The sequence below is a fragment of the Gavia stellata genome, chromosome 1 (genome assembly GCF_030936135.1).
Source record: "Gavia stellata isolate bGavSte3 chromosome 1, bGavSte3.hap2, whole genome shotgun sequence".
Lineage (NCBI taxonomy): Eukaryota > Metazoa > Chordata > Aves > Gaviiformes > Gaviidae > Gavia > Gavia stellata.
This window is the reverse complement of record NC_082594.1, coordinates 84,535,425-84,607,513: the sequence shown is the minus strand read 5'-3', so window position 1 is coordinate 84,607,513 and position 72,089 is coordinate 84,535,425. Positions and strand designations below refer to the sequence as shown.

Genomic DNA, 72,089 nt, shown 5'->3' with positions numbered 1-72,089 from the left:
ACCATTATATGACTAAGAAGACCATACACAAGCAGAGGAGCTAGCTGTGCATATGCCTAGGAGGAATTTTCCCAACTAACTGACCTACTGAGGAGCATTTTGGCACTTGTGCAAAATTACTTTGCTAGAAAAATACGTATTATCAATGCTGACCTTTTTTTTTTTAGCATTTACACAGAACACATGCAAATGCAAATGCAAACAGCCCCTCCCGTGTTTGCTACAAGTTCATGCCAGACATCATGCCAGCTGATCTGTTAGTTCTGCACTTGGATTATAAAAATATAGCTGTAACAGTGTTCACTTTTTAAAAATTATTATTATTTTCTGGCACCCCTTCAACCACAAAAAGACTGTTCTGTTTTACATCCCATCCTTCTGATAAACAGTCTCTCATCATGTATGAGATTTTAGCACGATGGATGAGTGCCAGTTGGCATAACTTCCTATCGTAAAGATGAGCACCTTCTCCACCAGTCAACACCAGCTGAGCGTGTTGATTTACATGCCCTTTGCACTGCAGATGAAGCTGCCTGACAGATTTTTATGGGGGAAGGAAGGGAAAATGACAGATGCCCCGAGCCGCACCCTTTGTTGTCACATAGGGGTGAGTTTTCTGTCGCATGTACCACTTACACCTGGAGTCAGGGCTTCCCAAAGGAGCTCAGCTGTTATTCAGGCTGTTGTTTAGAAGACCTCTCAGCTCATCAGGCATTGAGTACTTGAGAAGTTAACATCACACATGTAACAACCCTTCCTTTTTTCGACCCAATTCACCTGTGTATCATTCCAACGTTAATTTAATCTATCATCTGCTGAGTTTGGAGGAATTAAACTGGCATGAGGCCAAAATGAATATATGCTCTCTCTTTTGGTTAGAGAAACAAGACTTTGTTTCAAGTGATGTTCTCCATATGTTAATATGGTGCATGCTGAACAAAAGAGCCGTTTCAGCTGACACAGCTTGGTAAAAGTGCTGTGGGCAATGTAACTGCACAGGCTTATTAAGTGCACACTATAAAGCGAGCTGCTCTAAGGTCAGTCTCTCAACCTCCTGGGGCTATGCCGGCATGCTTGGGCCTCCTTTCAACACTGAATAACTCAGCTGGGACCTGGTGCGGTATCTACAAGGCTCAGAAACTGATTTCTGGATATATTGTGTGGGACTGTGCTGTGACACACTCAGCCCTGCCAATGTCGACCTATGTGGTCAGCAAAGGTGAGAGTCTGGGCCCAGCTAAAATCATCGGATGTGCCCAGGCACTTCACTCCTTGCCTTGGAGAAAGACCAGGGTCCAGAGTGCATCTTGTGTGTGATGCAGATGGTAGGCAAGACTGGCATGGAGAAAGGGGTGGGATAGTTTGTGTCCATGAGTCTGGACTATTCTGTCTGTCATCTGGACAATCTGAGTTAATGCTTAGGCTTGCTACTGGAATTACACCAGACAAAACTGGAGCGATGTATAAGTGACTAATCCCAGGCTCCCTCACTGTCTAGTGGGAAGAAACAAGCATTTCCAGGCTGGATTCATTTTTCAGACAGAGGTGAATCATGCTGTAGAGATGCCTCTTTCTCTTCATTGACCATAGAGGGAGCCCAGGGTGACAACTTCAATGCATGCAGCTATAATGTAAAAGCCTACCTCTGGTGAGAGGAAACTCATAACTAGTGTCAGTTCCCAGTACTTAAAAAAGAGAAAGTAGCTTAAAAGAGAAAAATACCCTGTGATTTCCAAGATGAGTTTCCCTCTTTGTATATCTATGATAATCTTTCTAATTCAAATTTGGCGAGATGAGCAGGGAGATTCTACCACAAAGAGATGCCCTGGGGTCGTAGCTGAGGAGGACAGAGTAGGGAAAGACAAGAAACAGAAATCTACTGACCTTTTCATTATTTAAAACAAAACAAAACAGGAGGTGGGAAATAAGAAACAGAGGAATTGTGATTAATCATGAATTAGCTAGCTTTGATTCCTGCAGTGACCCATCAGGAGTCTGCCATTTGGAGCTGAATCATTCTCTAAGGTCAGGCACAGCAGCAATCATTTCCACTGAGCTGATACTGAGCACAGTTTACAGTCTAAACATGAGAAGCAAAAATATCCTTCAGCATTGTTACTCTTCAGTGGGCTCAGGGGTATCTTTTCAAAGATAATCAGGCAGCTGCTGTTTAACTATGCTTGATCTCCAGGTAAGTGAGGATTAGACACTTTTTTGCACCCGCATAACAATTTGTGTCGCTTAAACTACAAAGAAGTGTCAGCATTGTAACTCACACCCCTTAAGGAATCCCTTTGGCAGCTCTGGTTTGTTTTTCTGCTTGGAGTTTTGATTTGTGCAATCTGAGAGTATATCCATCACCTGATGGATGTAACAGAAAGTTTTTAATAAATTGTTGCCTGATCCTTTGCTGTTCATTAAGCATGCAATACTTTGCCAAATAGCCTTATTGTGCATCATCAGAAATCGCTTCGGTTGCTGTCTAAAAGATTTTCACAAGACATACAGCATTAGGTGAGAGAGGAGGTAATGCCTTGGTTTCCCATTGCCTGGGTACCAGTGCTATCACTGCACTATTACCTAAGTAAGTGAACAACCTGGGGATAAAAGAGAAGGTACCGCTGCTCTTCAGAAAGAAAAGCAAATGGCAGCTACAATTGCCTTTTCTGTGGAAAGGATCATGCTGGTGTGTCTTAGCTACCCAGGGAAGGCTTTCAGGGGAGGAATGTCACAGCCCTGTGTCCTGGCCAGGCATCAGGGTCAGACACCCCCAAGTGCTGTCACCAGGGTGCTGGGACGAGCATGGTCAGGGACAAGCACAGAAACACAGCAGTGAGACTATGGCAAAGTGCGTGGCGGTCCATAGGTGCCTGTAGACTAAAGTTCATCAAGGTCATATTTTTGGGCTTTTATACTTTTAAGAAGAGCGCATATGGACTTTTTGAGAATCAATCCTCACAATGCCGTGATGTGGCAGGCTTGTCTTCTGCTGAGAAAAAGTAGCATTTTCATCATGGTCTTCATGGGAGTGATGGAAGATTGGAGAAAGGGGAAACTGCTGGAGACAATGGCAATAAAAATCCCCAGTTCCTGCCACATCTCAGAAACAGAGTTTTATCAGGTGTTCCCAAAAGAAAATGAAGCAAGGATATTGGCCAATATCCTTGGAAATTATTACTCAAATAATTGGCAGAAATGCTTTTGGGCTTGTGTAGGTTGTTGCAAAGTTTATAAATGCTTCAGTCTACATCTGCACAATCTCTCCTGTGTGTATATTTCTTTGCCTAGAGTTTTTAACATGGCTGTTTAATACAGAGTTTGACATTTGCAAAGCGTTAGTTGCCTGTGTGGAGAAGTAGTGATTAATACTAGTAGACCTTTTTCTTGTTACAAGAAGTCCACAGCCTTTAATCAGAACAGGTGCTGGAAGGACATCTTTCCCTAAGAAAAAGGCAATGTCTGAAGAAACCAGACAGAAAAAGTAATATATTTAAGGATTTGCCTTTTCCTCCCCTTTTCTAATGTAATTAACTACTTGTTTATTCCAACTCATATGCCTGCTGGTCTTGTTACTGCTTCTTCCCTCACAGCCCAGTTCTTTCGCTCTTGTCTGTTTGCTGGATTTCCTGTCTCTGTTTCTGCATTGGCCATCTCAGCTATGGGGATTTCAATTCCTTTAGCAAGTCTGACCAGCTCCTTGGCCTCATTCAAACAGTCCCCATGGGATCCTATGCCCCGTGGTTTTGGGTGCTCCCTCTCGCTTCCTGACAACTGCATCTTTGAAAGCCGTTGCGGCATCATGGTTCAGTCCCTCTTTAGACATCTTGTAGCTTGGGGGTTGACTCTAATCCACCCCACTACCCATCCCTGTCACAAGTATCTTCACTTCTTGTTTGCTGATTCCATTTATTCAATAACCATCCCCATCACCTGGTCCTCCTCATAACCTGCATTTTTCAATTATCTGTTTTCACAGGAATGTGATACATATTTCAGTCTCAGTTAACTTTTATTCTCGAGCTGCAGCTTCTTTATTACAGGCTCTGTGGCTTGGTTTCTACAGTTTGGAAAACAGCAATGCTTTGATCTTAAGAGTTGCTGCAAGAATACTATAAAATAAAATACTTTTAGATGGAAGATATGAGGGTTGGAGACAATTAAACTGCTCATTGAAAACTGCTCACCTCTTCTGCCTTGTTTGGAAGGTAGGTGTTCCTTTCTAGTTATGCTGATTTAACTTCTTATATAAATATATACGTATAAAAAATAAGTTTTCATCAGAATCCAGAAATAGAAGCCAAAATTTCCAATCTGTGTACGTGACCAAGAAGTTCAATTCTACCCCATGATCACAATGTCACAATGGAAAGAACGAAATTCTACAGGAAATGCAGAATAAATCAATCTTGTGTACATGTTAATATCCACTGCAATGTGTGGAATATTTTAAAACCCTAAGGAGGTTGCCAAAGACAATAACAAAACTCTCAGTGACTACCACATAGGTAGCATTGCACCCACTGTTTGACACCTGCAGGTCATGGTAGTCTTTACTCTTTCTAATCTTTAAAACAAATTTTTTTAATTGAAAACTTGCTAAGGAAGAGGCAGTGCAATGGCCAGAAGAAACTGCTGCTATTATTTTTCTCTATTCCTTATTTAATGGATTAGAATGAACAAGCCAGCTTTTTTAGATCTGCAGTTTAAGGGAGAGCTGCTAAATCATGACTCCCAAATAAAAAGCTAACACTTCAGCCATGTCAGACACTTGCCAGAAAGGGGAGGACAATGAAAGGTATGGAAGATTTAAAATTTGACACAGAGATCCTGAAAAGGTGGTAGGAGGTGAAAGAGGAGGGAAGGAATGTGCTGGGAAGAAATGCATGACAAAGGGAAGAGGGTAGTGTGGAGGCCAAGGTGGGACAGTGTATGGGATCACCCGGTTAAAACGGTTTCGGAGCACAAAGGCGAGATGCAGGGAGTTGTGATTCGACTCAGCTTTGTCTCCCCTTGACAGATCCTTATCTGTGCAGAGTTGACTTGGGGGGAGCTGCGGAAATGGCTCAGCCCGGGGTTGCCTGAACACTGCCGAAACCCGAATGGAGCCGTGAATAATCCCGTAACAAACAAAATGCCCTGAGCACCATTCCACCACGATTCAGTAACTTTGTGTGCTAGACAGCACTGAATTAGCCATACAGACTAAGGAGCCACCACGGCACCAGAGATAAACCTTCGTGCATAATCCTGCCCCCACCCATCAAATCAGTGAATAAAAACCGTAAAGGTCTGGGCAGAAAAGAGGGAGTCTTTTTCCAAGGATACAGCTGGCCTGTAGGAGATTCCTTCCCCCTTGTCCAGGACGCTGTACAAGGTAACTTCCCAGGGATTAAGAGGCCTTACCTGAGAGAGAGGGTAAGTGATTAAGAAACACACATATGGTATTTGGCATGCTTACGATCATGATTAGTGCACTCTTTTAAGATATTAATATCTAGCACGCTTGTGGTTTGTGTTAATACATTCTGGAAGTCACTTGTAGGTTGTAATAGTGCATTTAATTGCAGTAGTGCATTCCTCCATTGTGTCCATAAAAACCCGCAATAGTGGCATATTGGACCTGTGAGTGAAGCTCAAATAAATTGTTAATTTGAACCTTACAGTGAAGTCTCAGTCACAGACAGTACCTGTAAGATGCTTCCAGACATTTTTTTTTTTTTTGCTTATCTTGCTATGGACTTTGTTCTGATGTGACGACTGGTTAGATGCCAGTTTACAGGATATTCACACTGAAGATCCCTAGAAGTAAGAACTTAAGTAAAACCTACCTCATGATAACCTCTGTACGGGGGCAGGTCCTTAGTTCCTGCCACACTACGGCATTCGAACCCCCTCTGACTTCAGCCTCCAATTCAGACAGGGAGATATCCGCAGATACATGGCTTCTTGAGAAGTGTCCAGAGGCATGCTGGACAGCTGCTGTGTAAATGGCTCTTGAAATGGCTATTTAAACCCTTAATTTATGGATCCAACTCCTCACTAATCAGAGAGATCTGGTATACCTGCTGCTGTCCTCCCCAGTAAGAAGAAATTATTATCTTATCTTTGCCTAGATCCTCATTCACTCTGCCCAGCGTCTGGTTAGCTAGCTGCACCACAAAACACATACTTGTGATCTCTTTCCTTGAGGACACTCTAGCTCCCTTTAACTCCCTCTTCCCTTCCAGATTTGGATCTTGGGTGATTTTCTGGAAGGCTGACTTTCTGAAGCCAGCTGATTCTGATTTGTTTTTTTCCTTCTTCCTTTCTTAAAGAATGTGGATTCTGTCATCACATGGTCACCCTCCCCTTAGTTGCCCTTTGCCTCCCCATTCTGATCCCAATCTTTTCTAACGTTTGCAGTTCTTGCAGTGTCTGCTTTTCAGTTGATTTCTCAGCTTTCTGTACCCCAAAGTTGTTAAAAGCTGTTGCCAACATCGAGAAATTGCTGGATTGTCTGTGCCTTGCTGTATTCCTGTCCTGGATACTGGATTCACCAGTTACTTATTTTGTAGCTACTGGCCCTTTCTGGAAGACAGAGCTGAAGACCTCAGGCTTTGCTTGCATTGGTGGTATACTAAAATGCAGTTTTTGCTCTGCCGTGTATTGTTGCTTCCTCCTTTGTTCCTGGCTGGACTGCATTTCAGACTGCAGAATGAAGCTGGCTCTCCCTAACTTTGTTAGACTTCAAACCATCTTTGTTTTCCATTTAACTGTCATAGCTTATGAGCAATGAAAGAGCTTCATTAATACTGATTTCTTGGATAATATTTGGAGAGCACTGCAGTATGATCCTCCTGTGCTGGCCTTGAAAGCATCACTTCTGGGCTATCACCATCCCTCTGAGCCAGCCAATTAAATACCACGTCCCAGTTAACATCAATGTGGTGGTGACTCTTTCAGCAGAAGAAATCTACCGTTCAGTAACTCAGTCTTTCCAAGGGACCCCTGGCACAGAGCACCCACTGCAGCCCATCGGCTGTCTGTACTTCCCAGCATGATGAAGCCCACAAACATGTTGTAAGGAGGGCATACCAGCCTTGTTTAACAGGTTACAAATACCATGCAGCGTGTATGGCACTTCGTGTTGTCTCACTGTCTCAAAGTTGAAGACATACAGTAATCTCACATGGCTAGCCAAGGTGCAAGAACTGGCCCGGGTTTCTGACAGATCTTAAACACAAAAAAGGGGTGGCCTTTCCCCCAAAATCTGGAGACATTATGTTTACCAAAAACAGCTGAAGACCAACAGACACCATGATAAGTGAAACCACCCAGGATTCAAGACTTCGGTAAGGCTTGGTGCTTTCCAGATTCAGGTACAGTGCAGCTTAGAGGGTGCATAAGCACTGGGAATAGATAGGCACTCAGTGTCCTGCAGGTGTTCAGAGGAGAAGGGGTGCAATTTTGACAGTCCTATGGCATGTCATCATGCAACCTATGCATGTTTTCCATGCATCTTTTGGGGAGGATTGAAAGATAGAAACTCATTTAGACTGTTAACACATGATTTCAAAAGGGAGAACAGAGGCAGGTAGAGAAATTGATTAAATCTTGCCAGTATATCTTATTAACCAGAGCATGTTGTTAGATCAGGATTTATTATGGAGAGGTTGAACTCTGTATTCTTGGAAGACTGCAATCTTGGGCTGAAGACTGCAAAATATTTATCGAGCATCTATCACTCAGGGATCTAGCTGCAATATGCTATATACCATAATAGCAGCAGTAAGATTTGAAGTAAATCAGCGAATAACAAATATAAAAGTTACTTTCAAGTTTGGCCCATTCAACCACCCCTGGAGGAAGCTTGGACTGTAGTAGTGAATCCAGCTGAATACAGTTTTCTTCAGGACTCTAACCCACTCATCTGCTTTTATTGTCCTTGGAAAGGAAGGGAAAAGTAAACATTTTCAATTGAAAGTCCAACAAGTTGTTGGGAAATTTTATACCATGTACTCTAACCACTTCCAAACTCTTACTGATATTTTCAAGCTCCTTTTTCCTCTCAAAGTAGTTAAATGACTGCATGAAGATGACACCAGGGAAAAAAATGAATTAGTATTATTTTGTTGTGAGGGCTCCAGTGGGATTTTGAGGGAATCAATTCAACAAAAAATACACAGAACAAATTTGCAGGGCCAGTGGAGGGGAATAATAAGTCTCACACTTTGCCTGTCTGTATCATCATGATTCTTAATTGTCTGCTCTTGCATTTCTGCGATACAGTGTACCTAAATGTGGAGGACTAGCTGTTCTTCAGGACTCAGTGCATTTGGATTCAAAGCTTCATTTTTGCTGGATACAGGATGCAAATATGACGGAAGCTCATGCCATAAATATATTATCTCTGGCAACGTTTCTCAAAACAGTCTCAGGTGCTGTACATATGCCCTTTTGTGCTCTTTTCCTTTCTTTTTCTTTTTTTCTGATTTGTTAAGGACTGATGGGGATAAATGCTGAAACCCAGCCTGACTTCTGATGCACCTCTAGAGAACTACTGGATGAATTGCTTTTCTTCTGTCAACAGAATTTTGTTTCTCCTGCACATCATTTATGGCACCTGTCTGCCATTTTCACCATAACTTTGGAACGGGTTCTCCCAGACCCCTTAGCTGTCATCACTTCAAATTATTTTGCACAGGAGATTAAGACGTCTGTGTTGTTTACGTTGAGATATAGTCAAACAAGCGCACACTTTTTTACTGTGCACACAATATTCTGATAATGTTCTTTAATTTTAGAAGGCTAATCTGCATTCATGCTTTTGTAATAAGAGGTGCCTTTGCTTCTAACAGCCAGCTAAAGAAGAAGCAAACTTGTCAAATCAGGAATGAGATCACTCTCACAGATCAGATTTGCAGGTGTATTCATGTGGTCAGAAATCTTTTGCTATCCAAATACCATTAAAAATACACTAAATTTTTCACAAGTAGCTATTTAGAAAAGTTCATTTATTGATGCTCTTCAGGCAAATGAATGTACACACTAACTTCTTAGAGTTTTGCCTGTCAGATATGCTAAAGAAGCAGCTTTTTACCATCCATCTCTCCTCCCAAGCTCTATATTTACATGCAAAGAGACTTGCCCTTCCTTAAGATACCTTACACACAAGGACTAAGCATGTTGCAGCAAAGAAATACTAGAAACGGATGGTAAAAATTACTCCATTTGGACTGAACTAAAGTCAACATAAATTATGGTATTACTCAAAGTAACTTTTTAAAAAAATCTGGATAGTTAAAATGAAGCTTCTAGAAACAATAAGGCACAGAAGAGTAAGTATTTATAACTTTTGACCCAATTAGTGATGTGGCTAAACCTGCATTTGAAAGCTTAATTTTGGGAAGGCATTAAAAAAAGAAGACAAAATAGGATGTTGTAAAACTTATAATACAGAGATTTGCTTTTCTAAGGCTCCAACAAACACTTCAGTTGGCCATTTCTTAAGGAACACAAAATGTAAGAAGAGCCATAGCAGATGTCATTCAAAAGAGTAGTGAATGCTGAAGCTTCAGAACTCCTCCAAAACATTTTCTTAGACTCTTGCAACATCTGTGCTGAAATTTCCACAGTCAATAAAACTCCTTTTCTCTGCGTTTTACTCTAGAATTGTCAGAAGAAAAAACAACAAACGAAGGCATCTCTGTTTCCACATTTATGTTAGTGTTCATGAACAGTAGAAATCAGGATGCCTCTCTCAGTTTCCGTTAATAACTTTTTACACAAAGAAAGCAAGCTCTGCCTAACTAGAGGCCAGTGCTGATTTCCAATGCAATCAGCAAATACAAACTGGACACCTGATACCAACCAAAAAGCTAGCCCACATCTCGCCTCTGTTGGGCCAGTTAATTCAAATGTATTAACTCCCCAAATCCTTCCTCCCCACTCCCAGGAAATCATGCATGAGATTTCAGTGTGGAGTTTAGTATCTGCAACTTTATGATGTTGCCTGGTGTAGAATTTAAAACAAGAAGCAGGAACCCACACCAAAGCAAGGCATGAACCCCCTGCCCCCAGAATTTAAAAGATGAAGGGAAAATATTTCTTTGTTTATTGCATTTGTTACTTACCAAAAAGAACAGACTCTCCGGTGAAATGAAAAGTAGCCCTTAGGCCAGAATCAGAAAATCCGTGGCATGTATTATTTGTGACATGGAGTAGTTGTGATTTGCAGGTAAAAGAGTGGCAGAAGAAAAAGGAATCAAAGCATATAGCAGAGCTTTTCACATGAAACACAACATCATATATCCTCCAGTGAATTATTTCACTTGCCTGCTGTCTCCTATCCAACCTCACTGTCCGGTCCCTGTGTGGGCTTCTGTATGTCCCTATAAACACAGCCACTTTGACCATGCTGACACTTGTTAGGGCAGCCATTCTGTGTTTGGCTCTCTTGAGAGAGATGTTGTTCACGATGGGGTTGTGGGAACAACCTTGGGGGAAGGTGTTCACACCTGGGAGCTGGAGGATGACCACTCTGAGAGGGTGCAGCTCAGAGACACATCCCACCCTCACATGAGTTCACAGACGGATGGGGTGGTGATTAGGACCACAGCGCCCCTGTGTTCAGAACACACCTCTGTTGTGGCACATCTTCAGTCAGCATAATTAATGTCGTTAACTTCAAAGAAACAATGTACGCTGCTCTGCCTGGAGGTCTGGGCACCTACATGAAAGAGGTAATGCTGTGTCTGTTTCTTTCTGCACTATGTGTCCACCTTTCTCACCAACAAGGAAAGTTAAAGGTTTGTTTCTGATCAATTTCAGCTTATATCAATCACAGCTAACAATACCCTGTGCCCCTGTGATTAATTCAGGCACATGCATGTAATTGTTTGTCTTGGCAGGTTCACTTCATTGCACAGTAACTTATGGCCTGAATTTCGGAAAGCCCAAATGATACGCTGAAGTCAGCAAGCACTGCAATTTCTCACTGCTTGCAGAGTCAGGCAGTTAATGCCGCCTGGCTTCCAAACACCTTTGCTATTGCCTAGAGCACTTCTCTGTCATCTACCTTCACAGATTGTTCATGATAACTGTTAGGAAGATGAGCACATTGAATGAATTAGTAATCAGACACATATTTAAAAAGCAAAATATAATTTTCAATGATAAAGTAATAAATCTGTGTTACATTTTTCTGGCAATAGCATAAATGGTTACTGCTCTTATTTAGGGCCTTGCTTTCCCTCCATATAGCATGAACCCATTACACCTGTAGCACTGATAAATAATATAAAGTCCCAGTGTAAGAGAAGGTCTCAGCATGAGTTCTCTTTAACTGGTTTACAGGCTGTACAGGCGGTTTAGTACTGGGGTACCTGCACAGCTCAGCCTCAGAAGCAGCCCAAGTGCACTCTGCTACTGTCAGTGTCTCCCTGAAGCCAAGACATGCTTTTCCAGGTACTTCAATAGTCACTTTCCAGTGGTGTTCTTCTTTGATTTCCCAGTTGGAAGGTCTGGGTTCAGCTCCCCTTTTCTCCAGCTACTGGCTCTTGTTAGACTTTGCTCCCCAGAGCTGTGATACTAAAGGAACCACTGAGTGTTGATCTCTCCCAGTCCGTTCTTCAGGATGACCTTTTCTGTTCACCGTTTTTACCAAAGCATTTTCCATAGAGATTGCTTCTCCTCTGAAAGACCAACACACCTTTCAGACACCCCAGTTTTCCAGGCACAGGCCCTTCTTTGACAGGAATGCCTGTCTTTCCTCCTGGCTTGATGTATAGCTTGCATTTAGCTACACCCAAACGCACTTTCCTTTATGTGGGAGTTTACTGAATGACCAACAAGCTCCGTTTCCCCAGTCCTTAGTGTTTCTTGATCTCCCTGCTAACCTCTGTCATGCCTGTGATTTACCAGAAGTGGCTGTATATCTGCTTGCAGATCACTGATGAGGATGCTGAGTACCTGGGGCAGATCCACGAGGAAGATACATATCCCCATTCAGCGACCTCCCTGCTGACAGAAGCTTGAAGTCTGTCAACGAGCTAATTATTTTTCTCTCCAACCTGTGCTTTTTTCTCTCCTATAATTCTACATTTTAATCAGAATATTGTGAGTTACTAAATCAAATGCCTTCACACAGTGTAAGTCTATTGTATCAATGCAGTTATCTTTAATAATTAAATCTGTCATCTTACTGAAGAATGAAAACATATTTGTTTGACAAAATTTTCGTTATCCAGAAAATTGTGCTGAGCAACACTAACTATATTTCTATTATTTAATTCTTTTTTAATCAACTCCTTACATTAGCTTTTCTGGTATTTTAACTGCAATTTATGTCAGGCTGGGCTATGAAAAACTGCTCCATGGAGGGAGAAAATATGAGGTTATCCTCTCCCATCCATCATTAGGCACTTTGTTCTGCACAGTGCTGCCCAAGGTGGTCCCAATCCATTTATAAGAACGGAGGCATTTTAGAAAAATAGCTTAGTAATAATATAAAAAAAAATTCACCCAAAGTAGGCAAAGATAGAAGAAAGAATAACTTCTTCTCCTTTCTTAAGATGAAGAACAGAGCATTGAACTGATAAAATTCTGGATACAGTCTATCTGAAAGTTGCCAAGAAAATCGTGTAATTGAATTGTTAATGAATAGTATTTATTTCTATTTGTTTATTTAAATGTATTATTATAGAACAGTTTCTGGGAAAAGACCATGCTTTTACTCAAATATTTATTTTGCAGAGCTCAGACCCTTTCAATAACTCTGCTTATCTGCTTTTTTTCAAAGCAAGAGCTCTGGGCATTCCCAGACCTCTTGACTGTTCCTACTTTTAAGTAAAATTTTCCTTTGATAAGCCAAGAGTTTTAACATTCTATTAAATGTGATTTAAGTGTCTTGTTGGGAAATATGGCTTTATTCCCACCCAAATCCACTTGAAGGTTCCTGGTCAGTAATGGTGCATGTCCCACTAGAGCCTTCCCTTTGAGGCTCAGTTCCCTGGGGATCTGCATGTACTGGGTCTCAGACATCTTGCAGAGCCTGAATGAGTGACCTTGCTGGAATATCAGTTGGTGCAGGAGAACACTGTGGATCAGGGCCCCTGGGCCAGCCTTGGAGACCTGGATGAGGCACCTGAGGTGGAGTGATAATGACCAAATGGGGGAGGCCCACATGGCATTTTTGGTGGAGTTGGACAACATGACAGCTGTGACCATGATCAGAGCTGGTCTTAGCCCCACAGCTGCAAGCACAGCCTAGGAGAGAGACACGGTGCAGGAACCACACTGCCCTATCTGAATAGATGTCTGAATAGGGCAGTGTGGTTCCTGCACCGTGTCTCTCTCCTAGGGCCCTGGTTTTGACCAGAGGCGTGCTGAGCCTGGAGGCTGGCAGGTGGTCCCTCTTTGCCTAGCCAATACTCATCTTAAAAGCTGAGAAGGCTGTCAGAAAGTCAGATCCTGACATTTCAGCCTGTGCCACAGCTAGTTTTTCTCCATTTCCTCCCAACCGGTGGGAGTCAACAGGCCACCACAGCAGGCGACAACCCTGTATGTGTGCTGAAGGCACAGGCACGCAAGTATGTGGTACAGCAACAGGAATGTGTTTTATGTATGAAGTACCTTGCTGCTGAGGTATTGATATGCCCAGGTCACTGCCTGCCTTGTTCCCTCCTAACTCAATGCTTTCTCTCCTTCCACAGCTAGTGAATTGTGAAAGCAGCAGAAAAGCGAGCTGACTGCACACAACAGAGTTGTGTCCCATCCCAGCCTGACCCTGCCTAGCCAAGACCGTGGGCACATTTCAGCAGGATAAGTGGGAACAACTCATGTCATCCCTTGCACAGTTGCTCTTCTGCACCCCTCTGCTTTTCCTTCTTCCCCCTTGTCCACCTTACCCAACTTCTGCACTCTGTCTCAGCATGCCTATCCACACCACTGACTTCCACCAGTGCCATGCTAAGTCAACCTCCCACAACAGATCAGACTTGACAGGAGCTTGGCTAAAATGCAGAGTGGAAAAAAGGTATTGCTACTCAATGCCTTTTCTGAGCATGTGTTTCAGAACTGTCAGGTCATTTTATAGATCTGGAGACCGGAGGAAGAGGCCACCATGAATGATAAGTGTTATCATCATTTATACTAGACCCAATCAGCTGGTCTGGTATATGATTTCCATAACAACCATTTTGCTTCCCTCCTCTTCTTAGAAGGAGCCATCTCATTTCTTCAGGTCAATGGTAGTGACTCTCCCAGTAAACACGAAAAAAGAGGATGTGGAGAATTACATACCAATGAGCTTAAGAAATTATTTGAATCAAATGATGAAGTAATTAGAAAGTACCTGAAAGATAAAGAAAGAGTTAAGGAGGCAGTGGGGATTTGTAAGGAACGAATTGTATAAAAATAATCTAATTTTACTCTGCAGCAGAAAAGCAGATGTGGAACTAATCTATAGAACTTCATTTTGGGAACTCTTTTGATTTGGTCTTACATGACGTTCTTATAAACCAGTAAAAGAAATACAGTCTGGATGAAATCACTAGATGGTATACAAAACATATTCTGTATCTATACTCAGAATTAGTTCAATGGCAAGATCTAAAGAGGCAGCAAGGGCTCTGCCAGAGGCCTTTCTGCTCTGATTCTGCTCAGTGATTGCATCAGTGATGCCATCGTACACTTACAGATGACACAAAGCTGGGTTGGAAAACAGGTTTAGGGTTCAAAGTTATCTTGTCAAAGTAGAGAAAGGGCATGAAAACCAAGGACAACTGCAAGGGAATGCTGTAGGAGATGAGTGCTCAACTGCATGGGCTTTTGTCGGGTTTCTGTTTTTGGAGAAGGATCTGTGGGATTGTAATCGGTCACGAGCAGAACACAACAATGTTGTACTGATATGAAAAAGGCAAACATCGTACTATGTTATATAAACACACGTGGAGTTGGCAAAACACCTAATGTATCAGTAAGGCCTCAGCAGGAATATCTTGTCCAGTTTTGGGCACTGTGGTTCAATGAAGATGGAGGCCAATTGGGGAGTGTCAAAAGAAGAGCAATGTGAGAGCACCCATACTGTTGAACTCTTTTAGCCTCTAAAATTGGCTGTAGGCAGACAGCTCCTTGGCCTGAGCTAACTCATCAAGTATTCCCTGCAGCTTTCCAGCAGAGTGCTAGCAGATCCATGCCAAATTGGGCCAGCGTCTAGTTGTCATGAGCTAAAAGGGTTATCCAGCCTGCAGGTATATAGACAGCGGGACTGTGGATTTGCAGGATTCTTTAATACACAAGGACACAGAGGCTTTATCCTCTAAATTTTTCTACTTTATTATAGATCACCATAAATGTCACACAAAATCACCACTAGCAAGTATATGTGTTATTAATAAGGTGGAGATATATATATATAGCAAGCTATTACAAATTACTATCAGCAATCAATAATACAGTATCAACCAATAGTATAGCAACAATCAATTGTATAACAACAATCAATTGTATAGCAACAATCAATATTATAGCAACCAATAGCCAACAACCAATAACAGCAACAACTGAGTAGGCATATATACTATTACAAGTTCCTACAAACTTGTCACTAGTGAAGCAAGCTTATCAACAATATAGCAGCAGATATACTTATGACAGATTACTTATATAAGAGTATAATACTGGTGCATTAGGCAGATTTCAGAAGAGGTCAAATCATCCCAGAGGTGGGAGGACAAACCAAACTGACCCCAAAAGCAGGCCCAAAGGGTGACCAGTAAGATAACAGAGAGTCTCACTTCAGAGATGATCCACATCACAGAGCCTGGAGTCAGTCAGCCGGCTCCCAGGTGAGAGTCCAAGATGTCGTGGAAAGTTCATGTGGAGAATTCAGCCTGGTTAAGAAAGGAAAAGTGCGTGCAGCAGTACCCCCTCAGATAGAGGGGCTCCATTTTGCGTATCACAGAAACATAGGAGGGTGTAGACATCATCACTTCAAGCAGCCAATAGATGCTGTAAATTTTGATTTTTCACATGTAACAGACAATTGCTCTGTTTTTTCAGAGCAATTTTTATTTTTTCAGACTCTTTTCCACCTTTTCAGATAATAAGTTGCCATTACAGGCCCTTGTTTTTGCACTTACTGGTGCTATCTCAGGATGTCTCTTGTTTCTAGGTACTCTGGGTATACTTCAAAGAGGCCAGCTGCACTTTTCAAGGATGTTTCTGGTTCACAGGCCTGGTTCCCAGGCTCACAGCTCCCAGGCTGGCAGTCATTTTCTCTGTCAATATATTTCAGCAGACATTTTCTTCTGTTCAGTAATTTTCCCCTTCTAACCAGGTTGCCTTTGTGGCTGCTCACATCACTGGTCTAACACCTACTGCCCAGAAATACTCTCTGATGTTGTTTGGATTATAAAAACAGACAAAACCTATGATTTTATGACCTTCATCCTGGTCTGAAATGCCTGGCATCACCATATGAAAGAGAGCTTTTGTCTGTGCACACTGGTCAGACTCTTTGAAATAAATGCCTCCAGTAATAGTTTTGGGGCATGATCCTTAGTGTTGTCTTTTGCCCTCAGAAGAATCTGTGGATTTCATCCATTTGGTCCGAAGTTGGTAAGAGTCTGAGTCTCACGGGTGTATAGAGCAACATACACACTTTGTGAAGAGGTCTTAGATTGTCTCCAGAATCAACTCTTGTAGAGAACTTGGACCAAGAAGACTAAGACTTTGTATTGAAACATCTACTATGCACTGTGGATGCCAACAATAGGCCTGTGGGCCATTTCTGAGTATACTAATTTCTTTGGTATTTTTTCTTTTGCGTGAGTTGTCCTATGTTATAGTGAGTCAGCAGTTCAATAGGCAGCTCTTCAAATTGATTTGGAATCTATCATAGGAGAAGAGAGGGCCCTCCAGCTTTTTGTAGGACAAAATGCTGTCTCAGGGGAACGCATATGGTGAGGCTCCAGGGTCCAGGTGAGAAAAGGTTGGCTCCCCATGAAGTGTCTGCTTTCAGAAAGCTCAGAAAGGGTGATCTAGGAGAGAGGGGGAATCCGTTCCATTAATGTGCTTTCAAATAATGATGTAACATGGAGACGCTGTTTTTTGAGGAGTGCCTGTATGGGTCTGTTCCCTGACCACCACTCTTGTAAGTGAGATTTTTAATCTGAATGAGGTAGCTCTTCTGCTATCGTCTCAAGGATACCTTGTATAACACTCGGGTCTTTTCTTCTTGTGTTGCCCAGGGAAGGTACTTGGCTCTAGTTTTGCCCATGTCCCACAGAGAGACATACAGACCCTGAGAGGTGGCTGGCACTTGCTTTTGTCAAGATGGCCTGAGCTTTGCATCTCTGCTCCCTGGGATGCTTTGGAAAATCTGTTCTAGGCCTCCAGCATCCCACAGAGAGAGCCACCCTGGGAACACAATGGAGAAAAGCCACAGAACGTGCTGGGAGGATTTGACCACAGTGTCTTCAGCAAGAGTCTCAGCTAATCCTGTGTCCTGTCCATGATTTGGGCTGGTAAAAGAGGTTTAGGGAAGTGGTATAAAAACAGTGCATGTGTGAAGAGATAGTTCCTGAGCCAGAGATAATACCAAGACTGCTTAGGAGTCTTGGATGGGCTTTCTCCCCACTAACTAACCTAATCAGTTTGTGCATCAATCTAAACTTCAGCCAGCTACAAGACCATGTGATGATTAATCCATGGATAAATTATGCACTTTACGATCCCCACCACTATCTCCTTTAAAGTTTTAAACATGCTACCTGAGAATTTAATCAGTTGACCTTTACATATTTTGTTGTGAGAAATAGTGATGAGTTCCTATTCACTCCTACAAGCCGTTCATGATTCTGTACACATGAATGTACACAGGCTCCTCTATGAACCTTTGCTTTCAAAGATGAAAACATTTTGAGCTCTTTAACCTTTCCCTGTATAAAAGTTATTCCATACCTTTGACTGCTCTTGCCTTTCTGTCTGTCTTTTCTACTTCTGTCCTCTTGGAGGAAGAAAGAATCAGAACAGCACATAACGTTGATGATACGAGTGTGCTTTACATGCATACAGTGGTAGAGGATTATTATTCTGTTTGTTCTCTATTACTTTCTTAAGAATTCTTAATGTTTTATTTACTTTTTTGATGGTTCCTGAGCATGGCATTGAGATTTTAATGGAATCGTCAACAGTAACTTGAAGATCTTTTTTCCTGCATGCTGATAGCTAATTTAGAGCCCATCACTGTTATGCATGGTTAAGAATGGTTTTATCCATGTGCAATACTTCATATTTATCAGCATCTCATCTGCCATTTTTTTTCCCAATCACTCAGTATTGTGAGCCATCTGCAACTCTTCACAGTTGAATTCCATCTTATTGCCTTAGATAATAGAGTATCATCAGGAAATTTCATTGCTTCATTTTTCCAGATGACTTATGAATATGTGGGATAACATGAGTTCCAGCACGGATCCTTTCAAAGAGCTACAAAGCACAAAGGCTGTCTGTTAACTTAATGATTTAAGGACAGGCAATGACAAAAAACAAATTTCTTAATAGGTGAGCAGTAGATGGTCTCTCTGCCTTTCCCTGTGATCTTTTTTTGGCCTTTAATGGTTCTCTGGGGACTCAGATGGAAGAATATCTACAGAGGATATCACTGACTATTTCTAAAGTTTCTGTCCTTTACTTCTTTTACTATTGCATTGGTGCTACTTTTGCATAATAATCTGCTCTGCTCTGTATCAGGGCAAGACACAGAAGATCCTGGAGAAGAGAAGGCTCAAGGGAGACCTTATCATTCTCCACAACAACCTGAAAGGAGGTTGTAGAGAGATGGGTGCTGGTCTCTTCTCCCAAGTGAAAAGTGATAGGACAAGAGGAAATGGCCACAAGTTACGCCAAGGGACGTTTAGATTGGCTATTAGGAAAAATTTCTTCACTGAAGGGGTTGTCAGACATTGGAACAGACTGCCCAGGGAGGTGGTTGGGTCACCATCCCTGGAGGTTTTTAAAAAACATGTGGATGAGGCGCTTAGGAACATGGTTTAGTAGTGGACTTCTCAGTGTTAGGTTAATGGTTGGACTTGATGATCTTAAAGGTCTTTTCCAACCTAAATGATTCTGTGATTCTATGACCTCATTTACCACTCAATGGGTGCTGCTGGTCCTTCATGCCATATTGTACATAGGCTTCTCACCATCTGATCCAGAGATATATATTTCATGTTCATCCTATACTCTCCACCTGTAATGTCACAGAATGAGAAGTCTCTAAGTCGTGCCTTCCCATAGTATTTTCAAACAAGTATTGCAAAATCAGTTGTGCTTTCACATTGTGTCTTTTGTTTGTTCCACTAGCTCCATAGCACAGATGAGAATTTCTCCATCCCAATCACTACCCTTTCTCCCAAATACAGTAAAGGGTTGCATAATAAAGAACTTTTCAGAAAGAACCTGTTGTTGGCCTCTTAAACAGCTAATTCGTAGTCAACAGCTTTTCCCCTTTCCCAAGCCTTTTGCATTGTATACAGCAGCTTTGTATTTAATCAGGGGCCCTGGTGTACTGTCAACCATATCTCAGTTTTAATGTCTGCTTTGAGACATACACATATGCAGTTACTTTCTTTTCATCAGCATTTGAGGCCAGGCTTCAGCAATTACATTTTTTCCCAGGCACGATGCCACGGCAGTATACAGTCCCAGTTGCAGCATCAAAAAGTGACATGCTTCATGAGGCCTCTGAGACCCTCCAAGCACAGAAAAGAGGATGCTCTCAGTGGGAGTACCTAGCCACAAGAGCATTGATTTCTCACTCTCCTTGGGGCAACTGGAGGAGGGTGATATTCATGGTTTTGTTCCTCCTCTCTCCTTCTTGGTCTGTGGTATTTACAGATCAGGAATGACTGTACATTTATGAAGACGCTTGCCTGCAGGACTTTCCCCACCCCATTAGATGGTGCACGAAAAAAAGTCACATTGGAGCCAGGAATCGGGGTACAAGATGCAGCACAGTTCTGCACCCTCTCCCCATCACTGCTCTCCAGCTATTACTGGTGCCTGGGCACACAGAGGGGCAACCAGGATGCAACAGTGGGCTGCTCTGTCCTGGGATGCAAAGGGAATGGCAGCCACTGGAGACAATGAGGATCACAGCATGCTCTCCAATGTCCGCTTACTGCTGATGGAGCTCTGCCATGGACGCTGCACCGTGTCCAGCCTGCGCTATGTCTAACTCCCTCTGTGAAACTTTGGGAATTCACTTTACCTATCATCATTATTTACCCACAAAATCTTCATATTCAGCACTTGCATCACTCAGGGAAGATGGAGTACACATCCCTTTCCACAGAGCAGATATACTTGGGCTCATGTCAGGAAGGAAAGTATTAAACTGAGTGGCGACTTGGATGGAAAAGAAGGAGGAAAGCAGCTAAGTTAATGTGTGGTGTTGCCTTGCGATAAGAAATCTGCTGAAGGCACTCATAGTGGATGGATCCCTCTTCCCTGACAAACCAGAGCTAGTGTGAGGCTCCCAAACGGATTTGGGAGGGGACTGGCATTCCTCGTGTTTGGTGTGGTGAGATAAGCCCTGTTCCTCAGCACACAGCCATCTGCCTCTTTTCCAGGAGAGGAGTGAGATGGTGTTGTAAAGTGGAGGGATCAAACAGAAACCCTTCACTGAGTGAAGCTATCCAAGAAGCAAATCACAAGGGGATATTTAATGCTGGATATAGAAAAGAGCAGTTCAGAAAGGGGTCTGGCAAAATCTCTGTATTTAGCCACCCGAAGCAGCACTGGTTCATGCCTGTGATAGAGGAGAAGCTACTTAGACCACTTCATGCATGCCTTTGAAATTTATCCTGTTTTCTAGACTTCTCAGTTGAGTCAGTCACTGCGACAGAGAACAGCAGTTGAAAATCTTTAATCATGATAGCTAATATGACTTGTAACATGATTATTGCATGAACAAACAAAGTCTACTACAATTTTTGCCTCACTGCAGATGTGTGTGACTGCCCCAGCAATACTATGCTAACTGAAACTTGTGGGTCCTGTCTTGTAGTAGGGAAATATAAAAGCAGCTAAAATAGTTTATTTGGTGTTTTTGCCTATATAGAGAGAATGGGGTAAATGCTGCATAGGCAAAATGGAAGTGAGGAAGCTTCATTTGCCACTCTTAAACGCTGTCACTGAGCCAACCCATTATTTGCAGCCAGCAAACTGCTTTAGTAGGACTTTATTATCCCTTGACGCTCCCCCATGCCCAGTCTCCGGAATACTCAGCATCGTTCACCTCTAGCTGTCCACAGTGTACAGCTCCTTACATAAGACTCCGTGGTCCTGCTCTCAGTGTTGTCAGGTTTGCTCTCTTGCCTTCTCTCACCTGCAGTCAACAGCATGCAAAGCCCTGTCTCCAGACTCTAGAATATATTAACTTTACATCTGTCATAATTTAATTGGCTCAGAGATCATCTGTAAACAGCTGGAATAATCAGACAACCAAAATGTTACACAGAAGCTTTACATATCTTTTAAATATAGACAAGACAACTGAGTATCATTTATATTTACAGTCAAGTATGTACAACTGTGGTACAACTTGCAAATGGATCACCAAATATTTAATACATGCAGGCCATAATATTTCCATGTAACCATGACTGCAGAAGAGAGAGAAGGAACAAATTTCCAGGGCACCGAGGAGCAGCAGGTACATGCTGACCATGGCAGTCTGACATACTCTGCTCCCTTTGACCACCCAACCCTGCGGGCTATGGCCATGTTTCCCAGGTGAGGTGCTGCAGTGGAGAATTGTTGCCTCTCCCTGGTAATGGAGACATCAGAACGATTCGAGTCCCTTCTCGCCTGGCTCCTCCCGAGTCAGTGCAGCAGGAACTGCTGCTGGGAAGAAGCCCTTTTAATTTCCTGCCCATTCACCACTCCTTCTGTCACAGCTCTCTAAGTGTCTCATTTCCTAAGTCTTGTGGCCTGGTGAACCAGAGTAATGAAGTTTTTGTGAAAGGCTGACTTAGCTCTGAAACCACCACTCACTGCACGTCAGTGTGAGGTAGCAAAACTTATTACTAGACCTGCCAAGGAATTATTATCTGCAAAAGCCTTTGGATCCAACTGTCACAACCGATTCCCTTTGAAGGGGGCCATAAGGCCAGCTGACCCGAAGGGGACCTGAAGCAGAGCATGAATGGGTTGTGCACAGCTACAGAAGCTGGTGTCACACCTTGCAAACCGGATGGTTTTTAGCTGGGAAACTTTTCCAAGGGCGAGAGAGGTAATGTTGATAGGCTGTCCAAAGGGATGCAGTCAAAAATATAAAAAGCAAAGTAAACAAAAGAACATTTTTTATTCCTTCTTCTAGCTTCTAGGGGGGGAAACTTGCACCTCTGAAGCCAAGAGAGCACGAGAGACCCTTCTACATTGTCTGTTCTAGTTCGGCTGGCACAGATGAAAGGAACGATGTATTAAGCTCCGCTTCACCCCCTCTGATTCCACAAACATGAGCATCCACTAGGGGGACAAAAGTAATATATATTTGTGGCTTGGCAGGATTTCAACGGAGTGGGAAGTTGGGTTTACCCTTCCATCTGTTGCAGGTCACTTTTTGAATGACAGCAAGATCTGAAGAAAAAAACAGAGCACAACAGATTTTTCTCTCACTTCTTTCCAGCACCTCCAGAGATATCAATATGACAAATAACCAAGATAACAAGCAATAAATACCCCAAAAATATATCTTGCAGTTATATGAAGGATTCTTGCTCAGTGCTGTTTCTCACGTGCTCATTACCTGCATATTGTACTGGATGATATCTTGATTTCCTGTTTTAATAATAATTTGCTATTGAAGTGCAGATTAAAAATTTTATTTAAATAAAATTTCTGATATCTATGACACTAAAATAATCCTTCAGAAATTCAGAGAGATTTGCATAACTACTGAAAAATCCAAAAGATTAACAAGTTCTGAAAGACAATTTAGAAATAGTAATAGAATTTGTGCCTAGAGAGATTCAAGAAAAGATTCTGCAAAGACAGGAAGGACAGATGCAGAGCATCTAATAAGCATTTCACTCATGGCACATGAGTGATGAGCTACCCTGAAAGGCTTGGGCATTTTGGAAGGTGGTACCAGAGCAGGTGTCATAATGAAATTTATTTCTCATCTTGGGCTCTCACAAAGTGTCTTAGAAGCATGCCTTCAAAGCGTTGCTTAATTAATCTAATGGGAATTTCAGGCTTTGCGATCTACTTCAAGAGGTATAATAAGGCATCTCTTAATAAGGTTTGAAGACGATTGGATTACCATGGGAATTGAAATTTCTATGGTATAAGCAGTAAGTCATGCTATTATGCAGGGTGCTATAAATCTTAAATACAAGCATATCCCCACTGAAAAATACCCTTGAATCTCTCAGCACAACTGGCATTTAGTGCTTTCTTTATGAAGACTACCGTGCAAGCAAGTTACTGGAAGGTAAACTGGAGTGTGAGTTTGCAGTGCCCTGATACATGCCATGCATGCTCTGTCTCCACGGTTAGGTATGAGGTTGCTGACCCCAGGGCAAGACGACCAGGGTACCTCATGTTTACAGCCAGGATCCTTGGGCAAAGAGCTTGTACAAGGGCTGGTGTCATGATGTCCATACCTGACTGCTGCTGCATTTGCAGCTTCCTGTGGAAAGGCTCCTAGGCTTTTCTGTAGTCACAGACAGAATCAGATCTTGGAGCTTCCTTTGGAAAATGCTGGAACATGCTAGTACCAGCTAGGATCTATGCCTACCTCAGGTTGCCAGAAGGCAGGTACTCCACCATCAGCTGTTGGAAGACTAGAGGCATTGTGAGACAAAAAAATTACCACAGTTATATGGAAGCGTTCTAAAAATCCCAACTTTGTGCAAAATACAATACTGGAATGAGACACCAGAAAAGGCTAGGGCTACAGAGTTGTAACAAGCTTGTGACAGCTGATAGACTTGTACCCCATCAAGCATGAGTGCTGTTCCCCTGCCCTTTAACCACTCTCAGGGACATGTATTCACCAAAGCACTGTTGAAAAGAAGTTTGAACCTATGATCCAAGTCTTCAGCCTTGGTGGTACAAATGGGAGCTGCCTCGGGATGCCTCAAGATGGTCCGTTACCAGTATCTGTGACTAAGAATATTCCCTTTAAGGTGAGAATTTACCATTAACAAACATCACAGGAATGATTCATCACGTACATGGCTCAAATGACAGTTAAAATTGCAGTTTGAGGACTTTTTTTTTTACATCTCTAAATCCACACCACCCTGACTAACTTTCCCTTCAGCCTTTCAACTCTTGTGGAAAAGTGCCCTGACAAGACCCTGCACAGCCAACTAAGAAAATAAAAGGATCTGGGAGTGACAATCGCAAACAGATCTGCTGATGCGGTGCTCTGCATCTCTGGCCTTCAAACTCTGCCAGGGAAACACAAGAGCAACCATCAGTAGACAAAGCCCATTCAGATACAGCCAGGAGAAGGCCCACACTCACAAGCGTCTCTTCAGTATTCAAGACAGACCCATGCTTCTCCACTTTGGAAGGTGCTGAAGGCTATATTCAATCCAAAACAATGCCTAACTCCCTGTATCTTTCTGTAAGAACAGTCTAATGGATTGTCACAGCATCCTTGAAGCTGATGGAGCATCCATCCCCAAAGTGAGTTAGAGGTGGTATTGTGCTCTGCTGTGCATCCAGCTCATAATCATTGCAGCACATGGGGAGAAGATGAACTTTGTTTGTCATTGGGACTATAGTTTAAACTGACTGACAAGACTGATAAATACTTAATGAAAAAGACTACTTGATAAAGGAGCTGTCACGGTTTCCTACAACTCATCATTTAGAAGCATGAAAATTAACATTAGCTTTTTGTTTCATGTTGGTATAAAGCCAAACCCTTCCCTGATATCTGTGGAGATATGGCTCTTATGGTAATGGTGCCTATGAAAGCACAGAACCGGTATTTTTCTGGTGTTTGCATTTCGTCTATACTGCACCAACTTTAATCATAAAATTCACTGCAGTGAGACGCAAAATCTAAAAACAGAGAATCATAGTTTTGTCTTTAGTCACGTGCCTTTGCTTTTGTTTGGAATTTATGTTGAGACCTCCATATGCTGCCAACAGCTATGTTCAGATGAGAAGGTGATCCTGCGCTTATAGAAGTCAGCATAATGAACAATTATGGACATTCAAATAATGTAATGAAAAGGATTTAAATGTTTAGCAGGAGTGAAATCAGTGTGACCCCCTCTTTTCAATGAACAGGGTTCAGCCAAGCCTAGGTAAGGCACAGCTCTAGCTCACTGCAGTGCCCACGCTGGAGGTAATGGCAGGGGCTGCTCTGCTTTAAGAAGAATCTTGATGTTTTGACTCTGAAAAAGGCAGTAGGGTAACCCTGTTTTTTTTCACTGAAAACAATGCTGGCCTGTGTGGCCAGTGACTTTTGCAAACTTCAGTCTTCCTCTTGGATTTCTCTATCACTTTTTTTCAGTTGTCTCCCTGCCCATTTCCCCAGGCACAGCAACTTCTCCTGCTTTTCTCAAAAATCTCTTGCACTGGAAAAGTCTCCACTCGTCCTTCTCCACAGTTTTCTTTGAAGCCTTATTTTCACATGGCATCTAGAAGAAATCTGCTAAGATGTCAGTGCTGCTGGAAAGAGCTGACAGGGACTGTTTTACAGTGAATTTCCATCACCTCTGTGCTTGAACACCCAGTGTGCTCACAGCTGGTCCTCTGATCTCCCCTCCTGATCACTGATCGGTGGCTCATCAGTTTTGATGCTTGCGATCCGTACCTGCTTGTATGCGTACACTATGTGTAAAGCTGCAAGGCCTCACTATAGAAAGCAAGGAGAAGATAGCACATTTAATTAATAAGGGTACATTATAGGGTCTTACAGCATTAGTGAGTGTTGGTTCAGCTCGCGCTGTTTGCAGTAAGAGAAGGCTTGCTGTGTGAACAGCAGAGCGGCACAGGTTTGTGCAGGTGGATGTATGCTTTTATAGAGTTGCCTTTGCGCTCTTCTATGCAGAGCTGAAAAAAGACTTAGGTGCATTGGTAGCGTTCAGGAGACTTTAAGATTGATCTGCCACTACAGCCTTGGACTCAGAGGTGCTTGTTTACGGACTACATTAAATGAGATTAGATTGAACGAATAGGAAGCGTTTCCTTTCCATAGGGAACATTTTATCTCCAACATCGGAAATGTTTCAGCTCAAATTTCTCAACTGCTGACACACCACAACTCGGTTGTAGCAACGTTTCAGTTGGTTCTTCCTGCACTAACTCATTTTTGTTCCCGGAAAAGTTCCATGTATCAGGCAGACTTTGGAGAACATCATTGCAGAAAGTTATCCTGAGCTGGCAAGACAGTAGGGAGAGCACATTTTTCTGTCAGCAAACATTCGTTTGTTTCCCCCAACACCATATGCTGTATTTCCTTTTTCAGTGCAAGAGAATCTATTTGTAGATCCTCTGCCTTAATTTGAATTTTAAAGTACTTTCTAAGATCTGTTTGTGTTTGTGTGATTGTTTAGTGACTTCTTATCAGATCTGTTCCCTTCTTACATGAAAGCTGCAGTCCCAAGTTTACTGGAGTCTCTCTTGGAGTTTTAACAAATTCAGGAACAATTACTACTAATAAATTCAAACTGATAATAAAGAAAATAACAATCTACCTAAATCAAAGGCCAATATTCTCTGTTCCAGCAGGACTAGCAGGCAGTTGAGGTTACACAATACTTGCAGGACTGTGCCTTACATTAAAAGGGGATGGGGAAAGCATAAGGATCAGTTCTAAATCATATAATTTTAATTAAACTGAATTGATTAAGTGGCCTGAAGGACCCTAGAGTAACTCCCAGTAAAAATATCCTTAGCCACATTTGACCAGCTCTGAATGAGAGTGCAGCTAATCCTCCTAATAGAAATATAATATGGGAAAAGAAGCTTCATTAGCTCCACTGCCTGGCAAGGCTCTCCTTTAAACCTGTGGCAGAAAACTTAATAAAACCCAATAATCTGAGGAGCTACTAGGTGGAGATTTGAGGTATTTTCTTAATGAATATCTTAATAAAACCCTAAGTCTGTAGTAGGAAACATCGCAGAAATATATTTTCCCAGTAGAGAGTCTGCAAGATCTCCCATGCAAATGGAAATACGTGTGAACTGGTAATTGATGTTAACATATGACACCATGCAGCAGAAACAAAGAAAAGCACAGAAAAATGGGTAGAGACAGAAGTTCTTCTCTGGAACGTTTCTACTACCTGCAAATAATGTAAGGCAGCATAAGGCAATTCTTTCTATGTATTGTATGATGAAGCTGTTCAAGAACTGTTGATGCATGCTACCATACAAAGGTACAAAACTTTCCTAAGGTTAATCAATAGCCAATTTAGTATCATTTTAGAAGATAAGATCTGGCATTAATATCAAATGCCCCATTTACACCTCAAAGCTATTCAGACAGTTTCTCATACTCCCGGATTTTTTAAAATATCGTTAGGCATCCAAATTTCTTTAAAAATCCAAGTCTTAAAAGCCATGCAAAGGTATTTAATTATTTCTTTACTCTTTCATGTTCACAATTCATGAGATCGCTGAGGTGCCAGCACAATTTGTACTAGCTTTGTCTGCCTGAGCAGAGAGAAACCAGACTGCAGACATGTAGAATTTGCAATCTCCAGGCACTTCATCATCTGCAGTGCTACAAGAGATCTTGCAACACCTTTCTCCACACTACAGGTTTTCCAAGGAGTACCAGGGACTTTCCAATTTGTGCAAAGTAAGTGCTACATTAAAAACAAACAAAAAAAAATAATGGGACATTATTGGAGTCCACACTTTTCATGTCAAATTCACAGTGTAAGGTCTGAGTTTTGATATCCATACTGTCTGAAAATACCTATTCATATGCAGTATTCTGCTTATTTCATGGTGTTTATTGTTATAATACACCGATCACTTGTACAAAAATGAAATATAAGAAGCAGTTTCATGTAATAATATATGATAGAACTGTAGCCAACAGGATGGAAAAAGAATTCAAGCTTTAAATGGTGGATAGCACAACCATGGAAAGAGAACTCCAATAAACAGTCCTTTGTCAGTTACCTATACTGTTTAAGCTTTAAATAATATTAATAGTAAGTCAAACATGGAACAAAGTGTGAGCAGAAATATAAATCTGAATCAAATAATGCCAAGCAGAAGAAACTTCAAGTATGAAGGACTCAAACAAACAGCATCTGTTAGTATGGCATTCTGCCTCCTCCAGCACTGTTACATGCCTAATGTCTGCATCCAGCTTGTTTGTAATAAGGATGGGAAAGATGTTAAAGGCTTGGTGGAATGGATTGCTGACCTCAAGTGCAATAATGCACAAGAGCAGCGTCTCCTTCAAGCTGTGAGCTGCATTTGGTTCTTGGAGGGCCAAAACTGTTGTCTAACAGATGTTTGAAGTGTTATGGATGTTAAAGTAAAGGCCACGCACAGTTTCTTTCCAGTGAGCCAGACACAAAGCCCACTGATGCCAATGTAGCACAGGAGAGCTTCCATAACATGCCTCTGTATTTTTCCTTTAATTAATCAACCTAATGCAGCTGAGTTTCACAGCAAATAATTGTTAGGCACATTCAATTATTCGAACACAATTGCTCTCAGCATTTTGTTTTTACAGGCGACACCAAGTGCAGCTTTTCATCGCTTTCTCTGGCTGTGGCCTCCTCTGTCCCCTGCTCCATCCGCAGTTCCCTCACACTGCCTCTGCTTCTCCATTGCCGCTACACATCAGTGGTGGCAGAAATGGGACTGCTAAAAACTTAAAAATCCTCTGCCAAGTCCTTAGGGTCTGCACATCCGTTGTCAGTCCAGTGTTGCCCACAGGAGCAAGCTGGATCTGGGATGAGGATTCGCAGTGGGAAAAGAGAATTCCTGGGTTTTTTGGTGACACTGCCTCTGCCATGTCTATTTGCTCGCTGGAAGATAGCGCTTTCTAATGCTTGAAAATTGACAAAAAACCAAGTGAATAAAAATGCTTATGAAACTTGAGGTTTTTTCTAACTAAAAAGCAACAAAAGCCTTCTTATTTTGTCTATCATGCTTTATTAGCTGTAACCTTTGTGTAATTCAGTATTTACCTTTTGATAGAATGTTCAGTTTGAGTCCATATTTCTATAGAGGCCATTCACGAACATTTTTAAAAGCATGGTGTATAAAATTAGAAACTATATCCAAAGGCAAAGAAAAAACCCAAATGAGAACACATGCTTTCACTTTTTGACTTTCTTGTTCTAAATTTCCTTCTAAATGTTATTTCTATGGAGCTGAAACATTTAACATTTATGCAGATTTTCATTTGATAAGGAAATTACTTTTCAATGGTTTTCATACCAGATTACACAGCCTCTGGAAAAGAGAAAGCAAAGCAAGTTTCAAGTAAAATAAACTGCATTGCTTCTGTACACAGCAATTCAAGACATTTGCATTCTATACAGATGGCTGGATGCATACATATGTTACCTTACAAAGCAATAAGTAATATTCATAGGAGATATTAAATTTACACATACTTCATGAAATATGTACAGTCGTGTAGTTCATAACTAAGCTTTTGCACACATGCACTTGGAAACTGATATGAAGTGGGTTGTGTCTTCAGCTGTCTTCAGAGTGCACTGCTGGTATAGCCTGTCGATGATATGTAACTGTTTCTCTCTGTCATAGTTTTTATAAAAAGCAAATACTGTGTGGTCTCTTTAAGATATTTTTTAAGTGCATGTCATGGTAATTGATCACCATGCTTCCTGAATCGATTTCTGGCCTGTTCTAGACTGCCAGCAACTGGGTCCTGAATGCACATTCAGAACAATTAGAAGCACACAATGATTTTTCCTCCAGGAGCAACCAACTGAACTGGAAATGCCCTTCTGGAGTTCAGTGCTCACCTACCATTCATAGGGCTCTGCTTCTTGGAAATGACATGGGTTTCCCTCGGAGGCTCCTAACCGCTGAGTGAGGGAAGTGTTTTGCAGTTGTAAAATTAGAGGTTTTTTCAACCTAGACTCAGTCCTTCAGATTGTACAGCACAGCTTAGCTCTTCCCTGAAATGCAACACAACACTTACAGGGAAAAACACGCCCAACTTTCCCAAAGAGCACCGCATTTCCTTCTAGACATCAATAAATTATGTTGTTCCTACAGGTTACCCCTTTCGTGGCAGTTATAATATTAGTGTGTATCAGACCAAGGGCCATGACTAGCCATTGCTCTTCCTCTTCACCTTCAACCTCTGGCATAGATAGCAAAATTGTAAGCACTGTGGGCATGAGACTGGGCTGAGAATTTTCTGGATTTGCTATTATCTTCTCCTGAATGAGTCTATGGCGATAAGAAATTTTCCTTCTGAGTTTTCCTCCTATTCAGTCTGCTACATGAGTAACCACATGGCACAGGGGAGACAGGCCACTGCTCTGTTAGACTTATGGTCTCACAAAGCCTGAGTGAGACGTCTAGAGTCATCCCAAAGGACGACTGTGGCTGTTAGGAGTGTATTCACAGCAGGTTCCCCCTATCATGCCAGCAGGGAGCTAGACATCAGCAGAGGGCCAGTCAAATGAGCAAACGCCTGAACCACTGTCTAAAGAGGTCTCCTATGTGCCTCCGTTTCTACCTGCTTTGGCTTTGTTTTGGGCCAGTCATAAAACACAGATATCATTACATTTTTTTTTTTGGCAAAATTCCTTGAACCCTTTGGACAAGAAGAGTTGCTCGATGGGCAGGTGTTATAATCATCGTTCTCCGCCATACAGTGTGGAGACTGGTGTCAAACTCACCTCCTGCTAAAAAGCAACTGCAGGGAGATGGTGGCGTGAGCAGCAATAATACGCCATCTGACTCTGGAGCTGGAAGTGCTGACACAAAGCCAAGGTCCATCCACTTCAAAGCAACATACCGGATGGACCTAAGGGCCTGACTTGCCTCAAAAACACAGAGCAGTGCTTACAAAGATATGTTCAGCATAAGGCAGGCATTTTAACTTTAAGTGTAATTAATTTACATTAAGATAGATTATATACTTTATTTCAAAAGAATTCTATGATCAGTTCTCTTTAATTCATATCCACTTATGGTAAAATAGTCGAACTAATCACAGAAATAATTTGAAGTAGCTATTTCCATAAACAAGCAATTAGGCACTTTTAAAAAGAGTTGTGGATGTGATTTTAATACAAAATTAGATGTAGCCTTCACTGATAATCTTAGCATTAAGCAGAGTGCTATTCAGTCTCTGTTCTTAGATTTTACAATTGCAGTGATCAATTATTATGAAGTCCAAAGTAGACACATAAATGCTCATCCATTCGCCTAGTAGTGATGGAATTGCCTATGGGGGACTCTTTCCAAAGGGGACTCTCTCATCCCTTTTCTGGCATGAGCTACACAGACACCCTCCCTGGGTGAAGACTCACAGGTTAAGTGTGAATCCACATCCAGCTCCACCAATTTCAAGGTGCTGAGCCTTCAAGGTGGCCTGAGCAATCAAACTTTGGGCTTCCTAGGGAAACTATTACAGAGGAGAAATAAGTTATAGGAGATCTGTAACTTGGACCCAAGTTAACTGCACTTGGAGTGCCTGAAGCGTGATTTGGAGATGATTACCGCCTCTCCTTCCAGGGGTCCAGCAGGATGCTGTGCCCACCTCCCACATATCCCAGCACTCCTCTCACCTAGCTGCTTACAGCCCCAGCTGCAGGCAGGATGAATAGGGGCAAAACCCTGCCAGCTCTTTTGGGAAGAGAGAGGGGTTGGGGACAAGGTGGTCTTCCCAGAAGAGATGTGCTGGCACGCAGCTGGCGCAGGGCTGCTGGCTTTGGGGGAGCAGTCTGGCTGTGGTCTGTGCATGTGAGCTGTATAGCCCACATGCAAGAAACGCCGCGTGCAAGGGAGGGCTGCAGCAAAAGCAGCTCATCCGGCTCACCATCTGCCACAGAGACCCAGCTGCAGGCTGGCTGAACAATCCTGTGAGGGGTGTCTGTAGCTACCCCAGCTAAAATACATTTTACAGCCCAACAACAACTTTTCTGTTCCTAAATAAATATCAATTTACAGAAGACGCAAATCAGCCATCTCTTTACATGCATGTTTTGCAGGCTTAAAAGATAGTAGCGTGCATAAAGATGGTGTCATTAAAAAAAAATATTAAAATGGAGTAAGGATAATACAAATATTTCAGTAAAGGTGCAGAAAACTTTCGATTTTGAATAATGCTATCTAACTATTTCCTTGCCTCCTTGAATTCCTGCCTTATTCCTCTTGGAAAGGACAATGTAAGAAATCTCTAACGATTTATTGTAAATGATACAGGCCCATCACCTGCTGTGTTTTCCCAGGATGGAGGGGGTAAGCTACCCCGTTATCATCGTGGTACCTAGCACTAACAATGAGCCATGCAGTTTACATTCAGGGAATTGCTTACTGCTCAGATAAGCAGCACTGAACTTCTTGCCTTTAAAGAAGGCTGAAAGACAGGGGTTTTTTTTCCAACTGAATACACACAGATGGTTTTCTGCTGTAAAAAAAAAATTTGTATTTTGTCAGAAAAATGAGCAAGAAGGTATATTATTTCTGCCAAACCATGCATAAAACTGTAATCTTTCTGGTTTTTGACTGTAACATTCATTCCATATAAATCAAGATAATTGGGAGAATCAGGATTACAGATATCAGTAACAGATTTCCTGTTTTCTTGTTAGGTAAATAGAGGCTCTTTGAATTATTTTCTTTGTTTGTCTAAAACAAAGAAAAATTCATTACCTTATATATTATTTGGTGGGGTTTTTTTCAGCAGAATAAATATTTGTGTTCAACAAATATTTCCATAAATAAATATTGGTATTCAACAATACAACCCTTCCTTTTCACCATGTGACATTTTTTCTTGCTTACGACTATTGTTGCCATGCAGCAGAATCACACACCTTTGATTTTTCATATTTAAACATTTCCTAAAAGGCAATATTTAGAAACACTGCAACACAAATGCCCCTTGTAGGCAGAGCTGAAGAACTCAGAATCCTTTACCTGGTGTCAATATTAGAAAGTTTCTACAGTTTTTGATCATTTGCAGTGATTTTCCAAAGTTACGAGAAATCATTTTTGAGCCAAACTGCACCAAATAATCCTAAACTACAGCAAGAACAGCTAAAAGCTGTGATTTACTCAGCATCTTCATCTCCCACCACATTCAATGGGAGCACAGGTAATTCAGGAATCTCAGAAAATCCAAATTCCTAATGAAGAACGTTTTGTCCTATTTAATTTCTCCTGAGAAAGCATGGACATAACTCTATATGTCCCTGTTTAATATTAGTTTCATATTTCACACCGATTTATCTAATGGCAGCTACATATTTTTAATACCCCTCTGACCTATAGTACTTCTGACCCAGGACGAAAGCATAGCTGCACTGTAGTAAATAGCAATAGCCCCCCGGTGTGTAACATACAGCATCCTGACCCAGAGACCATTTTTCCCCTGCTCACACCCTGCCGCTGGCTGAACACGACACAACAGCCACGTGTCAGACAGGACAGAGCAGACCAAACCCAAAGGGCTATCTGGTTCAAGGGGAATTTCACATGTTTCTGGTTTTGGGGGTGTCTGTGTGGACCACGACCAGAAAATTCCTCAGTGTCCCAGGAGCCAGGCATTTCAGGGACGCTGTCTTTCAGAGCCCTGAAACACACCGTTTCCCAAACAACATGGTCTGACATGCCACTGCAATGGTCCCAGTGCTGGTGGAGAGAGCTGAGTTGAGAACAGGGGTGCAGAACCACCCCAGGGTCACAGTCAGGGGGTCTCTGCATTGAGGACCGCAAAGCTTCCCAGGACAGGGCAGTACCCGAGCGCGCGGCTCTGGAGTCGCCTGCCAGGGCAGGGGGTTTATCTTGGGCACTTTGAAAATTTATCAAACATATGAAACGCTGCAGACAACGCTCCAGGTTGAAAGAATCAGCGCTGCAGGTGTGCCAGCAAACACCAAGATAGCTCTAGATAAGGAATTAGACTGCTGCAACAGTGTAAAGTACATCGTGTTTTTGAAACCAAGGTAATGAGACAAGGAGTGACAAACAAAAAACCAATTACCGCTCCAAATATTTCAATTACATGCTGGGATATTTCAGAAAACCTTCCTGAATCTTTCTTCTCTGACCTCAACTGCTGCAGTGATTTTTTTCAGTATTTTAATACGAGGATGAAATAGAAACAATTCCAACCTCAGATTTGCTCTTTCTATGGTATTAAAAAATGAGTTCAAGTTTATGAAATACATTCCAAAATACTTTTTGCAAGGAACCTTTTTTCAATGTTTTTTTTTCCACAGAACCACCTAACTGTCTTAAAGATATTAAATGAGGGGTCAGGGATCTGAATAAAATCAAGAATGTTAATGAAAATTTACATCTTGTCTGAAAAGGCTTGGTCTAAGTTGCTAAAAATTAACTGAAGTTGTAGGTATCCTAGATTCCAATGAAAGGATTACATTTTTCATGAAACTCCCCCTAAATTTTTACCTATCGGCTCAGAAAACAAAGAGAAAAGGAATACCAAACAAATTACACAACAGCGAGGTTGTGACACATGTGGACACCTGCAGCTGCATTTCTGTAAAGCGCTTTCCAGATCAGAGCCAAAACCATCTTTCCTGTCCTTGGAGGAGTCGCTAGCTGTGTTAGGAAGAAAAGGGTAAAATCAACAGCACTTACTTAATTCCACAGTGCCGTATCTTTGTAACTCTCCTGTGTTCAAAACAGCATCTTTCTCAGGGAGGCAGCGTCTGTATTCAGCTTAGCCTTGAGAAAGCTATAGCAATGCTCTTTTCCCCATATATATGATTTTCTCACATCATAGCTGTGCTTTCCCCTTTCCCTCAGAAACAAAAATTCAGAAACTATTGGAGCCTCTTGTAGAACAACAGTGATCTGTTGTTTGTTACTGAACTGGAGGACACATCACGTAGCACAGATGGTGTGGCTGCTGTTGAAGTATGTAATTCCTGCTTGCCTTCGATTAAATTCTTACAAGGCTGAAGAAAATATTTAGTAAAAATATCTCAGGCCAGATAATTTTTTCTCATTTTGAAATGTCATAAACAGCTTGAAACTCGACCAAACTCTCCGAAATGGTCATAGACTGGGCTTCTGGTACTGTGTGTGGCTTCATGTTAGAGCTCAGGGAAAGCACCATCCTGCTGAAAATTTTAGTAAATGAGGACCTCAGGTAGCCCAGTAAATTGAAATTAATGCCGTAGCTACACAGTCAGCTAAACAAGGGAACGGACTCAGCTGTAAAATAACCCCACCACATTAGTTTTCAAGGCTGATTGGGGTGTGGGGGCAGGAGGGAGTGACACAGGCGGTGGTGGCCAGGGATGGTGGGGGTACAGGGTGGGACTGCCCTTAGCAGCACATCAGCACGGTGGTGTGGCCACATCCTGTGCTCACGTACCCGCGTGTTGAACCTCACGCAGAGGGCACCTCTCTCAAAGGCAAAATCAGTTAAAGTTTTCAGAGCTCTGCCTTTGGCATCACAGCCCTTTTGCAGTCCCTGGAGACAGCAGCTCCCACCAGCATCCCTGGGCAGCCGCAGATGCAGGGCTGAGTGGTTTTACACTGCACACATGACATTTTCTACGTTCACAGAGCAATCCCAACACAAAGTTTTACCAGCTTTCATTTTTCTTTTGCCATGGTAAGGTAAAGGATCATCATCAAAGAGGACGAGGGCCGTTAAAAACTCAATATTCTCCTACAGTGATTGGTTTATGGCCTCATTTTGCAGCAGCTTTCTTTATCAGGTGTGCGGCTTCATTGCCTGTCCTATAGCCCATGCACTTCAAGAGTTTGTTATCTGCAGGACACTGTGCTCCTGTTTCCAGAATAGCTGGTACCTGGCACAGGAACCGCTCTGGTGTGAACATTACAGAAGACCTGATTCTCCAACCTGTTAGCCAGTTTTGGCACGTTGTCTCCACAGGTGTCTGTGAAGATAGAAGGAAAAAGCCTGTGGTTTGGAGATCAGCCCTTGCATTGCTGATAGCTTTTACTGAAAAACTAGGGTGTTTTACAAAGCACTACTGCATGAAAAATAGCTGTGCTTTATTTTCTGTTAATTGCCGGCCCTTAGCCAAACCCAACTAAAATATTGTGGTACCCCTTAGGTGATAAAACATTCGCTATCTCACACCTTGAAGACAGGAAGAGCAAAACAGTAATGCTTGGAAAATGCCCTGCTGTCTCCTCCACAACATGGCAAAAGCTCACACATTTGAAAATTGTAAACATATTCCAACTCACATTTATTCACGTTACTGCTTTCACATTGATGTGGTGTAAGATACTGCTCATTTCAGGTGGGGCCACCGACATGCCCCGGTAAACTCTTGATATATTTTATACCATGAATTAATACTGTACTCAGAACATCAATAAATACTTGAAAAATCTGTAAATGACCTACACTGAACTCCTTTGTAAAAGTGTTTACCTTCTTTAAATGGATTTATTTTGGTGTCAAAATATATTATATCATGAACTGCTGGATGCAACTGTTCTGACAAATTTTGTGCACTTGGTATGGTCTTTTTCACTGCTGTTAGTCTGCCCGAGTTCAGGATTGAGCAGAAAGTGATGAAGAACCTGTAGAGCCAAACTAGATTTGATCTTAAGATGCTCACTTTGCTCTCATTAAAAGCAGCAGGTCTTGAAGCAACGTAGCGCTTCCCAGGGAGGTCCTGTGGGCTGGTGCTCAAATGATCTGCTGCTCCGCCGACACCTCAGTCCAGGATGAAATGTTGGATGCTTCAACCTCAGCCCAGGATGAAATGTTGGATGCTTCAAGCTCCTCTGAGTTCTCCGAGCACATCAGACTTCCTCGCACACACATGTGCATGCGTGAGTGTGTGCGTGTGTGTGCTACTCACGTCCCCACAGAGCAAAACGAAGCAGCTGCGCTAGGTATGTGATGTGGCAGTCCCTGACTGTGGCCTTTAGACATTGCCTTCATGGCAGACGTGGTTGCCATTGATAAGGCTGAAGGTGGCCAAGGAATGGTTGGTGCTCTTGAGGGAGGTCATTCGTGTGGTACTCCTGGCCATGCTCTGGGACCGGATGAGGAGGCGAGCTCTGCAGCAGAACAGCTGGTTGTTGAACTGTTTCCGAAAACTCTTGCTGAGCAAGTAGAGAGCAAACGGGTTGACACAAGAGTTAGTGAATGCCAGGATCCGAGCGCAGATGCTGGCAATGAAATGCAGCACGGAGGTGTCCACCTCTGAGTAGTGGTAGGACCGGTATAAATAGATGATGTGTGTGGGAAGCCAGCAGAAGGCAAAGAGGCACACAAAGACCAGTACTGTCCTGGCCAGGCGCTTACGGGATTCAATCTGCAAGAAGAAAGAGAAATGCAGATTAGCAGCTATTCCTAGCTCAGACCAGTAGCTAACTATTTTTCTCAGTGCTGCAGCTTTGGGGCTAGCGCGTGAGACGGGGCACGGCCAGAGCAGGGCAACCTGGACCTCAGGTGAACACAGAGTCAGGAACCCTCCTTGTCTTTCCTCAATCCCCTTCCCCTAAAAACAAATAATTCTGAAAATTTATTACGTAAGGAAGTAGTCTTTCCTTTCCTGTTTAGAGATAAAACTCCAATGGCTTGTCACTTTGTAAAATCCCAGCTCAGGCAACAAAAGTGCAGATACCTGCATTTGTTATCCACACATAATATATATGATCTTCTGTAATTTATATATATTAACTTATTATTATTATTATTATTATTAATCATGGGGTAGGGGTCTGGGATATTTCACAGAGCCCAGAGGCAGGACTTTCTACCTTGGGGCCATGTGGTATATGTACACAAAAGTGCTGCCAACAACTCATGGCCCTTAGAGATCAAGTGCAGCACTCAGAGATCGAAGGAGCTGGAGAAACCGAGAGAAGAAATTCTGTACTTAGAGCAACATTGAGGCAACGGCAAGGTGGACCCTTCATCTGAAAGAGCTGGGGCCATAAGGAGAAGGCACATGTAGGTGGTGAATAGATGGATGACCACCCCTCTTAGCATAATCTGAGCTTTGTCAGGGAAAGGTGCTTCTACAATGTCAGCTAGTACATGGTATAACCTTCATGCAGACAAGCCACAATTTGTTTTAGTTACCTTTAGAGGCTTGGAGTCAACCCAAAGGTATTGCTTAACCAAGGGGAGCTGAGGTAAACTGTACCTTGGCTTTTGTCCACCTGTGCTGCACACTAAGATAACAATGCCACTGAAAAACACATCTTTCTTTCTAACGAAGACAAGAGCCATGACAGAGGTCACCCAAAAGGAGAGGACAGACAGAGTTTCCTAGAAAGAGCTGACGAAATACCCTGCTCCCGGGGAGAGGTTGCGCAGCCAGAATTTTGCAGGCACAGAAAACGTAACACCGCTGACTTTTCAGGGCTTCATAATGTTCTCCTCTCTGGTAATCCCCGCACCTCTTCCCAGGCACTCCTAGGGAATTCGCTGCCACCTGTTCCTTGTATCTGAGTACGACCTGAATGGCCTGAAACTTGCCCCAGCACTGCTGCCCTTGCTCCTGCCCTGGTGCGGCCGCGGTGCCTGGCCAGGCTCCCAGGACACTTCCCCATCATCATTCTCCTTCTGAGCTGCACAGGTAAATCGAAACTGAGCAGCTCACACAGGGTGATCTTTTCTCAGGACAGCTGCAAACAGGGAGTGGGCAGGAGAGACCTGACAAGCCCATTTTGACTTTATTTTGTGCCCCTTTAACAGCACCGACTGAAAATCAGCCATTGAGCTTAGGAAGGGTTGACATGTACCAGATGATAATGTCTCCAGAGAGTGGGCTGAAAATTAAATCCTTTGAGAAAGGGCTCTCCCTGGCTAAACCATATATTCTTTTAAAACGTATCCTTAATTTGATATAGGGCTATTGAGGCCACAGCTGCACTATAAAGAAAGGAAGCAACGCAATAAAGAAATCGATACCAGTTATCTCAGATGGAGACGTATAGCTCCTGAATGCACTGCAGGACCAGAATGATGGACTGGCGGTGGTATACTGCAGTCTGGCCTTTTGCTTTCTTTAGAGTTCTCTCCCCAAAACCAAAGGGGGAAAGGGCTGCTTTTACTACTCACTTTATTGTCGCTAATCAAAACAGTCATTGAATCAGCAGAAAAATGGCCTGCAGGGGAGAAAGACTCACGCGCATTCAGAAGGGGAAAAGGATAAGGATTTCAGGAATCGCACATCATTTAATGGGCAGAAAACACAGCTTTCCAGCCCTGCTGTTTCACCTTAGCACCTGGAAGCTATGTGAGATGATTGCGTTAGTTCAGCCTAAGGTGCAGATGTCAGCTGGGTGCAATTATACGGACATTTGTTCAGTTGAAGAATTGCTTGTGTCAGTTTAGCTTAGGTTGAAGCACACCTCAGTTGAAAGGAAGAGGTAGGGTAAATAAGGTAAATATGTCAAGGTAAGTAGGCTGTTTAGAAAGAAGTTACCCTGCTGTTGCTTTCTTACTTGGACAGCCTAAGGCTCAGATGCATTCAAATTTAAGCAGTGACCCAAAATACCCCGTTGCTTATGCAGGTTTTGGATTTCCCCCTGTAGATGACTCTTTTTCTCTCCAGTTGCTTACAACAGGAGCAGCAAGAGGAAACATTCTCCACTTGAAAGGCTGGAGTTAGGTTGGCCAAATCCTGGCTAAATCCCCTCACTTGGTTCAGGACTCGCACATTTTCAGCCACACATTTTCAACCAGAGCATGAAACTCACTTGAAATACATGGATCCCTGCTGAGCCACTCCAATTGTGAGCTCTGTGGTGGGACAGTTTGAGGATTTTTATAAAAACCCCCACTCACAAGTGACAGTAAGAGAAGTAACTCCGCTTTCAAGGGTACAAAGGGAATGTTAAAAGACTGCATTATTCCGGAGAAAATGGCCTGCTTATATAAATCAAAGACTGTCTTAAGGTGAAGCTTGAGGCTATCAGCTATTGGACCAGAAGAAGATTGACCAGTCTGACTTACTAGGCGGCAAATAACAGGTGGACAGGTTACTCTGTCCAACACCACTCCCCTCCAGAGACCCAAGAAAAAGAGGCATTTTCAGAAGGACAATTATAATGACCAAAGGGTGTAAGGGAAGAAGCCAGGACTCTCCTCTTCTCCTGAGATTCCACACTGCAAAGGTCACACCATCCACAAGGCACATAAATTCAGTGCATCTGTGAGGACCCCACACTGTCCTGCTCTGTCCTCCTTCCTGGGGACCCTGCGCCTGCCACCGTCCTCCTCTGGACTCCCCCAGTCCCTCTCTAGCCTGTGCTGGTTTCTCAACATGACACAGCACCAGCAGACAAGAGCTGGAGTCGTGGCAAGCACAGGAGGCATCGCTGCTCTTGCGGAGCGGCTGTGCACCTCCCGCACTGACCGACTGGTGATCCTGGCCCTGGTGGCTCTTGCAGAAGAGGCTTCCCCCACCTCCACTCCCCCATTGCTGTCTCCCATTTGCTTTTCAGTCCTGAGGACCAAATTACAGAGCCAGCATTTCCCTCTGTGTGAAGAGGGACTGCTTCGCGGAGCAAGGCTTTATTGAAGGTCCTCTCTCTGACAAAGCAACTTAGAGAAGTTTTGATTTTCTGCTGTGTCACTCCTCAGCTTCAGCTCCAAACACCATCCCCAGCTCTGCCTCTTTCCCTGCATCCTAGTCAATATCTTCCCAGGCATTGGCATGGGTCTCCTGCTGTGTTTGCCATGGTAACCACCTTGCCAAGTCTCTGAACTTAGAAACTCGAGAAGATGCTTTAACTGTTAAGCACTGTGCCATGGCTTGTTTCAACCATTTTAATTCTTTTAGCCCACCTAATCTATTAAAATTAGCACAACAGACGCAGTCTGACCCAATGTGTATTTCCCTGAATGTGCACTCTTTACTCCCAGATTCACAGGGAATGTTGATTTTTGAAGAAAGTCAAGTCTCTACCTGTTTCCTCACGTGCACGTTTCCTTCCACAGGGATGTTGTAAGCGCTCCGGATCAAATTCTTAGCAATGAAATAATAATATACTGAAATGACAGATAGGGGAATGATATAAAAGATCAGAAATGACGCCATTGAGTGAATTTTGGGATGCAGCCCATCAGAATGTGGGTAAGGAGCACAGCTGATGAAGGTTTTATTAGTCCCTTTGTCATGGAAAGGGTGCAGATCTGAAAACACTGCTTCAGGGATGGCAAGCAACATGGATACAATCCAGATTATAGCAGCTCTCACACAAATCTTCATCAGTGCATGGGATGCTTGGATCTCCATTGGCCTTACTATAGCTTTATACCTGAAAAAAAAAAGACAGAAATAATTTATTGGCCTCAACATTCAGGCATTGCATTTTTGCTCGTCCCTTCCATTTAGAAAAAAAACCCAAACAAAACCCTTCTTTACTCAAGACTGTGAATTTTTTTCTGGTGTTTTAAACTTCAATGTTTTCAATAGATTTCTCATTTTAAACCAGAGCCACCTGTCATGAGTCCATTCAGTTTCATGTGTATTGATTCTGAGTTCATTTAATTTGTAATCGACCCAACAAAGCACAGTCCTGCCTGACATTAATATATATGTGTCCAAATAGCATTAAGATAGGAAGTGCAATCATAGACTTGTCTTCAAAAGCATACAGCAGTTTACACCCCTTCACAGAATAGCATTGAAAGAAATTGGTTTGAGATTTTGCCACACATTTCATCTTGAGCTGTGAGTACACTCGCATCATGTAAGCCAAATCTTATGTTTTCTCAAGCTACAAAGAGCATGTTACCCATTTTAATTGCTGTTTGGTGGTGTAGCTGGCAATTAAGAGTTGTCTGTAACTCAATGCACCCAAGCTAAGTAGCCAGAGCTGCTAACTGATTTCTTGAAGAAAAAAAATACTATTGCTTGCTATTCTAGATATGTAGAAGACTTCTTTTGATTTGCAATTTTGTCTTCCATGATTTCAGCCTTTCAGAAAATTGTGCTTTAGAATCCAAGAAAATGAAAGAAGCAAAATTGTTTGAACCTGATGTATGTAATGAGAGGACCAGAAGAGCTTCATATCTGCTGGAGCCCTGCTCTGGCAGGAGTGTATACTGCAAGTAAATCACAATTCACATATGCATTTAAGGAATACAGTAGAAGAAAAAAAGATAATTAGGAAGGAATATCTACAGGTTTCGTAAGTTATTATTTAGGGTCATTATCATAACAATTACAATCTGTTGGATGTTTTTTCCAGTATCTACGTCACACTGCCCACAGCCCATTTGGTCCCTTGGTCACTATCAGCTCTTTCGGGGATTGATGGGTGCCTGGGTCCTGGCTGTCCCAGACCACTTTCGGCATGGCAGGGTACATCCCCCATTCCCATGCGGCTGCTTCCAGAGTCCATTTCTAATCTCTTACCAGGACCCAGGCTCTTTCAGCCAGCCAAATTGCCACTGGGGCGGGAGCAGAGGTAGCAAAAATAAAGCCTGGCCTGACACCAGGAAGCACCCTCTTGTGTAGATTATGTTTCCTTTAATGGACTGCAAACACCTTGCTCAATAGTCTTCTGTTTAACCATTTATTCTCCAAGCTCTCCAGCGCCCCTTTATTCACGCTATAGAGCTGCAGCAGCCACAGTATTTTTCAGGCTGGCTTAGCACCTCTTTGACTTGCACTCTGAAGCTGGGGATTAAATGGTGTCATACTACAAAGCACAATCTTCCAGTGCAAGATCATAATCTCAAGTGAAGAAAATCACAGCACTTAAATATGATGTTAAAACTGTTGCAGTAATGAAAGGAAGAGCTAGCCAGATTACTAAACCAATGTAGCTGAAATAGCTCAATTTATAGTCTGATACACCAGTTATAGATTATTGACAGAAACATTAGCTAACTGAACATCTCCAGTGAACCCTAGGGAAGATAAATGCAAAAGGAAATTAATTATATATCAAGGTATTCATAAATTTAGTTAGTTCAAAGGTATTTCAGCAGGTGCTTATTTCATGCTTATCCACATGGCATGTTACATAATTATTTCAGGGATTTTCTTAGATAATATAGGCAGCTGAGAGAATATTTACTAGTATTAAATTCCAGTAAAATGAATGAATTGAAGAATACAGAGAAAGCGAGATTCTGTTTTATTTTTATTGGCATTAATACAGTAGGGAGAGTCTGAAAATGAATCCATTCTAAATTATTAGTACGTTTTAATTAAAAATGGCATTCCAAACAATGTAATTTTGAAAGAACATAACTAGAAATGGCTAGGAATGCTGGCACTGATTATGAGACATTTAGTTTATATTTTAAAGCCTGCTAAGGCAGATACAAAAGAAGATCAGAGAGATGGTTTGCTTGCAAGGGGTTCACTGTAGACCCAAATCATAAGGTTGAAAGCACAAAAAGATAAAACAGAAAAAACAAAGCTAGAAAATAGGTTTTGAAAATGTAAGTTCTCAGATGTGGGAACACAGGTGGATGTTTTCTTACGAGGCTGACAACTGAATCAAATTATTTTGGTGGCTATCTGCATGACCTGTTTGATGGTGAGTTCACTTATTCAGATACCTTCAGTAACCTATGTTATCCTCTGAGTATTAATGCTTAATTGATCAGTATTGATCTACTGGGAGTCTCCATTTCCAGTCACCTTGCCGATGCGTTAATGGATCTCTCCTCAGCTTGGGTCTCAGCAGTTCTATTCTCCCACACTAGCTTGGGTTCTGGACAGCGTCTGCAAGGGCTGCTCTGTGTAAGGGTATGGGGGGGCACGCACAAGCAATCGGACCCCTGGGCTGGGGCTTGGGCTGGGAGACCACCGGAAGATGTGCCTGTGGTTGGTGCTCAGGGAATGAAAAAGCTGCACCTCCTGGTTGGTTTCTGAGTGAGACTCAGAAACTCCTTCACTCCTTTACTTCTCCACACCACTTTCCTGATAGGGTCAGCCCTGGATTTTATAATTTATTTCAGATTTCTGAAAAACGTCAGCAAGGCAGACTGGATTTTAGCAGCAGCTGGTCCTGTTTTTCAGCATCTGTATTTTCAGCTTGCGTGTCAAATACTATTTCAAGCTCTCCACATCTTTGTCCTCTGCAACTTCTTTTGCAATGAGTTAGCCTGAGGCACATAACTTTCCCATATTTAGCACCCAGCATTTGAATAGTCCAATCCACTCTGAAGGGGACACTGATGAATATGCCTATATACCTCAGTGGAGCCATGGATTGAGGTGGATAGCCAAGAGCCCTCATGCAAAGGTCTTACAACAGCGCTATTTTCAAGCCATGCAGTAACATGGACTCTGGGAGTACATGTCACATTGCGTGCTCAGCTTGTCTGCAGTGGATCCAGACATGGCCCTGGATTTATCACCTCTGCTTGCTCTCACATTCAGTCTCTAATTATTGCTTGATATAACTTTTTTCAGCTGAACTCCCTTCCTGACCTGCTTTTAAAGAAATTTTTGAAAAAGATTGAAAAACAGAGGTATGATTCATGTCCTACAACAAAGGCCAAAACTTAAAAAGAAAAATATGCCTTCTGAAGACTCAGTTGAATAAAAAATGATACAGTCAAGAACTTGTGTCAACTCCAATCTCTTTTCAGTTGTCAAACAGCCCAGATGAAAATGACTGGGTTGCTGATCTGATAGGAAATATGAAAGAGATGCTGACCGTTACTACTGCTCAGTCTTTGAACTTCTTTGTTCCCACTGCGCTTGTGAAGCAGCAGCCTGCCTTGTGCACAGGAGCTGCCAATGACTTTCTGGCCAGGATGGATGCCAGTGATCCCTGTGTCTCGCAGTCTTGTTCAAAGGAGCCCACACAAAGAAATTACACATGGGGCTATCTATCTTAAGTGCTGTTAATATAATCACAGTCCATGAGGCACTGTGAGGATTTACCCTGTAGTACAATCCTCCAACAGCCACAGTGGTTCCAGTGCCATCCCCCTTCTCCAGGTCAGTCTCCAGGCCTCCAAAAGGAGCCTGGTGAGAGGGTTGCTTCAACCCAGAATGCCGGAATTCAGTAACATATAACGCGTGATCACTTCTTAACCTGATCCCCAAAATTCATTGGGGATTGCTAGGAGCCCACAGACTGCATGCCTCTGCATTGAGTCCTGGAAAATGTCTTATACGTGTCTCTTAGGATCTCTATCATGCTCATTGAATAATTGTTTCTCACAATCAAAACTATTGACATGACCATAAACCTCTAAAATGTGACACACACAAGTTTTTTCTGCGGTAAATACTTTTCCTACTGAGGTTAATATGCCAAGGAAACTGGAAAACTGTGTCATTAACCTTGTGTTAATAATAATGTAACTAACGATAACACCACCTAATGTACTCTAAAACTTTGACTATGCAAACACTGGTTAATACTGTACACTTAGCCCCAAAGCCGCAATTTCAGATATAAACACAGAAGTAGCTTTATCATGAAAAAGACAGTTACATATACACTCTTCAAAGACACAGATCAAAATAAGGCCCCAAACGGACATAAAAGTTTCCTAAATGCAGCTTCTTTGCTGGTGCAAAATACTTTAGCCATCTTTGTGCTCCTCAGCTGAGCCAAGAAAATACACACCAGCTTAAGTAGAAACAGACTTTGCCCTTAAAGCTATATTGCCTATATGTTCCTAAGCATAGAGATATGAAGGGTTGCAATTTTGTTCTCATAATGGGGAAGAAAGGACCTTACCCCTAAGGTGACAGCTCCAGTACATCCCTCATGTTTTTCTCCTGCCACCCTCATCCACTTACTTGTCCCTGCTACAATAGCCACAAAAATTAAGTTAAAACACCTAAAGCATGGGAGGAAAATCAGATGTTTGCCTTGGATTTTAAATTAATTTAGCTCCATATGTCTCACTGTCTGGTGTTTGTTTTTTTAGGGAGGTAATTTTATGCTCTGGGGGGAAGCTGGTGCTGTAGGCAGTCTTAGCTTGCTTTCCTCTTTTATGATTGCTTTATATTAACGCCTTTCCCCCTTCCCTTATGTCAGCAATTAAAGCTAATATAGATGGCCCATACAACAGCCCTCATCATTGTATATCTGGTAGGTATAGAGTGCAAAAAAGGCAGGCTTTTTTAAGCTGGGAGATACCATCTTCTGCAATGTCTTTACAAGTGGTAGGTCAGTAGATCTTTATTTCAGCCAAAATAATTTGTGTCCTCTGTACTAAATGCAGTTGCTGCCAATGGCAATGGGAAAGAAACATCCCTCCCTCATGGCAGCGAAGGTGTCTGGTCACACAGGTCGGTGGCTGTTAGAAATGTTCCTGGTGACCAAATATGACAGAAAAAATTGTATAGCAGTTATGTGCTGGCCACTACATTCCTCTCATCTGTTGAATTTGACTTAATAAGAGGCACTAATTTGCTTTCAAAACTCTTTATCCCTTACTTTTTTCAGCAGTAGGAGTGTAGCAAGAGAAAATGGCTGAAATAATAGGCTCTGCCCTTTTTTGTCACAGTCCTTTCAAGCATTCCTATCTTCCTGCAGCTGAACCTATTGCTTGCAAGAAATATACAATGAGAAAAAAAATCATCTCCATCCTTCCTACAGGGAAATGGGACACTGCCCCTCCAAAATGAATTTGATGCAGTACTTTAGAGTCAAGGAAAGTTTCCTCTAAATAGTATCATCCATTACTATGTCCCACACTGTTTACATAAAAAGATCCTGGGCCCCACTCCTGAGTTTATATAATGGTTTAAAAAAACAAATGCATTAAAACCTGTTCAAACAAAATTTCGGAAGTCTTGCCCACCCTTGCTTCATTACCAACCGCACTGTTTAGACCACCTCAGGCTCGTGGAAAGTTTGCCATATTGCCACTTTCTGTTTTTTCTCTGAAGTGAGAAATTCACTTTTATAAACTTTTGAATCTGTTTAAACTGAGCTCTATTTTGAGATGTTGGGCTAACGTGAACCTGAAACTTAAATAAAAAAGCAGGGATTAGTTGGAATGGACTGATGTCCTACAAAAATAGTCATGTAAATCACTGTGAAGGGAAAATGTTGACCTCTTCCCAGCTCTAGAAAATGAACTCCAGAAATTGCAACCACTTCCTATTGTAATGATGAAAGAACTGCCTCTCAATCAACATGTTCCCATATTTCTTCTGTTCCCACCTGTAACCGAAAGAGGGAGAAAAGATGTGCAATTCACAGTTCCTCTGATCCCCAGTCATCTGTTCCCATTTATAAGCATAATGTGTGCACATTGATTTGGTCTTGACCCATGAAGAGACTGAACGAAAATCTTCTCATTAAAATTTTGTAACTATGTTCCACTAGTATGACATTATTGTTTTTCCCACATAATATGAAGGACTGGCTCAATTATCATGCAACAAGCCTCAAGCAACAGAGAAAAAGTTGATGCTATGCAAAGACTGCATAAATGAAGCATGTGTAGCCTTGTTGAGTGTGACGCTCCACTTGGAAAGCAAAGAAGAAGTCTTACTAAGAAGAAATTTATGAGAAATGCAATGCCCCAAACTTTCTTTATTGTTTCCACCATGAATGTTATGAATATTTATAGCTCTGAAGACAAATAATTCAATAAATCCACAAAATTGTTACACTGTCTAACCCATCAACACAGTCCGACAGTTTATTCTGGGTCTATCTGCTTTCTGCATACTTAGTTAAGATTATCATCATTATGCATCATTCTTGGATGAACATCTGCTATTAAAATCTTTACTTCAGTAAATTGCATATGGGCACAAAGACATGTCTAGTGGGCCAGTCTTACGTACATTGGCACGTACTGCCTACTTTCTCTCTCTTTTTCTTAATTAACATTTAAATGGAAAGAAAAAAAGAGGCATTGATGGAAATGGCATAGTTCTCACTTTTTGAAGTGTGTGTTCAAATTTCAGTCTGTATACCTGCATACTGCTACATCATCCTGGAATCTGGATGAATGGGAATTTCAGTCCAGGAATGACTAAAGTCAAAATTGAGACAGAGTGGTTTAGAGACTGTTGAACTGCACTACACATTGGGGAAGGAGAGCTTAAATAGTAACCATTTGATAGCAACTGTGCTATTCCTAAGCATGACCATCTACAGCATAAAATATTTCAGAAAATTAACTATACATATGTAAAACAATGGATATAAAAGGTTACTGCAGGAAATAGCGGGAGTCCCATGGATGATGCTTTCCTTTCTAGAAAGACCCCCTTTGCACCCAGGGTATTTATTCCCTGTAGGTGATCTTCAGCCGAGTCTCTGAATGAAACCTTCATCCCAAGTCAAAGATTTCAATGGGGCCGGCATCACAGTTTGTCACAGTCCTTGCAATTGGATGTGAGACCTGCTTTCTGAAGGAGGACAGGGGCCCATTCATTTAAAAACATCCTTTGACTAGAAAACCAGTGAGTTCACACACACAGCCAATGCCCCAGTGCCGCGGCACCAGCTAATCACTGCGCACCTTCCTATGTGCTCAGTGCCCAGTACAGGCAGAGGGATGTGCCCGTGCTCACACTGCATGGTGCCAGACCACATCCTGGTGGAGCAGCTTGCTGGTACTGGGGTTGCAATGTGGTGTGCATCCGGAGCTGAGCTGGGAGGAAAGGTGCTGACACAAGGGCCACAGGGCATGGGAAGGAGCAAGCCCTGATGACGCTTTCCAGCCAAGGTTTTGCTGTCTCAGCCGAAGTCACCAGGGTTGTCAATGGCGTGGGACCAGGGGCTCGGTGTGCCTGCAGATTAAATTCTTACCAGGGCAACTAAAGCTGGGGCTTCAGACATGAACCCCTCATCTCACTACAGAATCAGCCTAATTTGTCCTGAAAGCACCCCCTTTGGTGCATAAACCCAGCATCACTGGGTAACCTAAACACATGGCATAATTGCTGGATATCTCACAGAGCCAGTTATAGAAATTCATTGAAGTTTCTAAAAATGGTGGTTTCTCAACCCAAAGTGTCCTGCCTCTGACGTGCAATAAATCAATATTGTACCTTGTTCTGACAGAGAAAGAAGAGTTCATCATTGACCTAAAAATTAGCAGTTCCTTAAGCTATAGCAGCCATAGTGTGCTTATCTTAATTTTGTGGAAAAAGGATAAAAAGTTATATATATTTGGAACTTTAGAGAAGCAGGTTTCCTAAAGTTAAAAGCAGCTGTCAGATCAACTGACTGGGAACATAAATGTAAAGGGGACATGCTAACGATACATTAGTTGCTGACCCCCAGCCTCCTCCCTTGTCTCCCTGACCTAGCCCTGAAAAAACTGTACATGGAAAAAAGCTGCCTTGAGTAAGAGAAAATGAGGAGTCATGCTAAAACCTCAAAGAGGTAATTAAAAAAACCAATATACAACAGATGGGAAAAAAAGCAAAAGTAAATGACAGCAAATATCGGAGTTTAAAAATGTCATTGACTGATAAGGGAAGCTGGAGGAGCCAACAAAATATCAAAGGTCGCTGTGTAACAGACAAACGTGCACTTTTAAATACATCAGGAACAAAAAAACCAGTAAGTCAGCCATATACGTAAATGGTGAAGATATGAACAATGATGAGACAAGGTGAAAAGCAATGACTAGATATTCGTCTTTAAGACCAAATGTGGAGGAGGTATCTATACCATGTGTGCAGTGCTATAGATGTAGCAGAAAACTTGTCAGCTGTATTAAAGATGTGAGCCAACATCTGCTAACACAAAACACTTCCACACCAGCAGGCCTGAGTAATTTACACCTAAGAATATTAAAGGAACCAGATGGGGAACCTCTGGTGTTAATTTTTTACAAATCTTGAAAAAGTGGAGAAATTCCCAAGAAGTGGCTCTAAAGTTGTGAAGTTCAAAAAGGTGGAAGGTATGACCGAGAAAACTGCAAGTATTTGGGTTTCCCAAGGCCAGTTGTAGATATAATAATGGAGAGGTTAATCCTACTAACAGATGATAATTAATGTAAGTCTGTCTTGTTTAATGCACGGCAGACTTAGGTTTTTTTAAAAAAAATTGTCACAACATTGTAGGTGATGTAAAAAGGGTGTAGGCCATGCTGGCGTACATGGGAGACACATGGGTGACTGTGCATGTAGATATGCACATGTGTGTGCCAGGGCACGCGTGGTCTTCCCTCCCCTATCCACACCCATGCAATCCCAGCCCCTCTCCCATGGGACAAGGGTTAAAATTAGCAGTTCTGGCCTGGGAGGTGGAGTCATGCTAGACGGGGACCCCAAGCCCCACGGCCTCCCAGCAGTTCCTCAAACATGCCGGTAAAAAGGTGGCAGTGCTTGGAGCCATTTCTAGCCTGAGTCCTGGGAACGTGCTCTAGCTGCAGTGTTATTTATTGCATGTATCAGCTGCCTTGAACAGGCTATAAAACTTTTGCTGGGAAAATTTGCAGATGACACAGTGGCTGACCAGACTGTAAAAATATTGTAGAGTCATTGGGATAAATGGCCATAGTCTAACAGAAGCCATTTTAACTCAGCCAGGTGTAAACAGTGTATCTAGGACCCAAGTGAGAAGATTATGCCAAAAAATTGGTGTCTTTCAAGGAAAGAGGAGACCAAGAGAAGATATTGGAGTGTCTGTTCTGCACCTAAGAAAATGAGATATCCTGTGCCATTCTCACCATGTCATGGCTTTAGTGTAATCAGTACCTGAGCTAGCTAGTATAAAGCCAAGTCAGTTATATGATGCTTAAGTCTTTTCCGTGGCTTCAGTAAACATATGTGTCATAATAGACCATCAACTCCACATAAACTTTCAGCTCCATGTTGGAGCTGAACAGTCTAGTGCTATCCTTGACTGCTGTTACCCTAGAAACATAGAATGGTTTGGGTTGGAGGGGACCTTTAAAGGCCATCTAGTCCAACCCCCCTGCTGTGGGCAGGGACATCTTCCACTAAATCAGGTTGCTCAGAGCCCTGTCCAACCTCACCTTGAACATTCCAATGATGGGGCATCCACAACACCTCTGGGCAACCTGTTCCAGTGTCTCACCGCCCTCATCATAAAAAATTTCTTCCTTATGTCCAATATAAACCTACCCTTTTTCAGTTTAAAACAGTTGCCCCTTGTCCTGTCACTACAGGCCTTGGTAAAAAGTCTCTCTCCATCTTTCTTATAAGCCCTTTGAAGTATTGAAAGGCCACAATAAGGTCTCCCCAGAGCCTTCTCTTCTGAGGGCTGATCAACCCCAGCTCTCTCTGCCTTTCAGTCATGCTATTGGTTAGATTATTATGCAGTGCTTAGAGGTCAGACAAATTTTGATTTGAAATATGACATAATTTCGAAGCAATGAGCATTAACAGGATGCCGGAGACATATGAGGGGGACAGGTTGATATGTGCACTGAATACTCAGAAAGTTGCCTGGTGTCACTGAAAAGTTCTGTTTTAATCCAAGTGCTATGAGATACTCAGCAGCATCTGTGCACAGGTGGGGGCAAGAAGAGCTGCTGAACTGGATGGCTAGTACAGCTGGTGCTAGCCCAGCATCTGCATCTCTGGCTCTCCCAGATCATTCGACCACCCATGACTAAATCTCCATGGTCTTCTGCACTCTGGTTAAACTGATCACTAGCCTGGTGTCGGGAGGGGTGTTTCCTGCAAGGGACTCAGGCTTTCTGCCTTTACCTTCAGCACAGCAATTGGCTTGCTGCCTTTTGGTGCCTCACCACTACAAGGGGCCCAGGCATCAACCTCATTTTTTTCCCCAGGGCACAGGCTGGTCTTCTGGACACCAAAATCCCCTGCTCCACCTGAGGTCATATGCAGCAGGAGGTGTGGGTGCGAACTGAAGAGCTTGCTATAGGCAGGAGCTCGGACAGGATCTCATGCCCCTGGTGTCTTACATGCTATGGGGTGAGGTGGGCACATGGGTGCAGAACTGGTGAGAAACAAGGCAAGGGGACTCAGCAGGGCTAGTGCTGGAGTCTCTTTTCAAAAATAAAAGGAAACCAGGTTATTGCAAGGGCTGTCTGTGAGCAAAGCAACTACTGGACATTTCACTGCACATATAGGACAGGCTGTGCCTGCTTCTCCTTTTTCAGCTCAACTCCCTTCTACTCTTTCGGCCAGGCTGTTGTCCAGATCTGAACACCAAGTACTAACGCCTGAGCTGGTGGAACCACTGTGGGCTTGTCTCCCTACAGCGATGCTGACATCCCAGCCCACCGCATTCAGTCTGACACACAGCCAGCAAATTCTTCGTGGCCAGTCGCTCTCTTTATTAACGGTGTGTACAGCACCTCGTACCACGAGACCATGACAACTGATTGGGGGTTTTAGGTTTTACTGAAATGTAAACAATAGGTAATCCAACTTTTCTTCCTTTTGATTGCTTAAATATTGACAGTCTCCAGCACATTAGCACTGACTCTAACCTTGGATTTGCGCACCAGTCCCACTGATATAAATGGGAGCTCTAATGGTCCTGGCTATAGAAGTGCATCTATTGTGTTTTGGCCATCTGCTCTGGCTAATCAAGATATTCAGAAAGTTTGTGCTATTTTATCTGTTTCTCATGGTGCAGACGGATGCAGGGGCTGAGGAAATGAGAGCTAAAACTAAAGGCGTTAAGAGTGTTTATATTATACTGACACAGTGGCCAGCAACACAGGATCTAAGACTTGTACATTGACTGAAAGACATACATGTACCTCTCTTTGCACATACCCTGTGCCATCAGCACAGGAAGAGCAGCAACAGGGACACTGTGCCAGTGGCAAGGGTTGAGGAGGGGCTGCCCAGTGCTTCAGTAGGAGGGAAGGTTTTGGGTTGGGGTCCAAAGCCCCTCCAGTTTTCTTCCCTGGCTTGGGAGGACTGGTGTTCTGCCTGAGATCACATCATTGGATCCAAAATGTACGCATAGGGGTATCATTCTGCCGACTTGCATCGGCTGGATTAGAGGCTATCTTGGTAGTACAGACAGTGGCTTTCTCTGCCACTCTCTCAAAACCTTCCTGAGTCTGCACAGTAAATTACAACACAAGTAAATTGGTCCAAAATAGTGCCTTAGTGACCTGAACTGGTGGTATTAAAAAAAAAGTGTCATTCTGTACATCAACTCAATGGATATTTGGTTTGGCTTTCCATAGCTTTATTTTAGGGTCTCACACTTCTCTTAATCCTCTTGTGGAGACATAATCCAGTGATTGTGAAATAAAACAAATGAACTGACATGTAGATATTATTCCTCCTCTGGTATTGTATGTAATATTAATAGTAGGGGCTGGAGACATCCAAATCACAGAAGAGATGAGTGCACTAAACAAAGGTTTTTGCATATTTAAAAGTATCTTTCTAGAAATTCTGGATTTGTTTCTTTCCTTCCACCACTGTTTTTTTGGGAGAGAGGGTTGTTTGAAGTTTTTTATTTCTTAGATAAACAACCTGTTATATGAGTTCAGAGGAACATCAAAAGTTGTGTCTGTGACCCACTCCAAGGGACCCAGAGCAGCTCAAAGCACTGCAGCATCCCTGCATCCATCCCTGCACCCAAGCACTGAGGTCAACATTTCCAAATCCACTGAGGTCCTCATTTCAGGTCTCCCACAAGACTGCAATTCCTGCTGTCTGCAGCTGGTCTTGCCAAGGTAAGTCACCTAACCTCACACGTAATATTACCCCATGTGTCTCACTACACTGTCACTCCCTTCCACCACACGCCAGCAGGCAGCTCTGCCTGGCAGGCACTGCTGGCTGTAGTTTTCCAGTGCTAAAATCCAGATAATCCAAGGTGCTTAAAGTAAAGATGCTGCTTGTAAACTCCAATTACACTTTACACTTACTCTGCTGTGTACTTGTAAAAACAGCATTACTTCAGGAAGGTTTCACTGCATGAGCACAAGGGCATTTCGATTTTTTACAATGTCAGCAAAACAGTGGGGAAGTATGATCAGTGCTTGACAGCTTGGGTAATTCAAATGCAAATGTATAAAACCTGTCAGTCATCGGAGAAACAGTCAATTAAGTAAAGACATCTCCCATGACAAGGGCAATTAAATGGGCTGCTTTTCCTCTTACTGCGCAAAGATTTTCCTTAATTTCCTGTCACTTGCTGAGCCAGCCTTGGCTTTTCTGCCTGGGCTAGCGGCCCAGGTGTGACTGTTCTCACAGGCACCTCTATACCCCTTCCCCTTGCACCGAGGAGGAGGAGGAGGAGGAGGAGGGCAGGACAGCAGGCGAACACCAACTCCCTTTTTGCTGGGATGAGCTGAAGAAATCCGCTGCCTCAACAGAGCAGAGCAGCAGGGCAGACAGATGTCCTTCCCCTGCCAGCCTCATTTACAGTCCTGCTAAAACACACAAACACGCATACACACGCATCGACTGCTTGTTTCCTTGCTGTTGTATACTCAGCCCTGGCGCCTTATCGCTCATGGAGGGTGGCTGTAAGCACACCACAGGCCTTAACCCTCTCCTCACGGCTCTAGCAAATTTGCCAAGCTCGCAGGAAAACAGGTCTCACCGTCAGCTCCCAGGGCTCCTGCAAACACAGCTAGTCAGATGCAAGCTCCCTGCAGCCAGCAGAGTAGTCCCACGGAAAATCCATTTCTAATATTGTTAACTCTTTTTTGCCCTTTCTCGCACATCCTCTCAGATAATTTAACTTCAGCCTGATGCAATCTCATGATTGAACACAGAGCCAACCTGAGCACCTCAGGATCCTTTGGCTATGCCCTACCTAACCAAACCTGTGCAGGCACGCTCGTCTGCGTCCATATGCACGCAAAGCACCTTGCAGTCTGGGAGGCTCCCACTGCAGGAAAAGCTGAGATCAGCAGTTTGTCCCTCTGTTTCTCCTTGAGAAAAGTTTGCAAGTGAGCAGTCAATCCTCTGGACAACCACTAGGCCTTAGTGGATCAAACCGCTGAGCAGCTTTAGGTGCTCTGTGGTGGAGGATGGCACTTAGCTGGGCGTTTGCAGTCACCAGGAGATAATAGGTCTGGTATTATTAACCCTGCCTAACACATGGGAAAGTGGAAATGGTAAGAATAAAAGTGTACCTCAGCAAGGTACACCCTTGTGCCCATGATGTGGGCTGTGCAAAAATCTATTAAAACTGGGCCACTCACCTTCGGAAGGTGATCCAAAGCAACCAAGGAGCAGCTGAGGTCACTTGGCTTGTTCAGCTTGGAAAAGAGAAGGCTGAGGGGGGGCCCCCCTCGAGGGGGACAGCAGAGGCGGAGGTGCTGATCTCCTCTCTCTGGTGACCAGCGACAGGACAGGTGACCCGCCTAGTGGATGAGGGGAAGGATGTGGATGTTGTCTACCTGGACTTCAGCAAAGCCTTCGACAGTGTCTCCCACAGTATTCTCCTGGAGAAGCTGGTGACTCGTGGCTTAGACAGGTGCACTCTTCGCTGGGTAAAAAACTGGCTGGATGGCCGAGCCCAGAGAGTTGTGGTGAATGGAGTGAAATCCAGTTGGCGGCCGGTCACAAGCGGAGTCCCCCAGGGCTCAGTTTTGGGACCGGTCTTGTTTAATATCTTTATCGATGATCTGGACAAGGGGATTGAGTGCTCCCTCAGTAAGTCTGCAGACAACACCAAGTTGGGAGGGAGTGTTGATCTGCTTGAGGGTAGGAAGGCTCTGCAGAGGGATCTGGACAGGCTGGATCGATGGGCCGAGGCCAATTGGATGAAGTTCAATAAGGCCAAGTGCCGGGTTCTACACTTTGGCCACAACAACCCCATGCAACGCTACAGGCTTGGGGACGAGTGGCTGGAAAGATGCCCCGCAGAAAAGGACCTGGGGGTGTTGATTGACAGCCGGCTGAATATGAGCCAGCAGTGTGCCCAGGTGGCCAAGAAGGCCAACAGCATCCTGGCCTGTATCAGAAACAGTGTGGCCAGCAGGAGCAGGGAGGTGATCGTGCCCCTGTACTCGGCGCTGTTGAGGCCGCACCTCGAATACTGTGTTCAGTTTTGGGCCCCTCACTACAAGAAGGACATTGAGGTGCTGGAGTGTGTCCAGAGAAGGGCGACGAAGCTGGTGAGGGGTCTGGAGCACAAGTCTTATGAGAATTGGCTGAGGGAACTGGGGTTGTTCAGCCTGGAGAAGAGGAGGCTGAGGGGAGACCTTATCGCTCTCTACAACTACCTGAAAGGGGGTTGCAGAGAGGTGGGTGTTGGTCTCTTCTCTCAAGTGACAAGTGACAGGACAAGAGGAAATGGCCTCAAGTTGCACCAGAGGAGATTCAGGCTGGATATTAGGAAAAAGTTCTTTACTGAGAGAGTGGTGAAACACTGGAACAGGCTGCCCAGGGAGGTGGTGGAGTCACCCTCCCTGGAGGTATTCAAGGAGCGTGTGGATATGGCATTGTGGGATGTGGCTTGATGGGCATGGTGCTGTGTGGTGTGGGTGGGTTGTTTTTGGTGTGGGTTGTGGTGTGTTTTGTGGTTTGTGGGTGGTTGTTTTGTTTTGGGTTTTTTTGTTTGGTTTTTTTTTATTTTTTATGGTTGGACTTGATGATCTTACAGGTCTTTTCCAACCTTAGTGATTCTGTGATTCTGTGATTCTGTGACACGAGGAAATGGAATGACTCTGCGTCAGGGGAAGTTCAGATTGGACACTAGGAAAAAGTTCTTCACTGAGAGGGTGGCCGGTCACTGGACAGGGCTCCCCAGGCAAGTGGTCACAGCACCAGCCTGTCAGAGTTCAAGGAGCATCTGGATGATGCTCTTTGTCATATGATTTAATTTTATGTAGTCCTGCGAGGAGCAGAACATTGGACTTGATGATCCTTATGGCTCCCTTCCAACCTGAGATATTCTGTGATTCTACAAGATTATTTGTACCATTGTTGTAACAATGTTGTAACTGCTCTCTCATATACTGTATCTGCCCATCACACCTATCCACTGCTTTTCATGTTGTGTTTCGATGGTCACCTCTTTGGAAATGACCCTGTTGTATCACACTCCAATGCTTTTCTTTACACAGCAGATTTCTGGTCCCAGAGATGCCGGATCTCCCTAGGCACCACCACAATACCTTCAGTAATGCTGGCAGTCGTTCCTACTTTTGTTAATGGAAGAAGACTGGAACTGAGGGGGTTTTATTATTTTTTTTTTAGAAGATGAATTAGAGACAAAAGGTCTGCGGTGCACTGACAAGTCTCCCTTACCTTGGAGACAGTGGCATGTGATGCTATTCACAGCAGATGGTTTATGTTTTTCTCTCCCATGGTCCATGGCTTTGATTCATGAGAACAGGGACATTCACATGCCTCATGTGAGCATCTCAGGTAAGGTTCACGTCACTGAACATTAGCCATCTCGAATATGGGTATCTGATCCATGCTAAACAGCAAGGCTTCCTCTATACCCAAGGAGGGAGACAGGTATCCTGATGTGGTGATTTATCCTGTCTCCTCTGGAGGCGTCTCTTTCCATGGACTAGGGGACACCTTGCTGACTATTCTGGAGTGGCTCCTCACCTCAGACAGCAAAAGCCAAGTGACATGAGCCGTGCCTGAGCAGTCCTACCTGCTGGACTCCTGAGTCCTCAAGTTAGCCTGGTCTCCCCACCATGCCCCTGTCTTCTGCAGGTGTTTCCCTGCAGGGCTGGGCTACCGCTCATCCTTCATGCAACGCCATATCTGACCTTGGAAATGGTTGTCTATGAAACCAGCCCAGGTGCCAGGCTCAGCGTCTGCCTGCCCCAGTGGCCACAGCAGCGCATTGGGTTGCTGGTCCCTCTTCAGACCCAGACAGGCATCACCATGCTGGTCACAGTCGACTCACGTCTTGGAAGTTTTCCCTGTACATTTTATTTTCCTAATGATTCTGACATGATTAATAATGGGCCCTAGAGTTCAGGGTGACAGTTTTAAGAAAATAAAGATAGACTAATGGGCTGTGAGCTGACAAAATATAGACTGTATTATTTTGTAACAAAATTATCCCAGTACTGCTGTTAATACACCAAACCAGAGACTTCAGTAAACATAATAGATAAGGGCCATTTGTAGTTCAATGCACAGCATTTAAGATGCATAGATCTAATAAAGGTAGAAGTTCTGTTATTTTCTCCTTCTGCAGTGGACAACAGATGCATTAGAAGAGGATAAAATGATCCCTTGGAAATGGGAACATAAAGTCTTCTCTCACAGGTATGCCTGTCTTCCTCATAGCCAAGTAGCATTGAAAAGTGTGGTAAAGTTTGATTACCAGCGCAGCGCGATGGTTAACAGAATCCAGATAAAGCTGAAGTTGAGAATTTAAAGTCACCAAACCCCAAGCTTGCCACAGCTGCTGTTTTCTGTTCTGTTTGCTCACTTCAGGGGAAAAACGCTATTGATGTGCTGCTCAGTAAAAGCATTTGCAATGCTTACTTTATGTGGCACATAATCAGATAGCAACAAATCTCTCTAACATAATCTTTACGATACATTTTTCTTTTCCTGACACTCCCTAAAACAACTTACATTACAGCTTTGGAAAGATGAGTTTCCTGGAGAAATACTTATTATTGTCCTAACATTTTTTTCAGAGCAGGCAGGAGGGGTCCAGCCACCACATGAAACTCAGGAGTGAAAGTGTAGGCCATCCTTTACTAGAGGATTTGTGCACTTTTTCTATTTTCCCAACTCGTTTAGAGCAAATTGGTTAAAGACTTTTGTCTGCACATAGGCCTATTTGTCATCTGGTATTGGGGCAGACAGTGCTATTTTTATACATGCACCAACATGGAGGCGTTAATAAACATATTGACCATTCTGTCTCTGAAACACTATGAAGTCATCTGCTTTCATTGAGACCGCATACTGTGTATTGAAATATGTGTACAAACTACCTTGAAAACTGAACAAAAAAAGTCTGATGTTTTAAAGTAGGAGGTTAGGAGGAGAGACATAGAGTGGCATGAAAGGGACTACCTAAAGCAAATCTAGTTTCACATCTTTGTGACCAAGAAATAGAATCCCCAGGTCTTTTTTGAGCAAAACAAAACTGAAATAATTTTTCTCATCGGAAATCTTAGTACTTCTGTGAGATTTTATAACTTTAGCATGGTGACAATGTATTCCTTAATCTCTTCCTGAAGCATTCAAATTAGAAACCAAATATCCTGGCTTCTCTGACGTACATAGGAGTTTCTATAAAAGCCAACAGTCTAATAAATACTTAAAACCTTTCCAGAAAGGTAGGCTTCATCCTTCCAAATAACATTCAAATTAAAAAGTCTTTTGAATTTAAATCAGAATGCTCTGAGACAGTTTTCCAAAGCCTCACAGAAATCTAAAATAGTACTGGCTTATCAGAAGCATATCATTTGTTAAAGTAAAACTTGTTTTCATATATTCTAAAATAACACAGCTATTACATATTATTTTTACCAAACATTATCGGAAGATAGATTCCAAACCAACAGCACAGGTCAGTTTTGACTGGATAAGGGGCAAACGGTCTAACCAAGGGAAATATACTGGCTATAGTGAACTGAGATGCCTGGCTTCAGGCATCCTCATTTGAATATTTGGAACATATTTCATGAAATATTGCCTCACATGTAATTAGCCTTAAGGAAGCAAGCCACTAGAAAGAATTGATTCTAACTGCACTTTAAATTGCTGCTCCAGTGCCTTCACACTTCATGAAATATGGATCAATTATCTTTTTGGCAAATATGAACATGCTATCTTTTAACAGAGCTTCATTAATGGTATTTTCTCTCTCTGCTCTTTAGCTTGATCTGCTCTTGTTTTTCTTTTCATTAAACTAGACTATTAGCTAAACTGCACAAACATTTAGTTTAGCCTAGAAAAAGTATCCTGTGTTCAGTCTGCATCCTCCTCTAGTTGTGTGCTCATAGCCACCAGAAATTAACTGAAGTTATTCTTTTTCCCCATAAGGTTAAAAATATACTTGTTACCTGAAAATATGTATTCATAATCATACATTTTATGAAGTCATAATTATGCAGACTTCTTTTCAAGGCTACAGCAGGCAGCTTACCTGTCAGCCGAGAGAGCAGTGAGAGTAAAGACTGACACCCCTACAGAAGTGAGCTGTATGAAGGGGATAAGTTTGCATCCAGTTCTGCCGAAGAGCCACTCGTCAGCAAGGTACCTGCTGGCATCCACGGGCACGCAAGTCACTAAAAGCAGCAGGTCTCCCAGAGCCAAACTGGAGATGAACAAATTAGGGACATTTCTCATGGATTTCACAGTACAGAAGATCTTAATCAAAGTGATATTGCCAATAAGGCCTATCAAAATGATGATCCCGTAGATGGTGGGGATGGCGTAGAGGAACGCTGGGTAGAACCAATCGTCACCGAGGAGGGAGAGGTTTGCGCTCTGGTTGACAGAGATGTTGTAGAGAATGAAGTTATCTGTTTCTAGGTCTAGCAGAAGGCACTCTCCAGATGCCATTGTCCTACTTTGCTCTTCTCAGAAAACTTTCTTCTTTGAAAATCCTCCAGTGAAATTCCTTGCTTTAATTTTGCTGCTGCTTGCTGGCGTTAAACAGTCAGAAGAGTTTAAAAGTCATATCACTTCGTGACACATCTTGGAAATAAGCAAACCAAAGAGTAACTGCGCATTGCTTAATAGTACTGTTTCCATAAGGTGAAAGGAGAACATCTTTTAGCATAGTTTGAATCCTGAAACTTGCCTTTTCCTCATTGACTTGTCTCACTGTTAGGTATTCCTCAGCTCTGGAAGGCCATTTATCAAATTCAAAGACCGGTAGGTGGGAGGCATTTTCAAAATCAAGGCTTGTTAAATTCCCAGCTTCAGGTCTGCCAAGCAGAACCAAGTCTGAAACAAGGCAATTACAAAAAGCAAGAACTTTTGGTAGTTGCTGTCACGCTGCATTGCCAATCTCTCCCGGCTTTCAGCACCTGCGCTCGCCAGCTGGATTTAAAGTGAGGAAAAAGCAGGGCTCCGCCGACGGCTCGGATCCTATAGGCAGGGTCTTCTGGACGTCAATTCTTCCCCTGCTTCCCATGATGAGAGCAGGCTTGCTCAAAGGATTGCGGTAATTCCGGGGGAGCCGCCGGCGAGCGCCGGAGAATGCCAGCCACCTACCGGACAATCGAATCACTGCCTGGGTGGAAGGGGAAATGAAAAACACACCAAAACCACCGTTAACTCTTTAGATGGAAAAAAAAAAAAAAACATCCGCTCATTTACAGGTCGGGAGTTGAGGTTCACCGCCTCTCCAAAAAAAACACCACAACAGCCCAGAAAAAAAATCAGTTTATTTCATAATGCAAACAATGTGATCAGAAAAGCAATCGCACCGTCTTAAATAAGAGCACACATACTTTGTTTGCACTCTGGTATTCAATTGTTCCAATGAAAGAGAATAATGATATGAAGCCAAATTCATCCCCCAGGGCAAATGAACTGAATAAAGCCAATTAAGATAAAATCAACATTACAGTTAAGGTAGGCAAATGAGTATAAGCACTATGCACCAGCAGTTAACCAGGGAAGCCTGAACTCTGCACATTTTTTGTTAATGTTTTAATTTGGAGGTAAAAATGACGGGGGACTAAGTTTACCGTTCAATGAGATCATTTCTATTTATGAGGTACCCATCATACTGGCATCTATAGATAATGCACGTCTAGACGCAGCAGGGAGAAACTTGCTTGGCTTATAACAGTCTGCAAATGCTCTTTCTTAGAGCTTAATTAAGATATAACTATTACTGATGCCTTGCTGCTTTATAACAGATAGGCTATTTATGATTATATACAAGGAGTTTCTGGACTGTGGAGAAATACAGTTAATTTGGAAACCAGCCTGCAGAATTAAATGAAGCTGTAATTTATATTTCCCCTTGCAACTGCTCATTTTTGCAGGCAAAAGAATGTTTTACCAACTGCTAGAATTACTTGGAAGTGAGGGGGGAGGCGATTCAAATCAGACATTAAAGTGTGATCACTGCTTTCTAGATAAAGGAATCATTTCAGGACACCATCTGGAAAATCGCCAGGCACTTCTTCGGAGCCGTGTCCCAGGGTAGGATTCCGAGTGGGAGACTTCAGTAGCTGTTTTTCTGCCTCATTCTTGTGACTCGGGTCAGTGTTTTCAGCTGCTTTGCCGCTGTTCACTCTAAGTCAACAAAGGACTTATGTGTACCCTTAATTTTAAGTAGGGCTACTTACATATTTTTTTCAAGCCAAACACCCAAGAGAGTGCTGTACTGAGAGCTCGAGGGAACAGAGGAGAAGCCTAATTTTCTGGTATGCCTTTCAGACAAAAGCCTGCTTTAAAAAACAGACCTGAGGCTGCCACCATTAAAAGCAGAGGACGGAGAGCTACTGTGCACAGTCTGATCAGGGCACACCAGCGAAAGCACTTCGGTGGGTCAGGGCCAGCTCTGTGCAAGGCTGCCAGGTTGGGCAGAGGCCAGCTGCAGGCAGTGCCATGTTTGGCACAGCAGGACGTCCTGAAGGCTCAGAGAGGCACTGTGAAGCAGCCCAGCCATACTGCATGGTGGGACACCTCTCCCAGAAGTTCCCCCAGGATATCTAGGAGTCTGGTCAGAGGGGCTGCATGACAAAGAGACGCACGCTTCCACCTCTTTGCTTTCTGAGCTTTGGGATAAAGCAGGAAGGACATTGCTGCCAGCGAGAGGAAGAAGTGGGAGCAGCCACTCGGTGTAATCCTGATGGACCTCCATGCCCAGCAGCCTGGTTGGCAGTCAGCGGTGACCTGCTCTGAGCAGGAGGTGGGACCTGAGACCTCCCATGGTCCCTCCCCATTCAAATGTCTTGGTGACTCTGTGATTTGTAACCCCACCACTCAGCTACATAACAGCTCTAGCTCTCATCATGAGCCTTTATTCTTCCAGATAGGCAACAAAATGGTCTGTCAGCCAAAACCCCTCTAACAGAACCACTGTAAGTCATCATTCTTCACAGTATAAACTGTTCTATACTGAAATCTCTCATACTGTTACATAGCAAACTATGTGGGGTGAGCAAGGCGAGGAAAGTGCCGGAACCACTTCTCATCTTCCAGCTGACGGTGGTGTTGGTCACTCTTCTCTTCTTCTGACGTGAGTGTAGGCAGATTACCATGTCCTAGGTGTCTCCATCACTGATGGAAGGGGCTCTCATGACCTCTGGGAGGATTCACTTCACCTTCACCTTTGCAAGGCTCATATTTTGTTCCAGGAAGCACTTCAAGTCTACAGCTACAGCTTTCTAATTTTTGGTTTTGACAGACACAGGCTTCAGGTTTTAGGACAACCTCTTTTGGCCACAGAGAATGAGAAATTGAAAAGACAAATACAGAAAAGGAAAAAAAACCCCAGGTCCTATGAAGCTTGAAACTTAGTTTAGATTATAAAAACATTCATTATTTATGTCAGACGTAACAGACTGTTTCAGGGCACATGACTACGGCCAACAAGAAGGACACAGGTTTTATTCACAATTTCCTAGCCTGCAGACATAGCCCAGAAGTAACTTAGAAATGTTGAGGGTGTTTCCCAGAGATATTTTTGTCTTGTCGTAAACTGCATATGAGAGGTTTTGTTTATTATAAATGGTGTACCTTTTCATCATGTCACTCCAGCATTTATCTTCCCTGAGCAGGCAAAATGTCCAGGCGTCTGTATAGGCATAGAAATCTCTGCTGCACTGTTCATTTCAGGCTTCCAAGCCTCTCTCCAAAGGAAGGTAAGCATCAATACCCATATTTCACCAGTGGAGTAACCTTCATGCACACACAAAAAAAGAAGTGAGTGGCACAGTTACTTAGCAGACTGTTGGCAGAGTTGTGAATAGAATAACGCAGGTCTCCCGAGCCGGGCCCTGCATTATAATGGTTTTCTGTTGGACAATGAGAGATTCCACAGATACTTTCAATAGATGCTTTTTTTTTCCGCTCTCAAGCTTTATCCAATCTCTAAATTACAGCTGCAAAGAGAATCTTCTTACTCCTTAATTGTGCACAATGGGGGAGATTTGTAAAAGAGCTCGACGGGTAAAATTTTCAAAAGCAGTTAAACCTATTTGAAAGGTAATGAAATTTAGTCTCCTACATTGCTCATGAGCTCACCACCCAGAACGGAGCCAGAGTTTTGAACAAATGCAATCTGCATTGAGAAAAGTATACGAGGACCTGTTTTTCAAAGGCGCTTGGAGAGCTGCAGCTGCCGCAGTGACTGCTACAGATTTTCAAAGAGCCCAAACATCCAGTATACAGAGATCTTTTGAAAGACACTGATCATTTATTCTTCATACCCAAATGGACTTCTTTTGAAAAATCTAGTGCAACGGGGGTTTCTGAGCCTCTGTGAGATGTTGTCATGATGGGAGCCAGAGCACACCACTGTGGCCACCTGCAGACCCTGAGGCTGGCCAAGACTGGCACAGCCATTGCTTGGAGGGCAGGAGCATGCCAGCTGCACCAGGGTGGGCAGCCCATGCAGTGCCCTCCACAGCAGGCACCTCTGGCACCCAGGGGATGGAGGGGCAATGGGGATCGTCTCCTGGAGAGCATGGCCTTTCACGAAGGGTGTCACATTTGTTATCTTGCCACAATATAACTTTCCTTTGTAGTGGCGTCTTGCATATCTCCTCGGAGGAGATGGATAAACTCCCTTCCACAGGCAAGTGTCAGGAGAGAAGTCCCTGCTTTCAGGGCTCCGTTGTTTCCTGATAACTGGATTACTGGGGCTAGGAGCCAGTGAACCAGGGATTACCCCCTATTGAGCTTGTGGAGTGCAACATCCCCTGATTTACCAAATATTCTCCTTCTGCAAACTGTTCATCTCCCAGAGAGAACAAAGCGGTGGAAAGCATCCCACCTATAATCTCTTCAAGCAAATTCTTTGGTTTTATTGCTGTCACCCCTACCTGGTCATATCACGCTCTGTGTCTCAGTTCGCCATTCTTTTTCAGTCACCAAAGTTAACAATAACTGTTCACAAAAGGGTAATTTTCTAATCCACTCCATTCCAGGGATCTGATTTACAGCAGAGCTTTCAGACATTTAATTACATTAAAATATATACATACTTTTTTGAGCTCATACCTGCATGACTGGAGGTTAGAGGGGCTGCGGAGGGAACTGAATATAACTCACAGTGTAGAAGTCCCCTGAGTGGATACTAAGTGCTGGTTTCTTGCATGTGTAAAAATGGAAATGAAGCATTGTCAAGTTTTCTCCTTCATCGCGCAGCCTTGCAGATGCACAGCCCCTACTGCAAATGAAGATGCAGGCCACACAACGTGAAGTGCTCCCACTGTGCCTTTGAAAATAGCTTATTCGTCCTAAATTAGACAACTCCTTCAGTTTGTTATTGAACTTCATAAATCCCCAACTCACTGTCAGCATCGCATCATGACACACAGTCATCAAAAACTGACACAGCTGGAAGGGATGTCTGAACTGCATAACACCTAGGATGCGTGCTCACAGAGAAGGAAGTATTTGAAGGTGAGACCATGCAGATATTTATTTACAGGAGTGTCCTGCCAGGCTTGAAGAGTAACACAGCCAAAAGCATAACAGCATCTGAAAACGCAGCAAGTGAGAGAGGAAGGTTGCATGGTGGGCCAGTAGGAGCAAGGAACCAGGCTGTGCCTGGTAAACGAGCCATGAGAAGGAACTTGAGAATGAAGAGATGCCTGTGTGAGCTGCTCTTAAGGAGGGGGCAGCTGGAAAAGGTGCACAAAGAGTGCTGGTGTGAGCCAATTGCAAGGAAAAGGACCTTGGCAGCAGCCCTCTGCACAGATTGGAGGAACAACACTGCATTTTTTGACAGCAAAGAATCCTGCAGCAGGCAAGATATGAGACAGTGGGCATCTGGGCAAGAAACCTTAGCTATAAAACGGATAGGAGAAGCTACATCCCACACACATACTCTATATAGAAGCCCCCCTGCAAGACACAGACCTGAGGATGCAGAGAGAGGAACAAGTAGAAAGTGGGCTTGAGTGATAAGCAATCAAGAAAAGTGCTGCCACCTTGGTGCAGAGAAAACATTAACATCTCATTTAAGCATGCTGAGCTCCTGCTGGCAATGGATCATTCCCAAGGAAACACTGCAGGACAAGATTCCCATCCTGATAGATGGAGGCGAAGCAAAGTCACAGAGATTTGAAAGTCATCTGCATGAACAGAAGACGTAAGTTTGTCAACGGGGACAGCTCAGAGGGGCAAGGAAGGGTACAAAGGGAAGAGCATCCCAATATCCCACAAACAGCTGAGGGGAGATGAAAAGAAGCCATCAAAGATCCCGCAGAAGGGAAAAAGTGGGCAGAAGAAGGGATGGCAGCTGAGGAGAGCTGGGGAAGCCAAGATTTTAGGTTTAGTGTATGATCAAATATATCATCCTAAGTAACTACCTGGCCAAGCAGAGTGAGGCTAGTGGCACCATTTAGGCTAGATTAGGCTAAAAAGAAAGAATTAGAGACTTTTTGTGCAAGAAATTTCAGTGCAGTGGAAGGAGAGGAAGCCAGATTAAAAGTCTGGGCTGAAGCTGAAAAAGAAGATGCTCTCCTTCCATGCAAATTCTGTTTACCAGGGTAAGAGAAAAAAAATGCAGAAGCTGGGTACAAGGAGGTTGGGGTGCTGCCTCTAATGCCCCTGCATTAGAAAGGGCAAGAAAAATGTGTGTACCCTATGCTTGTCCTCAGTTTCCTAATTCTTCCTGAAGGGCATTTTATAGCTGGGCACTTTGGTCAAAAGTTCCTGGAATGTATCCTGCCTTTGGCTGTCAGGGGAGCTAGCTCTTCCCTGCGGTTCCTGGCCCTTAGCAAGGATGTAGAAGTATTTCCCCGGAGAGACAGCCAAGGAGAGCAGAGCACAAAGCAGCATACACGCTGCAAAACAGGTAGCCTCAGGCCTGTAACAGCAACCTGAAGGCTAAACCCCAACCTACTGACAGAGAGCCTTGAACTCTGCTGGGACCATTAGGGGTTTCCTCAGTACCAATTTAAAAGACTTTACTTGGTAGGTGAAATTTGGGCAGAGTCAGCCTGAGTGTTCATTCAAACATTAACTCTGGCAAGGCCAGACAGGAATGCTAAAGGCCGTAAGATCTATGTTGAGACCTCAAACTGTGAGCATCAGCCCTTAGCTGTATCACTTCACAGGCATCTGTAGGTGCTGTTTTAAGAAGACTAAATCTTCCCTCCTGGCCCCTGGCATGCAGAAGCAGCATTCAGGACCTGCCAGCCCTTGTAGCTCTTTCCCTGGGCTGAGAGGTGCTGGTGGTTTCATCCCGTTTTGCTCCCTTCCCTGCTGCATCCCAGTGCCCTCCTGTGGGCTCCTGGGGTTGGAACATTTTTTTCTTCCAGTGCTGTCACAGACAAGCAGCTGGTGCAATAAATTATTGCTGAATGCATGCTATTCTTTCCCTTCTATAAGGAAAGATGTACTGAAGATGTACTTCTTTTTTTTTTTTTTCATCTTAGTTGTCATGGGAGAGGACAATTCCCCACCTAACAGGAAAACAGACAAAAATGGCAATGTTATTATTATTATTATTAATAATAAAAATCGTACTCTGGGAGATGGGAACAAATGAAACAACACAGCATCAAATACATGCTTTAAGAAGAAAACCAGTAAAACTCATTGTCAACAAGGCTGTTTAAACTTTTTTTCTAAACAGCTGTTTCTAAAGCTAGCTGGGAAATATCACCAAGAAATATACTGGAGAAATACAGCAATGTAATATTACTATTTACCATCTTTGTATTGTACTTGAGGGATGTTTCAGAAAGAAAATCACATACTCTAGAGGCATTCGATAACGATAACTCTGAACAAATTGTTTTTCTCTACATCTAGTATCTGATTTGTTTTCAGTTCTCTTCTCTCATGTGGGAAAGAGAGCAGATCTCAGAGAAAAGCAATGATTTGCCTCCGAAGTTAAAACTGAGGATGGCTGCAGCTGTGACAAGTAGGAGGGAGCAGAGCCAGCCCAGCTGCTGGTGGTGCTCTGGATTAAGCCCTGTGTGAATCCCAGCATCAGCCTTGCACCCCTCGGCCTAGACCTGCATCCCTGCGGTGCGTCCCTGCAGCTTCCCACGAGGGAGAATACCCCACTCAAACCCTTAGAGAAACGTGGAGGGCAGGAGTTTTGCCTGAGAAAGCCCTTTGTGACTTATTCAGGCTGATCCGGTGGGAGCCCGTGCAGAAGCCGGTCGGCGGGGCCGGACGGCCTTCGCTTCTCCCCGGGGCTGGCAGGCAGGAGGTTGCCGGCACCCGGGAGAGGCTGAGGCACCCCGGACACCCCTCCTGGCTCTCCCGGGCCGACGGGTGAGCACTGCTGCTAGAGGACGGGGCTGAGACAGGCTCCTGGCTGAGCCACGCTCCGCGGAGCCCAGCTGGGGCTCTCGGTACGTGCGCGCCTAGGCTGGCATGTCCCCTTGCTAGAGGTGGTGGGACGTGGAGGTGACTCCCCGGCTCCCTGGGGTGGCTCCTTGCAGGGTATGAATTTTCTCATGGAGGAAAAGGCCCTGGAGAGCACAGAGCGGTGTTTATCTCGGGGACTTCTCCCCCCTGATCAGGGCAGGAACCCTGATATCATCTGACCACAGGTAGCAAGAGCTGGGGGAGACTGCACGAGTGGGTAACTAGAGACTGCCCCGTTTCTGCAGTCAGTGTGTCAGCAGGAGAGATAAGCTGGCAAGGAACAGGTAGCAAACCAAAAGGACAAAAAAAAAATCTTTAATAAGGTCACAAATAAAGCCATGTAAGAAGGATGGCGAACCAGATGTGAAGGTGTTTGGAAAGCATCCCACATGAGCACTTCAAAAACAGTCCACACTCTGGGACAGAGAAATGACTAAGAAGATGTCACTACGCTCTTGGGAGAACACAGAGAAATGGGAAAATGAGATGGCAGTAAACTACTCCGCTGCACTGAGCTGTGCTGATGGGTTATAGATTTGGAGGATCCTCCTACAGCAGTGAGAGGGAGAAGCAGAAATTGGACAGAGCTTCCTGTCTTGTCTCAGTTTAACTTAAGTCTGGGTTTAATTTGGTGGGCTGTGCTTCCTTATCCCCACCACCCATTCGCAGGATTCATTTTAGTGGCTTTGTGTGTCAACAGAACATCTGTCTGACTGGCTCCATCCTTATTGCTTAACTCCAGCTAAATTTAAGATATGAGAATGTCTGAGGAGCAAGGGAAGAATGGGGTTTTCTGGAAAGCAAAACCACCTACCAGTGTAGTCTAGTTTCTTAAAACACCTCCTATGAATTTGGCAGTGCTGGGTTTTGTGCCAAGAAATGGGTTTGCTCTGACAAAGGGTAGCAGAAGGAAAGGTGGTGCGAATATCACATGGGTGTCCAAAAAGTGTGGAGAAAGAACTAGGGTGCTCTAGGACAGACACCTTGCTTCTGGTGTCTGAAGAAGACAGTATGTTAAAAAAAAGTAATCAGTAGCTATGCGGGGAAACACACGGTATTAGGGAAAAATCAACGCAACATTTGTAGAGGGGAGTCATAGTTTACAAACCTAATAATGTTTAAGTTAGGCATCAGTGGGGTTGTAAATAAGGGTAATTAGACGATACACATGTGCTCGGACTCTCCGAAAGCTTTCAGAAACTTACCATTTAATAATGGTTACAAAATAAGAAACCAAGAGTAGGAATGAGTCACTCTTTGCCAAGGACAAAGCCAACCAGGGGCAGTCTGGGGAGCAGTCCTGTACTCTGTGCAGGCCGAAATATTCAGAAGTGATCTGGAAAAGGGAGTGAGCTGTAAGGGATCAAAGTCTGTTGGTGGTTCTGAGTTGCTCAAGGCGGTAACAAGGAAAGATCATTGCTAAGATTGGCAAAAAATTTGGTGTTTAGGTTGAGGGGATGGACAATAAATGACAAGAAACACAATGTAATACTCACAGGAATAAATTACTTTGACTAATTATGCCCATATTTGATAGGATCTAAACACCCTGTTTCCAGTAAGAAAAACAACCTTGGAATCACTTTAATTCTCTGAAAACATCAGTTCAGTGCACACAGACCTAAAGGTAAACAACGAGGAAGGAATGAAGAAATAAGGCAGGAACAAGTCATTCATTTTAATGCCTGGGCTTCCTGTCCCTTACAAACTGTAGCAATAATTGCATTTAAGAATGGGAACTACTCTGCATGGCATGAAATGCCTTAATCTGCATTTGCCAGCGGTTATCACATGGTAGTGTTTGAGGCTGCTGGAACATACTTATTTGCAATACAGCAGAAAATTGGACAATGCTGAAGCATTGGCTGGCAATCTATAGATTTTAGTGTTTTCGAATGGAAGTACTTACATTGTCTTATGCTGAGAAACTGGTTATGCGCTACTAAAACCACAGACATTATCATCCATACCTCCAGAACTCATCTGCAGACTGATCGGAAAGACATATAACAACCATTGGCCCAGATCCACAAAACCATTTAGGAATGTAAATCCCATTGTGATCATTGGGAGTTAAGTACCTAAATGCTTTGTGAATCGAGTCATCTGCAGCGGACTTCTTATTCGGTGGCTGTAGATCAACGGAATTGATAACACATGGATTAAATTTTAAATAATGATCTTTGGATGCTCTTGACATTCTTGTGCTAATTAACATATTGACATATCCAAGGCTTACATTCTTTGATGGACAGTTGTATTTCATCTATAAAGACAAGATATGAGCCCTGGGCTCTGCCAATGTGCTAACCAATGCATCACTGTCAAGAATATCCCAATATCATCAGAATCCAAGCTGAGATGAAGGTTACGGTCTATCAATACTCATTCCTGGGCTCAGAGGAGGGTGTTGATGTTTGATGTAATCACCACCTCAGGGACACCTGAAAGAGCTCCACAGCTCTGCTCATCAGTGAAGTTTACATTGACTGCTAGAGGTGCCATAAGCTTAAGAAGTCAGAATATTAGAAAAAAAAAAATTAAAGTCAGTATCTTCTATCACCATTATTAGATCTTCTAATTAGCTAGACAGAAAAGCAATGAAAGCGAACTACAATTTCAGACAAATATGGCTTTCTGTGAGAGCAACCATGCTTTTAGTTTCACATTCAGTTCCCCCGAATGAAACCCCAGATTCCTATCATAAACTGGGGTAGCTCAGACTTTTTTTCAACCCAAATGAGGACAACTGACAATGCACTCAAAACATTTCATTTTAGTATTCTCCAATAAATTCAAATGAATTAGTTTCAATTCAGCAAAATAAGTCACAGAATCACAGAATCACTAAGGTTGGAAAAGACCTGTAAGATCATCAAGTCCAACCATCAACCCAACACCACCATGCCCACTAAACCATGTCCCACAATGCCACGTCCACACGTTCCTTAAACACCTCCAGGGAGGGTGACTCCACCACCTCCCTGGGCAGCTTATTCCAGTGTTTCACCACTCTCTCAGTAAATAAATTTTTCCTAATATCCAGCCTAAACCTCCCCTGGCGCAACTTGAGGCCATTTCCTCTAGTCCTGTCACTTGTCACTTGGGAGAAGAGACCAACACCCACCTCTCTACAACCCCCTTTCAGGTAATTGTAGAGAGCGATAAGGTCTCCCCTCAGCCTCCTCTTCTCCAGACTGAACAACCCCAGTTCCCTCAGCCGCTCCTCATAAGACTTGTGCTCCAGACCCCTCACCAGCTTCGTCGCCCTTCTCTGGACACGCTCCAGCACCTCAATGTCCTTCTTGTAGTGAGGGGCCCAACACTGAACACAGGTTTCGAGGTGCGGCCTCACCAGCGCCAAGTACAGGGGCATGATCACTTCCCTGCTCCTGCTGGCCACACTATTTCTGATACAGGCCAGGATGCCGTTGGCCTTCTTGGCCACCTGGGCACACTGCTGGCTCATATTTAGCCGGCTGTTGATCAACACCCCCAGGTCCTTTTCTGCGGGGCAGCTCTCCAGCCACTCGTCCCCAAGCCTGTAGCGTTGCATGGGGTTGTTGTGACCCAAGTGCAGAACCCGGCACTTGGCCTTGTTGAACCGCGTACAGTTGGCCT

At 43.3% G+C, this 72,089-nt stretch overlaps 1 protein-coding gene across 1 annotated transcript; it reads right to left on the bottom strand.

Annotated features, from left to right (window-relative positions):
- Positions 1-37,085: 37,085 nt before the first annotated feature.
- Positions 37,086-60,509, bottom strand: GRPR (gastrin releasing peptide receptor). Its single transcript, XM_059824527.1, has 3 exons — positions 60,091-60,509; positions 41,088-41,439; positions 37,086-37,478 (listed from the first exon to the last, which is right to left on the bottom strand). The coding sequence occupies exons 1-3, from the start codon at positions 60,507-60,509 to the stop codon at positions 37,086-37,088; spliced, it is 1,164 nt and encodes a 387-aa protein (XP_059680510.1).
- Positions 60,510-72,089: the final 11,580 nt, after the last annotated feature.

Bases quoted from the DNA above. Each gene is read 5' to 3' on its own strand.
- GRPR (XM_059824527.1), bottom strand. From the start codon at position 60,509: ATGGCATCTGGAGAGTGCCTTCTGCTAGACCTAGAAACAGATAACTTC. The intron at 41,440-60,090 runs GTAAGCTGCCTG...TTTTTTTTTCAG, and splicing joins ACTGCTCTCTCGGCTGACAG to GTATAAAGCTATAGTAAGGC. The intron at 37,479-41,087 runs GTAGAGACTTGA...TTCTTCTTGCAG, and splicing joins ACGTGCACGTGAGGAAACAG to ATTGAATCCCGTAAGCGCCT.